At 38.7% G+C, this 72,089-nt stretch overlaps 3 protein-coding genes across 4 annotated transcripts in view; 2 read left to right on the forward strand and 1 right to left on the reverse strand.

Moving 5' to 3' along the window:
* The first annotated feature begins 4,071 nt into the window (after positions 1–4,071).
* LOC130216677 (uncharacterized) lies at positions 4,072–8,171 on the forward strand. The gene is made up of 5 exons (XM_056448559.1): positions 4,072–4,099; positions 4,189–4,524; positions 4,724–4,846; positions 4,995–5,086; positions 7,605–8,171. The coding sequence occupies exons 1-5, from the start codon at positions 4,072–4,074 to the stop codon at positions 7,704–7,706; spliced, it is 681 nt and encodes a 226-aa protein (XP_056304534.1). The 3' UTR covers positions 7,707–8,171.
* Positions 8,172–11,864: 3,693 nt separating this feature from the next.
* Positions 11,865–29,723, reverse strand: atp6ap2 (ATPase H+ transporting accessory protein 2). Its single transcript, XM_056448040.1, has 9 exons — positions 29,576–29,723; positions 28,613–28,743; positions 28,390–28,518; positions 24,513–24,608; positions 20,552–20,689; positions 20,238–20,291; positions 16,373–16,522; positions 12,916–13,035; positions 11,865–12,514 (listed from the first exon to the last, which is right to left on the reverse strand). Exons 1-9 carry the CDS (start codon positions 29,721–29,723, stop codon positions 12,320–12,322), a joined length of 1,161 nt encoding a protein of 386 aa, XP_056304015.1. The 3' UTR covers positions 11,865–12,319.
* A 7,416-nt stretch (positions 29,724–37,139) lies between these two features.
* bcor (BCL6 corepressor) overlaps positions 37,140–72,089 on the forward strand; it is a 55,441-nt gene continuing 20,491 nt past the window's right edge. Inside the window, exons 1-9 of one of the 2 annotated variants that reach the window (XM_056447340.1) lie at positions 37,140–37,893; positions 46,640–46,719; positions 47,439–50,462; positions 51,685–51,741; positions 52,132–52,339; positions 54,091–54,378; positions 55,317–55,706; positions 64,068–64,375; positions 68,243–68,521. In XM_056447340.1, the coding sequence (XP_056303315.1) occupies positions 46,717–46,719; positions 47,439–50,462; positions 51,685–51,741; positions 52,132–52,339; positions 54,091–54,378; positions 55,317–55,706; positions 64,068–64,375; positions 68,243–68,521 (4,557 nt within the window). In that variant the 5' untranslated portion in view covers positions 37,140–37,893; positions 46,640–46,716. The remainder of the gene's footprint in view (positions 37,894–46,639; positions 46,720–47,438; positions 50,463–51,684; positions 51,742–52,131; positions 52,340–54,090; positions 54,379–55,316; positions 55,707–64,067; positions 64,376–68,242; positions 68,522–72,089) is intronic. The other variant, XM_056447341.1, reaches the window with a different exon arrangement.

Consider the following 72,089-nt stretch of genomic DNA (forward strand, 5'->3'; position numbering starts at 1 on the left):
ACAGTTTTAGTCATCATTCATTTCCTTCACATATACAGTTGACGTCAGAATTATTAGCCCCCCTTTAGAGCTTTTTTTTTCTTATTTAAATGTTTCCCAATTTATGTTTAACAGAGTAAGGAAATTTTCATAGTATGTCTGATAATATTTTTTCTTCTGGAGAAAGTCTTATGTTTAATTTCCGCTAGAATAAAAGCAGTTCTTTAATTATTTATAAACCATTTCAAGGTCAAATTTTAGCCCCTTTATGCTATATATTTTTTCGCTAGTCTACAGAACAAACCATCGTTATACAATACCTTGCCTAATTACCCTAACCTGCCTAGTTAACCTAATTAACCTAGTTCAGCCTTTAAATGTCACATTAAGCTGTATAGAAGAGTCTTAAAAAATATCTAGTCAAATATTATTTACTGTCATCATGGCAAGGATAAAATAAATCAGTTATTAGAAATTAGGTATTAAAACTATTATGTTTAGAAATGTTTATAAAATCTTCTCTCTGTTAAACAGAAATTGGGGGAAAAATAAACAGAGGGGCCAATAATTCTGACTTCAACTGTACACGCTTTTCCCCCTCATAGAACTGACTGAAACTATCGTTGTTTGTAACATCAGATTTTTTTATTACACACAAAGAAATAATTTATCAACAGAAATTAGTCCAAGGCACTCGGAAAATCTGATCTGCCTTCATCAGGGTAACAGTGATGAAGGCAGACAGTCACTGTTACCCTGATGAAGGCAGATCCTTGCCGAAACGCGTAGGTTTCTTTTAAGATTAAGCCATGCGAATAAAGGCTTTTTAAATATTCCCCATTTTCCGAGTGCCTTGGACTAATTTCTGTTGATGTTTTGATGAATCCCTAACCCAAAGAGCACCGACCAAATATTTGAACTACCCCTGAGCGCTTTTTGCTTGTTTTTAAAGAAATAATTTACTTTGATTCACACAAGCCAGAGAAAAGCTTAATATTAGACTCACCCGTCTGCCATTGGACACGACGACTTCCTCCTATCGTCTCTGACTGAGCAATACAAAGTGAGACATGTTTATGTACACTTCTTAAGCCGAGAAGTATTTAACGTAAAAACACCTGAAAAATAGGCACATTGACTTTACCTGCTGATCGCAGTCTGAAGAATCTCGCTGGGGTAAACTGAACACTTCATATTTAAAAAAGGAAGGCTTTTTAACAAATTACAAGTGCTTAGGCTACTAAAACTTATTTAATTTTGTTTTATAAATGTGTTACTACTATTTAATTTACGGTGTAATACAGCATGTTTAATTTCAAAATCACACGAGTTTAGTTCTTTTGCGTGGGGTAAAGCGCGACTTTATTTATTGTTTTGGTATTTCAGACTTTTCTGTGATATATTTTAATGCTTAGCCAAAATATATAATCCAAATCCAATATCAAAATAAATAAATAAATAAAATTAATTCATTAAAAACAAAATTAGGTCAAGAGGTATTTTTAAAACTACATAGACTTAGTATTAATGTAAATAAATCCTGTTTGCCTTACATTTAAGCGGAATCAAATTAACCTTATGAGTCCATTGAACTTATATTATGTTAAACTGACTTAAAACAGCTTGCGTAACTTAAATTAAATTAGAACATGATTAACCTAGTTTAATAAGTTACAATGACCTAAAATATATACTGTCATGACTAATTGATATTATAATTTTTTACAGTGTACATACAGTAGATCAGTGTTTCTCAACCATGTTCCTGGAGGACCACCAGCACTGCATGTTTTGGATATCTCCTTTGTATGTCGTCACACCCATTACAGGTCTTTCAGTCTCTGCTAATGAGCTGATGATCTGAATCAGGTGTGTTTGATTAAGGAGACATTGAAAATGTGCAGAACTGGAGCTCCTCCAGGGACGTGGTTGAGAAACACTGCAGTAGATTCATAATATCTAATATTTTAACAACTAAGAAAAGATTATCACTGTTTGGAGTGTTCACTACATAGACATAAAGGCTAGGATCATGATGTTTGGGGGTAACCTATCACAGCACACCATGACAGTATACGGTTTAAATAAAATAAATAAAAAGGTGTCTCAAAGGTGTCTCGATTCCACAAATGAAACGTGTGGTAAACATGTCTCGGGTTAGATAGGGGAATTTTGTTGTCTAATATTATGACATTTGGAGCCAGAGTGTGCAGGAAATCAAAGTCCCACCAAAGGCCATTCTGTCAAAACAAACCATTTTATAGCATAAAATAACTAATTAAAAGCTCAGTTACTTGGAAATTTCAGGGGAAAACTTGAACATCATTAGCAAACGAGATACCACAAATGGTGGAAACCATGACTCAAAATATATATTTTTTGTCATTATTATTTTTTATTAACTCTTGCTCCATTTGTTTACATAATGAGGGTCGTGTTTATGGTGTAAACTGCAGACAGCCACCAGGGGGCGCCAAAATATTTATTCCTTTATTTTGGTTTTTACTTCTGTTTTTTTTCTATGGCTTTACATATATAAGGCAAATTTGGTGTACAGTAGCACAGTCTAGTGTTTACTTTTTGCCATCTGAAAAAGACTGTTATCCAGAACAGGCGACATAACAAGTGGATAAAGGTCTTATGCTGAATTTCATATTAATCAAAATGTACATTTTCTCAACTACTATTTGGAAAAATTATGTCTGGCATGATGCTTAACTCAGGGAAAATCAAAATCAATTAACATCGAGCACACTAAGACAAATCATTTGGCTTCACTTACAAGATGGCACCAAGTCCAGTTTGTAACGTGTTTGAGGAGTTAAGTCAAACTTGAATCATGCATTATTCATTAACTTTACATTACATTATATATATTCATTCATTCATTTTCCTTCTGCTTACTCTCTATGTCAGGGTTCGCCACAGCAGAATGAACCACCAACTATTCCAGCATATGTTTTACACAGCGTATGCCCTTCTAGCCGCAACCCAGAACTGGGAAACACCTATACACTCTCACAATCACACACAAATTCATACACTACGGTCAATTTTGTTTACCCAATTCACCTATAGCGCATGTCTTTGGACTGTTGGGAACCCGGAGCACCCGGAGGAAACTCATGTGAACACGGGGAGAACGTGCAAACTCCACACAGAAATGCCAACTGACCCAGCCGAGGATGGAACCGGTGACATTATTGCTTTGAGGCAACAGTGCTAACCGCTGAGCCACCGTGCTGCCTGACACATCATTACACCTACTTAATCATTTATTATTTATGCAGTGCTGGTGGTCCTCCAGGAACGTGGTTGAGAAACACTGCTCTAAAAGATGCAGCTGTGGATACTTTGGCATGCGCACATCATTATATAGCATGGGTCGTTCTCAAACTGGATTCCTGGAGGGCCACAGTTCTGCACAGTTTAGCCTCAATCACCTTCAACTCAACCCAGCTTAATAGTCTCTTGTAGTCTTGAACGCTAACCAACGAGCCACCGTGCAGCCTGACACATAATAAGACCTACTTAATAATTTAGTATTTAAACATTTACATAGTTTTATATTTTAAAAAATCCAGGATAAAGTATGATAAGAAGGATATGGGAAAATTAGGGACACAATCTTGCGTCTTATCCTGGATTCAATTGGCTGAATCTGTAGCAATGGTGTAGCTAAAAGGACCATAACTTGCAAACATTCGTACAGTATTAAAATGCAGACTCGTTACCGTGAAAGTAGGTTAGCAAAACCTCATGCTATAGTGCTGTCAGAAAATAACCAAACACAACTGTCTGCAAGTTTATCCTTGTATTTTGTTTGAAAAGAAATGCAAGCAATAAAATTTAAATGAAATTTTTTGTAGCCAAAACAAAACAAAGCTACAAGCTTTTCGTGCTCTTTGACATGCTTAAGAAATGAGTAAACAGTGCGGTCAGTTCAAGTTCAACTTCTGCATCCTCTTTTCAAGGCTGTCTTTTAGTTTCCTTTGAAAAAAAACCCTCATTCTGTGTGTCTGTGGTAGCACTTCCGCTTATATTCACATTTAAGTTAACCAGCTTACTGCATAACAGCCGAACGACCACAGAATGAGGACCGTGCTGCTGCTACTTGTTTGTAAGTTAATTGATGTACTTTTATTTCAGTGCGATCTGTACATGACTGAATACTTTTCAAGGCTGAGTTATGGTGTTTTATCTTCACAGATCTGCTGCTGTGGTGTCAAACTATAGGGAGGTTATTTGATAAACGGGTGAAATTAGGAGAAAACGTGACTTTAGACTGTCAGATTGGTGTAAAAGAGATGTATTGGGTTTTCCAGAAACTGACAGATTCTCCAGTGCTGATACTGAGGACTTTCACATCAGAATCTACATCATTTCGTTTACTAGAGGAAGGACTCAGAGACAAATATTCATCACTCACTTACAGTCGTCTGTTCATTAGTAACATAACTATTGATGAATTAGGAATATATTACTGTGTAAAAAGAGACGATACATCTATACACATCAGCAACGGCACCAGACTTTACATCACTGGTAAGAATTTCTAAACCATATCAAAGGTGTTTTATATTATATGTATATTGTTTGAGCTATAAATGATAAAAATGAATTATATTTGTTATTCTAATGAATATTAAGTTATTTTTTGAGACTTTAATAAATACAATTAAACAACTATTGATTTTTTAAATCTTTAATATATATATATTTTCATTTTCTTCTCTTTTAATAGAATCAGCTAAAGATCACAGTCAAACCGAGTGCAACAAGCAACAACCACAAGTTGATAAATCTCTAGAGATTCTGACTGCTGCATCCTTCCTCTTAAACATTGTGCTGATTATTGCAGTAATAGGTGAGATTTCTGACACACAATAAAGTTGAAAGCGTTACAGAAACATGCTTAATGTCATGATTAAAATAGGCTATGTCATGCATAGTGTCATTCAAATCCAGTGAAAGGTTTATGATGAACTTGACCTAAATCTATTGTGCTCTTCAAGGTTTGTTAATGTCCAAACTTAAGAAGCCCACAAAAAGTCAACAAGAATGCCAAAACGTCCCACTAGAGCCACTCGAGGACTTAAACGCACAGGTAAGACATTTATTACGAAATAACTGACAAATATAAGCAATCATTGGTTTTAGCTGGTTCTAGTTTGTTTGCAATTGTGAGAATTACTTGTATTATTTATTAAATTACCCATTACATTGTGATTTATTACTGTCTACCCTATCCCTACCCCTCACAGTTATATAAAAATGACTTCTCTAGTGTCACAAAATCCTTCATTATGCTATATACCAGTGTTTCTCAACCACATTCCTGGAGGAGCGACTGCTCTGGCCATTTTCCTTAACCAAACACACATGATTCAGATCATCAGCTCATTAGCAGAGACTGAAAGACCTGTAATGGGTGTGACAGACAAAGCAGACATCCAAAACATGCAGTGCTGGTGGTCCTCCATGAACGTGGTTGAGAAACACTACTATATACCAATGGTCTTGAACTCAATTCCTAGAGGGCCACAGCTCTGCACAGTTTAGCATCAATCAACTCCAACTCACACCTGCTTAATAGTCTCTAGTCAGTGCTGGCCTGTAGGGTTTAGGGGCCCTAGGCAAGATTTAAAAAAGGGCCCACTGGTGTAAAAACAGTAAGAAAGCACAAAAAAAAAATACAAATTTTAATATTTAAGTGTATACATTTTTTATTAACCGTAACAAATTAAACTTATAATACATACGTAAAAATATTTACTCATATTTAAATAAATAAGTTTGTAAGTATTGCAAAGTACTGCTAGATAATGTATTATGCATGGCAGAACATTACTTTAAACTTGCTTTTTTCCTCTGCTTTTCTTTTCTTCTTTTTTGTCGGTTCCGGAAAGATGGACACCATTTTTATTTTAGATTAAAATTCGATTGATGTTATATTACTTAAGACTAGATAGATGGATGGATGGATGGATGGATGGATGGATGGATGGATGGATGGATGGATGGATGGATGGATAGACAATATGGAGAGATATGTGGAATCTGTGTAGGAATACGTGACGTCATTCTAGTTCACGCAATAGCTGATTGCGTGCGGTGTTATGCAAAATAGAGTGTAGTGCTTTGGGGTATATTTCTATTATACCCTCATATCTTTTATTCATACTGTTGTTGTGTATGTATTATCACTTTCAGCTTTGTCATGTATGAATAATACAGAGCTATTCTTTTAATGAAACTTTTTTTTTTCTCATCGTCGTTGTGAATTGTATCACATTTAATGGGGTTTGTGCATTAAACGTACACGCTTGTCCTCACAATAAATATTCAAGATCAGCTTACGTGGGGCCCTCAAAGAAATGAGGGGCCTTAGGCGATCCCTATATTTCCTGTAGGACGGGCTGGCGCCCTGTAGTCTTGAACACCTTTATTAGTTGTATTAGTTGTGTTTGACTAAGGTTGGAGCAAAACTCTGCAGAACTGCAGTTCTCCAGGAATCGAGTTTTAAACTGACCCATGCTATAAAGTGATGTGCGCATGCCAAAGTATTCACAGCTGCATCTTTTAGAGCAGTGTTTCTCAACCACCTTCCTGGAGGACCATCAGCACTGCGTGTTTTGGATGTGTCCTTCGTCTGTCACACCCATTACAGGTCTTTTAGTATCTGCTAATGAGCTGATGATCTGAATCAGGTGCGTTTGGTTATTAAGAGACAAGGAAAATGTGCAGAGCTGGTGATCCTCCTGGTTGAGAAACACTGCTCTAGGCTTTACCATCAGTTAAGAACCAGCAAAGAACCAGTTTAAACCAGCAGTCATGGTTTAAAACCTACCAATGTTTTTTTTCCAACAGAGAATTAATATTTGGACAAAACATTTTTACAAAATTTCCGGAAAGCAGTAAAAAAGTTTCATCAGAGTATAACGTTTCTCGGAAAGCTGATGGCGTTTCTAAACTCTCATTAGTTGTGAAATGCTGGCGATGAAGGTCATTTAAGGGATTTCACAACTCGAATTTTGCTTAACAGCTTGAAAATTTGAGCTGATTTAAAGCATGATTGCTTATGTTTATAGTTTACTAAATGTTCTACTTATTTACAGACGTTTAATATCATATATGAGGAGACAGTGTTTATAAAAAGGCTAATATCATGCTTATTTCTTATTATACACACTGTAAAAATATGTTAATTAACAGGTTTCGTATTTTGTGACTCATAAGTGTTTTCTGTTTGACTACGGTTATGAATTGCACATTTTTGATTGACTTTTATTGACGTTTTAGTAGTTTGACACAAGATATTAAGATATAATATTTAGACTAACTAACTAAGCTTGTAAAATAACATAAAATGCACTAGCAGCTTATTACTAGGTTTTTGTACCATAATTTACAACACCGACCAGACAATTTATCACTTCAAATTATTAAAAATGTCAACAAAAGTCAATTTTTCTAACTTTTCAACATCAAAAGCTTTTGGAGGAAAGATCAAGGTCCCATAATGAAATTCGAAAGCATAAAAAGACAATCACAACATAAGTAAAACTGTCAATTTACATATATTTTTATACAGTGTATATATTTATTTATTTATTTTCTTGCAGTATTCTGAAATCGAGTTGCCAACAAATGTCAGAACAGAAAGCCCTCATCAGGCAAATTGCACTTATGTACTTCTTCAGAAGCCAAGACCACAGACGAGGTAAACAAATGAGCTAAAATGAGCAGAGATCAACACTTCATGCAAGCTGCAAAGTTGCTCCGAGAGGAGTTGACACCTTGTTGTGGGCTTGTTCTAATTATTGTTAGACTATTGTTAGAAAGGGGAATCATAACCACGTGTTTCCATCACTGTTTGCCTGAACTATTTATACAATATATAAACTGTTGACTGTTGCTATATGTATTTGTTGACATATGCATCTTGAAGGATGTTGTTACAGGTTACAGTGAGTTTCAATGAAAATAATAAACACAGGCCTTATTAAGCTCAAAAAGTGAATCACAATGAAGTTTACCATGAGCTGTTTGTAACATTTTGATTCAACATGAAGACGTAGCCTAATATACATTTCTGGAGATTTTCGCATTTCATCTTTAAAACAAATGCTACGGGCAGAATGACGCCATTCCTGTTCGCACTTACCAGCTGACTGCTTACCTCCGTGTGGACTGCTGTTACCAGTTTGTTCAGTTAGCTTGCCATGTGCGTCGGCAGACTTGAGATGCTGACAGGAGTTGACCAGGACGACTGGGTTCTAGTCTGGTGTAGAACAGTTCCAGAAAGCGGGTAAGACAAAAACAGAAGTCAAAAAATAAAATAAACAAGTAAATAACAGCGTGAGAATGTGGTAAAATCTAAAAAACGTGGTATAAATCAGGCGAGTGCTTTTCTTTTTCTTTCAGTTGGATTTAGGGAAGTGGGTGGGTCAATCTGTGCTTTTGAAAACATTATTGGTTAGGTTTAGGGAAAGAGGAGGGTGCGTTAGTCGATCGGTCAGTCAGTCAGTCAGTCAGTCAGTCGACATCGGCCTCTGGAGGATTTACATGAGAACAGCAGGCATGAATGGCACTAGTGAGAGAAATTTGAGATCTTAAAAAGCGTACACGGCGGCCTCTTGTGGATTCGCAAAAATAAAAACTGCAAAAAAAACATAGCTCTTCTGACATATTTTGCTATCTCCAGAAATGTATATAGGGGTACGTTTTCAGAATGACCCTGGGTTGTTTTGATTTTATTTAATTTGCGAGTTTTTTTTTTATGTATGTTGTCAGATTCCTTAAATCTAAATCTGTTCAAATCGAATATTATTAGATTTAATCAATCAAAAGATATGAATATGGTATAAATATATCGAGCTGTAGAAAAAGCTTAATTAGCTTAATATTCGAGGAAAAATTGGCGCAGCTCCATACTCCACACAATAGATGAATTAATAAGAAGCATTTAAAACACATCAGATGTATTGATATTATTAAATAAATCTTGTTCTTATTTGTTTCGCTTATGTTTAGTTAAAAATATATATATAATATATATATATATATATATATATATATATATATATATATATATATATATATATATATATATATATATATATATATATATATATATATTAGTTCAAATATTTAATATATTTAATTAGTTCAATTATGTTAAAGTACACTGTAAAAAAAATCTGTTATTTTAATATTTTTTCCGGTAGCCGGGGTGCCAATTAAATTACAGACATTTGTCGATGTCAATAGCCTAGTGGTTAGTTGCGTCAACTTATAGCACACCCAGGTGCTCGCGGCGACCCGAGTTCGTTTCCTGGCTTGAGGTCCTTTGCCGATCCTTCCCCTTTCTCTGCTCCCCATAATTTCATGTCTGTTAATCTCCACTGTCCTGTCAATAAAGGTGAAAACCCCTAAAAAATAATTATAAAAGTAAAAAAATGACAGACATTTACCGTAAAATATCGATGTTAAATTACACAAATTTCCTTAAATTAAAATTTCCAGAAAATTTCTGTAATTTATCATCTGTTATGTCACAGTAAATGTCTGTAATTTAACGGCTGTTATTTTACGTTTTTTTCCAGCACCCTAGCTGCCAGAAAAAAAAAAACGTAAAATAACAGATTGTTTTAACAGTGTATGTAATCCAAATGGATGGAAAGTTTATATGTAGTCAGAATACATAATACATCTATCTATCTATCTATCTATCTATCTATCTATCTATCTATCTATCTATCTATAGGACTGGGCAATATGTAAAAAATGCAGTCTCAGTAATTATTTTCCATATTGAACAATACTGATATACATTTCAATATCAGTAGTTAATGATTCCAGATTTAAAAGCAACAAAGAGTGCCCCAACAATGACTGAAGCCACATAAATTAGAGGGTCCGTTAAATGGCGTAACATTTTCAGCCGATAAATTTTTGGTGGTCGAAAATTCGGTACGTCTTTAATATCAAACACACTTCTACATTCCCATCGTTGTACATTTCTGCTTTGTGATTGGCTCTTAGATCAATATAGAGTAAAAAATCCAGCGCTTATCATTGTTATTGACATAAATTATATATAATATAGTTTATCGGCCCATTCTAAATAAGACTTAAAGGGATAGTTCACTCAAAAAGGAACATTTTATGATCATTCTCACCCTTTACCTCTTTCAAACCTGTGTTTCTTTGTCAAACCTAAAAGAAGATACTGTATTTTGAAGAAAGCTGGAAATCATCGACTTTTATAGTATTTGTTATTTTTCCTATGGAGTCAGTGGTTTCAGGTTTTCAGCCTTCATCAAAATAGAAGAAAGACGCTCTTAAAGGTTTGCAACCACTCGAGGGTGATTAAATAATGAGTAAAATTTCAGTTTGGATGAACTATCCCTTTAATTAGTTTCCCAGTCTGGTCTTGCTTTTTTAGCTACACTTCTGATCAGGAGATATAACTAAAGTCTACACAACTAAAATGTACACAAGTACAATTGAAGAGTTTAGACACAAAAACCTTCAAATGCAGCTTGATATTTTCTTCTAAAATAAGCATTTTTCTCCGACTCTTGTGTATAGGCTCTGAAATTTTATTTTCATAGCAACAAATAGGTTCTTTTCAGTTATTTTGTAAGTAAAATAACTGAACATAAACATAGGTGCTCATTTTAGCAGAAAATAGAGTTTTTTTGCATCTGAACTCTTCAATTAGACAACACAAGAAACAACTTTTCTATTCCTCAGTGTTCAACTTCTTGCATCATAACACAGAAAATATTAAATGTGCAAGACAGCTGAAAATACATGTAGGTCTAGACGTTTATTTTTTCTTTTTAGCAACACTTGTGTTTGCAATGTGATCCCAATTGAGAAAGAGCCACTTCTTGTTTTTTTAACACCCCTTCCCCCTCAAAAAACTGTCTACATGGATTACATAAACATGCTAAAAGGTTTCATTTATTGTTGATCTTCACAATAACAAAGTGTTGTGCAATCATTTGATTTTACATTGGTTAAATCAGGGACCATTATAAATTCAATTTCAGACTTACACAAGGCCAAGGATTTTGGTCACACTTTATTTTGATGGAGCGTTTGTTGAATTTAAGTTACATTTCAACTAATTCTCATTAGATTAGTAGACTGTTAGGTTGGGGTTAGCGTTGTGGTTAGTGTAAGTTGATATGTACTTGCAAAGTTTTTTATAGTCAGTCAAATGTCTGTTGAAGGAGCAGTATCAACAGATATTAAGCAGACAGTCTACTAATACTCAAATAGACCATCAAAATAAAGCGTTACCAGGATTTTTTCTAATGGCCCAGTTAGAACATAAAAACAAACATATGTTACTGAGATGGAATGATAGCGATTGGATGCATGTTGACCCGATTGGGTAACTTTACACTGATATAGGAATATTAAGGCCTTTTTAAATGATTTAAGACTTACAGCACAATATTTAAGTGATTTTAAAGACTTTTAAGGCCTAAAATTATTTTGTTTTTACGAAAAATAAGACCTTTTAAGACCTTTATAAATGAAATTTCAGACTTACACAAGGCTAAAGGCTAAGGATTTTTTCTAATGGCCCAGTTAAAACATGTTATTGAGATAAAATGTTAGTGATTGGATTCATGTTGGCCCAATTAGGTAGCTTTACATGGATATAGGAAAATTAAGACCTGTTTAAAATGATTTAAGACTTACAACACAATATTTCAGTGATTTTAACACTTTTTAAGGCCTAAAAATGTTGATTTATGAAATTTGAGACATTTTAAGACTTAAGACCCCGTAGATACCTTGTAAATTGGCATGGTAAAGTATTGTGAACGTGTGTACTTGTGACTAAAAGACATTAAAAGCTGTTTTAAGTGATGGAATTTTGATTTATTATTTGGGTTACACTTGCATTTGTACACCAAGCATGAACAACATCTATACACAACAAAACATCACACTTTAAACGTCTCATTTCCCACTTTCTAGCTCTACTCAATGAAAATGACAGCAATTCAGAGCAAATGTACACAGGAATGGTGTAATTACACTATATCCAGTCTTCAGGACGGTGAAGAGCACAATCAAGTGAACGACAAACAATAATAAATATGTTAAATCTGAACTCTTTACATCCTCTTCAGTAGATTCATACCATACAACGATTAAGATTCTCCAACAATAAATAATCTTTATCTCTGTGTTCGATTGAGTCATAAAGACAAAAGCATTTGTACAACGACATCAAAAAAAACCACACACACACATACACATTCAAACACACACACACACACACAAATGGAATGGAATGCGACGGACTTCTTCAGTCCATTCGGATCTTCTGATTGGTCATCCTGTAGATGATGCTATCGTATCCTGGATCCATGTTCCAGAGGTTGTAGGAGGTAGCGATGACGGCTAATGCTAACACGATCATTAGCCACAGGATGATGTTAAAGATCACAGCATAGTCAAAGTTGTACTTGTAGGCCAGATTGTAGGGGCTTCCAGGGTTACTCTGAAACAACCACATGCAAGTGTTAAAAAGTAGGTCAGCGTTCAGGAGCAGGTCAACAGTGGGGGGGTTCTACTGTTCTGCAAACGTCTCTTTATTTAGAAGAAAAACAAGAAGGATACTGGCTCTGAAGGTTACATTCAATAAGGGTGAAACCATTTCTCTAACAGAACACAAAACTAAAAACATGCTAGTGCTAGCTAACCCTTTAGCCAAGCAATACTTTGAAAAGCACCTGCTAAACGCTACATAAAACCTACTGCTCAACATTTAATGTCTTACAGGCACGTTCTTGAATCGATTGGTTCTTCTTGAGCCCTGATGAATGAAATAATGCTCCAAAATCAACACATTTTCAAGAACACTTCATTTTTTCATGCTGAAATGTTTAGGTTTTGACTTACGATCTGCTTGGACTCGAGAATGGAGCGTGATTTTCTGGTAAGAGGGACTTCAAATGTCTTCACGGTCACGACTTCTACAACCGCATTGTTTCCGTAAACACTGGAGACGTCATCTGCAAACTTCACACATGAACAAAAGCGTTAAAAACAGAAGCACTGTTTACATTATTCACTACTAACAGTACAAATTACACACAGACACACACTTTGATGCACTTTGAGTGTAGAAATCTTATTTATTTAATGAATGACAGTTTATATGAATAAATGACAAAAGAACCAATGATTTTGCGTTCCTAGTAAACAAAAATTCAGAAATTTTAATAAAACTAAATATGTAAATAATTTAGTCAATAGCATTTGTTACGTGCTTGTGTTGTTTGTGCCCTGTTTGCATTCTCTCGCTCTCTCTCTCCTTTCATTTTTCCCAGGTCCGGTCATTGGTCACTCATCCTGTCAATCATTCCTCCCCTGTCACGTCACTCTGACATCATTTCCAATAGGCCAAGACCACTCACCAGTCCCTCTAGTCTCTGTTGCACCTGTGCTTGTGTTTATTGTGTTCTGTTTAAAGAAAGACCCTGTTTAACTGTGTATTCTGTTGTTTTGTCGTTGCCTGTTTCGGAGTTCACATAATCCATCTGCCATCTGTATCAAAGCATTTATCAGTTTCATTCATTTGTCCTGTTATTTACAAGGCTCGGACGAAGCGGACAGATAAGAAGGTCACGTGACATACAGTTGAAGTCAGAATTATTAGCCCCCCTGTATTATTTGCCCACCCATGTTTATTTTTTTTCCCAATTTTTGCTTAACGGAGAGAAGATATTATAAACATTTCTAATCATAATACTTTTAATAACTCATTTCTAATAACTGATTTATTTTCTATTTGCCATGATGACAGTAAATAATATTTCACTAGATATTTTTAAGACACTTCTATACAGCTTAAAGTGACATTTAAAGGCTTAACTAGGTTAATTAGGTAAACTAGGCAGGATAGGGTAATTAGGCAAGTTATTGTATAATGATGGTTTGTTTTGTAGACTATCGAAAAAACATAGCGTAAAGGGGCTAATAATTTTGACCTTGAAAAAATTATTATTATTTTTTATTAAAAACTGCTTTTATTCTAGCTGAAATAAAACAAATAAGACTTTCTGCAGAAGAAAAAATATTCCTTGCTCTGTTAAACATCATTTGGGAAATATTTAAGAAAGAAAAATAAAATTCAAAGGGGGGCTAATAATTCTGACTTCAACTGTTCATTTTGCAACATGTAGGACTACTCTTGTGTTTAGTACATTAGATTAGAGGAGAGCACCACCCCTTGAACTTTTGGTTAGATAGAGTAGGATTAGGACACTCTGAGAACCTCATCGTGTGTTTGTTTATTTTGTATTCATTTAGTTAGTTAGATGTTTTTGGGGAGTTAGACATTGTTTGGGTTTCGTTCTTTTCTTTTCTTTGGCGCCGCTACAATTCTTTCAGCCTTCTCTCTCGTTTCCCCCATCTTTGTTTTTGTAAACCATTTTAAATACTGTAAATAGTATATTAATAGTATATTTTTAGTATTGTTTCTTTATTTTTGATTACTTCATTGTTTTTATTCACTTTGGGAATTGTAAATAAAAGTCACAGTTTTTAAGTGTCTAAATAGCACTGTCTAAATGTCTTGTTTCCATTTAAAGGTTTCATTCACATAAAAAAAAATGAAGATTCTGTCATCACTTCCTCACCCTTTACTTTTTCAAACCTGTTTAAGTTTCTTTCTTCTGTTGAACACAAAATAAGATATTTTGAAACATGTTGGAAACCTGTCACCATTGACCTCCATAGTATCTGTTTTTCTTACTATGGAAGTCAATGGTTACTAGTTTTAACAATCTTTAAAATTAAGATTAAAAAGAAAGAAACTCAAAGGTTTGGAACCACCTGAGGGTGAATAGTGTAAATAGTGAGTGAATGTTCATTTTTGGGTGAACTATCCCTTTAAGCCTTCTCATTTATAGCTCCTAAACTCTGGAATAGCCTTCCTGATAACGTCCGAGGCTCAGACACACTCTCCCTATTCAAAACTACATTAAAGACCTATCTGTTTAGTAAAGCATACACACAGTGCACCACTTAGCGGGCTTCCACACAGGTTCTGCATCTTGTTTATATACACTATGAGCTACGCTAATTATTCTCCATTTCCACCTGGGGATACTCTTCCCGAGGCCCTCAGACTATGCAGAGTCACTGATTCGATCCAAGACCAACGACGAGATGATCCCAAGGTTTCCATATCCCGGACCGGTCCATATCCTGAGCAGCTACTGTGATGGTCATGGAGGAGTGGAGAACATGAGACTGATTCCTATGATGCTACAGAGACAGACGAGTCTTCGCTGAGGCCAGCTTCCAGCCTCCGCCGCTGAGACTGCAGCTCTGCACAAGACGTTTGGCCAGCGGAGAAATTAAAATAGTTGTGCCCAACTGAGTCTGGTTTCTCACAAGGTTTTTTTTCTTCACTTTCGCCAATTAGTGAAGTTTTTTTTCCCTCTCCGCTGTTACCACTGGCTTGCATGGTTCAGGATCTATAGAGCTGTGCATCGTTGGATTTCCTCTTCAGTGTTTGGACTCTCAGTAGTGATTATTAAACCACACTGAACTGAGGTAAACTCAACTGAACTTAAAACACTACAAACTGAACTACACTGTTCCTATTTACTGTGACCTTTTATGTGAAGCTGCTTTGACACAATCTACATTGTATAAGTGCTATTCAAATAAAGGTGAATTGAAAAGGTGAATTGAATTAAGCAATGCAGAAAATGTATTTCGTAACACACACACACACACGCACGCACACACACACACAAACTGATCACCATCCTAACATAACACAAATTTTGATAAAATGTAATGTATAACTCTATAATTATTGCAATATTTTTACTATACTAGAAATATAAATACTATATTTCAAATATAATCACTATTATTACCATATTTATATTTAATACACTAATGCACTACATTAAAAAAAAACACTGTTGAAAGTTTGTTCCTTTGTTTGCTTTAACACTATTCAAGCTTCTACGGCTATTTTCATGGTGAGAAAATGCACACTTAAGTTTTTAAATAAATAATTTTTGCTAAATCTGTATTTGGTTTAATATTGTTAAATATCTCTTTAAAAATGAGCGGAACAGAAATGAAATCCTCACAGAATTAAAGCCAACATGCTTCATAGATAAGGTGATTCTTGCAATTAATGAACATGTGAGAGGATATTTTGCTAGTATTTAAAACTCGTGTGTCATCCTGGAGTGACCTACAGATTCTACTGCGGGTAAAAACAATTTGGTTCCACCGCATTTTCCAATATCAGGCTTAATTTCATGGAGCTTGTTCCTTCCATGTAAATCACTGTAGTAGAAAAACAGTAAAAAGCTCACACCAATACCTTCTGCAAAGCAATTGTGAGGATCCTGGTGGCGTCGGTGTACTGAGGCGAGTCTGTGCTGTAGCGGCGGACGATCTCCTCCAGTCCCGCCAGCTCCAGAGAGTAAAGATCAGGAGCAGGATCTTTGGCCAGATGCTTGTGTTTCTGCAACTGTAGCAAGCAAACAGTTCAAACAACACAGAATGAATCCTCAGTGGAGTCACTCGCCACTGGCTTGCTTAGTTTAAGACTTGTGGAGCTGCGCATCGATGGATTTGCTCTTCAGTGTTTGGACTTTCAGCAATGACAAGTAAACCACACTGAACTGAACTTCAACTCTGAAAACTGGACTGAAGCAGTTTGAATTTACTGGAACTCCTATGTTAAGCTGCAGTGACACAATCTACATTGTAAAAGCACTAAATAAATAAAGATGAAATAACGGAAATATTAGCACAATTATCTATGTTTTAAAACTACCACTGTCATTTCAGTGGATTACAGATTTGATTTGGAGACTTTTTAAACAACTTTCAAATAATATATAGTTGGAAACACTTTACAGGAAGATTGGTTAATGTATTTACTAAAGAACAAACAATATATTACAGGATTTTTTCATCTTTGTTGATGTAAGCAGTTGTTGGTTGATAGTTCGTTAACTCACGATGCATTAACTAATGTTAACAAGCATAAATTTGTATTTTAATAACACATTAGTAAATGTTGAACTGTGGTTAATAAATGCTGCAGCATCTTTCAGATGTATTTTTCATTTTTAAGCTGAGTTCACATTAAGCCTGGAGCAGCGCATCACTAGCTCTAGTTTACTCACAGGATGTTTTTTCCCCTCAGCCATATTTTTCACTTGACTATTGAACTCCACGCTGAATTCCACTCATTCGCAGCAAACGTCATGCATTCTGCATCATTTGCACCATGCGGCAGTAATTTTCCTTTATTCAGGTGTTTGCAATAACATTTGATGTAATTTTCTTGTGCAAAAAGTAATACTACAATTGATGTGAAACCTGCATTAGTTCATGTTAGTAAATACATTAACTAATCTAACCTTATTGTAAAGTGTGACCAAACATGTACTATGAGATTTCTATAGACCAGTGTTTCCCAACCCTGTTCCTGGAGTTACACCAACACTACATATTTTGAATGTCTCCCTTATCTGACCCATTAACTTCAGGTTTTGGAGACTCTTCTAATCTTCTGATGAGTTGACTCAGGTGTGCTTGATTAGGGAGAGGTTGAAAATGTGTACTGTTGGTGTGCCTTCAGGAACAGGGTTGGGAAACACTGCTATAGACAACACATAGACGTCCTTCAAAAATCTGGCTACATCAAATAATAAAGAAAATGTTGACATTTTTTCTAGGGCTGTGCGATGAATTGAAATTGTATCGAAATCGCAAATTGAACAAGCGCAATTTTTAAATCGCTTTACAGCGGTGGTCCTCTACTGCTAGGTTGCGGAACGGTACCGGTCTGTGGATCAATTGGTACCGGGGTGCAAAGAAATCATTAATTATTTCTGTTTTATGTATTATCCGAGTCTGAACAATCTTTTTTTTTTTTAATCTTTTATTTAGAAAAATTACCATATTCTCTTGGTCACTTGAGTGCCCAAATTTAACCCACAAGCAGCAAAATGAGTAAGAAACATATCTTTGTAAAGCTTTGCTATGGGGAAAATGCCCAGTGAAGGACCCACAAACTGCCAAGGAATAGATTCCCAACCCATTTGTCAACAAATCAGGTGAATCTAGCATGTCTGTGCAAGAAGATCAACTGCTGTAGATCGCAAACGACGGCGGCCTTAGGGGTCGTTCGCATATCACGTCTTTTCTAGAGTTCACGCAGAGTTCTTCTAGACGCACCAGTTGAATGAATGCCGGGAGGAGCGCACCGCGAGTCACGTGACAGGAGCTGACCGTTCAGCTTGTATGGAATATACACATTTCGGTAGACTAATTATCTTAGACAAACACAGAACAGCCGAACACTGCAGTGCTTTGTAATTTTGTCCATAAACAAAACTTGTATCAGAGTGACAGCTTGTCGTCATCTGAGAAAACGACTGGTTGCCTAGCAACCTATGAACCTCCGACCACCCAACACCAAACCCCACACCCCCCAACCCCTCAGTCCACAATAAAATTGTCAAGCGCTGACCTGTCTGTGGTAAGAAAAAGGACCACTGCCTTACAGCACGATTTTCCCACAGCATGCTATTTAAACCAATCATTACACAGCGTGGCTGAGCTTAATGACAAATAGCCTGCATAAACAGGGATGATGAGTTCAGCACAGGAGGACTTGGTGCCTCCCAAAAAGTCAACATCTGTGGTGTGGGATTACTTTGGATAGAGGAAGGCTGATGTATCGCAGAATCAGGTAATGTGTAAGACCTGTCAGTCACATATTGTGTTTAAAAGCGTGTGGAAAGCGCGAGGCGCATCGCTTACTTCAGCATTCAACACGCTTTGCACTCATGCTCCTTTGTCGTTGCTCGGCAACCACCAACCATGTTTGGATGTTCTGTGTTTGTCTGAGGTAATTAGTGTACCGAAATGTGTATATTCTATACAAAGTATGAAGCTGATCGGTCGGTACGCTTGCAGCATTCTGAAAGTAGAGATGTTTTCAACTGGGTGTGCATGGAATACGCGCGTCACTCCCAATATGCAATCAGTGTTCCTCCAATGGAAATAATGAACTTGTGCATGCAAAAGTCACGATACGTGAACAGCCTATTTCACGGCAGTGTCACAAAGAGGTCTATGATCTATTAGGGCTGTGTGATTTGGGGAAAATATCTAACTGAGATACTGCGTTTTGATTTGCGATTTGATTTTGTAGTCAAGCTTCAGCTCAATAATCAACAATTCTGCAAAAAATTACCTGTTTTTGTTCGGTGTCTGAGTTTAAAACCAAAATATTCCCATATTACCAATGCTGTTTCTCTTTGACATCAATTCGTCTATTAATGCTTCTGAAGCAGAAGATGCCATAATCACACTTGTCCGTGCTGTCCTGTTTTTTGTTTTTTATTGTGGGCATTCCGCATAGCTCAATTGCCCAATTTTGATTGGGCAGAACGAAAGTGTGCTCACTCAATTGGCTAGTAAGACTGTCACACACAGACAGCAGTCACGCATTTTCTCTGGGTGGGGAAAATTAAATAATACATATTTCATAACGCAGCCCCTTGCGATTATCTAATAGCGATTGCGATTCAATTTCGATTAATCATACAGCCCTATGACCTTCGCATGGCAAAAACATATCTGTGAACATGTAGAAAAGTACATACAACTACTTTTGACGTGGTCAAACAGAACATCAGAGCCTTACTTTTGTTTGACGGCACACACACATTACTCTATTTATTTATAGACTGATTATTTAGACAGGTGATTTCAATTCTTTTTTGCCTTATGTCTGTTTTAGAGGCATGTTACAGGTCTTTGATAAAGATCTAATTGTTTTCCTTTGGAAATATGTTTCAGATATCTGTGTGTGTGTGTCAAAATTATAATTAAAATCCAAATCACAATATTGTTCAAGAAAATGGTGATGAGTTTCTTTTGCTCATATCACACAACCATAATTTTCTCCCAACTGGAAAGACGGAACAAAGAAAAAACTAAGAAATGAAACCTAATTTATACGAAACAAATGGTCTTTTATTCATTTATATGTTTTAACGCCATTTCAAAACACACAAATAACAACAAAACTCAGATCATGTAAGATCTTCAAATTTAGTCAATGATAAATATACTAAAATTCATGTAGGAGTCTGCCTGTTTAAAACAGTTCCCTTAAAATATTCTCACAAACGGTTATAATGTGTTGTAGTGAAACTCACCAGAGCTGAGATGTCATACAGCACCTGAACCTCAGAGAGGAACAGAAGATCAGCCTGAAATACACGCACACACACATATATATTTAGACCAGCACGTAGTTTGGTGTGGGTAAAACAAACCCAACATGCACGTTCTGAACAACGGTTTCTATTTGTAATAAGTATTTTCACATATCGATGAATAAAGCAAGTCAGAGAAAGCCACTTCCTACTTCAGCCCAAAAACAGTTCATGTCTGGACTGGATAGCTATGTATATATACTGCATAGTCTAAAAAAATAAACTGATACAGAAATACTAGAGCACGCGTTTACCTCATTGTTGCGGCTGAGAGAGACGAGAGGAAGGGATGTGAGAACGGATCCGTCCTGGGACAGACGTCCACGAATCTGCTGCAGAGTGACGGGAAGATCCTCAAAGACTGTGTTGGCCATTCCCATCATATACAGCCTCTGAAAGATAAAAATCAAGACTTCTATCAGTATTAGACAAATGTTATAAGTTTAATACATGGTATTTTATCACATTTTATAGTTTGTAAGAATTACCGCAACAAGTTATAATTCAATATTATCATTTTTGCCATATTACTCAATGATAATTTATTTATTTATTTATTTATTTATTTTCAATATAAAATCAGACGTATGACAAGTAATATGATAAAGATAATATAATAAAATTAAGTAACACTTTAATAACAATTCACAATATTAACTACTGGCTTTTTACCTGCTTATTATTAAGATTTTATGCGACCCAGTACCTAAACCCAACTACTAACTATTATTAAGCAGCAAATTAGTAGTTTACGGAGCTAATAGTTTAATATAATAATAATATATAATAATATATTGTTTATGGCATAAATTGAACATTATTCTATAATTGTACATTGTAAATTCATAACATTACATAATAATTAGAAATAATAGACATTAATCAAATTAAAATACCCTAAAATTTCCCTAAAATATTACTACAAAAACTTATTACTCTGAAAAAAATTGAGCGATTTGGTGTTATGAAATTTTCCAGCACTATTATGCTTTCATTACTCATTCATTTGTTATTATCATACTTAATCTTCATTGAATATTGATGTACTTTCCATTAATGTCCATTCATATTGTTCGCCTATGTATGTTACGTCATTATTATTTTACTATTGTTCATATTATTATGCTACACAGAGGGCTGAACAATTTACCTGTTGAAAACACTCTTTCCTCTCCATAAGCACCAGACACTTTCTTATCCATATTACAGATAACACCATTATTTAAGGTGTTTTTCACCTTTTACAGGACAAGATAGTAGAGATTATAGACAGGAAAATATGTGGAGCAGAGATATATGCACTTCAGTGATACACGTCGGCGCACTTTACCACTAGGCTATTCTCACCGACAATTTTCAAATTTATTAACAAATTCTTTGAAAAAGTGAATTATTCTGTGCAACTGCATATCGCTGGTATATTTTGACAGCTCCTGTTGTTAACCCTATTCATATCTTAACTTTTTCTGATTTTGATTGTAATGTACTAACATACCCCTATTTGTAAAGCTGCTTTGAAATAATAATTATTGAAAAAATAATCCTAATCACACACATAACACTTTGTTATATTTACACAAATAAACCTGAAGCATTATTTGTTGCTAGTTTTGTATCCACACTCCATAGACATCATTTTTTTAATTTCTTTAAATTGGTCTCTCTTGATACTAGATGCTAAGTTTAGCTAAGTGCTGCTCCTCAGTTTCTTTTTGAAGGGTGTCAAAACCACAACTCTGCTTATATGATTTAACCTTTTCTATTTGTAACCATGACATGACATAGTCCTCACAACATTGAGAAAACATCTTGCAGTTTATAGATTAGTGGCATAATGGATAAGCAGAAAAATATATTTAAATTTTTACTTTCAGGAAATAAAGGCAAATAAACATTGCGTTGTAGCATTGAAAGCAGGCCAGTTTATTATAATAGTCTTCAAAGTAGGTTCTCATTTAAATGTGCACTCAACAATATTTGAAAAATGTTTTTTTTTTTTTTACCAGGGTCGGATCTAGTTCCAAAAAACACATTCACAGCCAATCAGCAGTAAGGGGCGTGTCTAATAACTATGACTGACATATCAAAAAAAGGGGTGGTTCCTGTTGGGTTATGGGCGTGTTTGTTTTGGTTTTTATATAAACACTGTGGTAAAATTAGTGCACCTTTGGTATTTTATTGACGGAAGAACCATATGAAGAGTTCAGATGCAAAAGCCGCTAAATGCCACTTCCACCAAAAATGAGATAATGACATATAATGAGTGAATTGTTTAGGCACGTACTACACCATCAACAAATAGATTTGCTTTAAATCATCTAAATCGCAGCGTCAGCGCATTCAGAAATAACAGTTTGTATGCAAAAGCTGCTAAACTCCACTTGCAGCAATAGAATAATCAGAAGGCACGAATCGAATCATATGTTTTCAATGTAGCAGCGCGCTAATACGCCGGCTTTATAAGGAGAGCATTTCATTCCGCTTCCGATTTTGATTTTAAAAGACGAAGTTTGATGAACTGGATGAGCCTGTCCGACTGTAAGTGGATGGCGAATGAAAATGTGCCTTACCTCAAAACTCTGTGCATAATAAGAAAAAGGAAATACAATGTAAATTCGGAAATTTAACATGTATTCATAACGTGCTTTTGCACAGCGACACTACTTTGAATGAGTCCGATTTACTATACATTAAGTGGCAACTGTGTTTCATGAAAGACACTGTTAAGATGCCTTTTTTTTATCCCACATGGATGCTATGAGGATAAACAAGAGACGAAAAAGAGACCAAGACCTTGAGTATGGTGAGAATGAATGAATGACAGCTTCTAAAATTGTCTGAGAGACATCCCCTTGTTGCCCAGTAGGATGACCTTGTGATTTATCTGTTAATGTAAGCTATTTTTTAAAAGATAAATATAATGCATAAAACTATACATCTATATTAGCCTACTTACATTATATATTACTTAAATTATATAATTCATATTACCTATACGTCTGATAAGCTTTTTATATTAATGGACAATGCACAGATATTGATGTTTCACAATGTTTTAAACTACAATATTTGAATCTACCAAGCTTAGTTTACAATATTTACATTGCTCTACTTGCATTAAATCTGAATCCCAAATATCAGAAATGACAACAGATTGTTACGATTTAATTAATGTCAGTTTTAATGTTATTGATTAAAGCACTTACTTGACAGATTTCAATCATTTTCCTTCTGCTTTTTCCCTGGTTTACCACAGCGGAATGAACCGCCACTTACTTGACAGATGTATTTTTAATTCTAGGTGGTTTGTGAAATGTTTTATGTTTAGAAAAATAATTTCTAATTGCATCTTTAGTAAGTTTTCAACTAAATACACTGTTTTATCCCAATAGGTGGATTTAGAGGTTTTTGCAACAAAAGCAGAAATGGATTTTGCTGGTTTTGATGCAAAAGAAAATCTAATTTGTTAAAAGCCAAAGAATTGTCTAAAGTGACATTGTGAGAAAAAGTTATTATTTTATTTACTAGCTAATAACCTTTTCATTACATATAAAATGAAACTTCTGAGCCTAATTATAGGAGCCTGATAGAAAATGCTCATTTACAAGAAAAGAGGTCTGATGGATTTAGAGGGTTTTGCATCTGAACTCTTCATATATTCTTGGTGTCATAAGTGTCAATTTTGTTTTTGAAAATTGGGATTAATAGATTGCATGTAAGTTAATAAGCTTTTTCATTGATGTATGATTAAAATAAATAAAAATATTGAGAACATCGCCTTTAAAGTTGTCCAAATTTAATTCTTAGCAATGCATGCTGCTAATCCAAATTTTGTTATGATATATTTTAAGTAGAAAATGTACAAAATAATTTCATGTAACTTGTAAGTGTAAGTAAAGTACTTGTAAATGTACTTTTGGCTATTGTCAAAAAATATACCTGCTCAATGCAAGTTGTACATTGTGGTCCAGGGTCACATATAGTACTTCATTGACATACATTACAATACAACTTTCCTTTAAGTCATAAAAGTTCAAAAGTCTTGTAATAACCCCCTGAAGCATTGGTATTTTATTTCTGATGAGTATTTCAAGAGTGCCCTATAAAGGGTTAAACTGCACACTACTTCATTCTCAGATGCATGGTTTGCAATGCAGATCATTTTGCTTGTTTGCAGGCATCATAAGTGTGGTTAGTGTTTCATTATGGTCATACCTCTTCACTGGGGGCAAGCTGTAAGACCACAGGCGTGCTGTCAGCAAACAGAGTGTGAACTGTATTCGCCACACTGTCCAGAGTGAACGGAACCGGCTGCAACAAACAGACAGACAGGAAGATAAAACATCAGACTGAATAACAGATATTAAGAAAGATAGTTTCATTTTGGCCTTGCATCAAACCCAATTTAGAACAATGATTTAGTATACATAGAAAGTAGTCTGTCATATTAAATGCAAGTACAGTGTCCACTTCAATGTTTAAAATGAACATACAGTATGTGAAAATAAAATATGGGTGAAAGAATGTTCCATCGTAATTCACCATAATGTAAAAATGAAATGTTTGTATTCTGACAAGATCTGGGCAAAAAAAAAAAAGAGAGAAATGGTTTCTGCAATTCTCAAAAATGCACAGATGATGGCACTCTGGGCTACTTTTTAAATAACAAAAGACGCTCTAGGCCTGGTTTTAAACAGTAGATGGCACTCTAGGCTAATTTTTAACAGCAGATGGCACTCTATGCTAGTTTTTAAACAGCAGATGGCGCTCTAGGCATGTTTTTATCAGCAGATGGCACGCTATGCTAGTTTTTTAACAGCTGATGGCACTCTAGGCTAATTTTTTTAACAGAGGATGGCGGTCTAGGCTAGTTTTTTAACAGCAGATGGCACTCTATGCTAGTTTTTAAACAGCAGATGGCGCTCTAGGCATGTTTTTATCAGCAGATGGCACTCTATGCTAGTTTTTAAACAGCAGATGGCGCTCTAGGCATGTTTTTATCAGCAGATGGCACTCTATGCTAGTTTTTAAACAGCTGATGATGCTCTAGGCTAGCTTTTAAACAGCAGATGTGCTCTATGCTAGTTTTTAAACAGCTGATGGTGCTCTAGGCTAGTTTTTAAACAGCAGATGGCACTCTATGCTAGTTTTTAAACAGCTGATGATGCTCTAGGCTAGCTTTTAAACAGCAGATGTGCTCTATGCTAGTTTTTAAACAGCTGATGGTGCTCTAGGCATGTTTTTATCAGCAGATGGCACTCTATGCTAGTTTTTAAACAACTGATGATGCTCTAGGCTAGCTTTTAAACAGCAGATGTGCTCTATGCTAGTTTTTAAACAGCTGATGGTGCTCTAGGCTAGTTTTTAAACAGCAGATGGCACTCTATGCTAGTTTTTAAACAGCTGATGATGCTCTAGGCTAGCTTTTAAACAGCAGATGTGCTCTAGGCTAGTTTTTAAACAGCTGATGGTGCTCTAGGCTAGTTTTTAAACAGCAGATGGCACTCTATGCTAGTTTTTAAACAGCTGATGACGCTCTAGGCTAGTTTTTAAACAGCAGATGTGCTCTTTGCTAGTTTTTAAACAGCTGATGGCGCTCTAGGCTAGTTTTTAAACAGCAGATGGCACTCTATGCTAGTTTTTAAACAGCTGATGACGCTCTAGGCTAGTTTTTAAACAGCAGATGTGCTCTTTGCTAGTTTTTAAACAGCTGATGGTGCTCTAGGCTAGTTTTTAAACAGCAGATGGTGCTCTAGGCTAGTTTTTAAACAGCAGATGGCACTATGCTATCTTTTAAACAGCAGAGGGCACTCTAGGCTAGTTTTAAACAGCAGAGGGCGCTCTAGGCTAGTTTTTAAACAGCAGATGGCACTCTAGACAAGTTTTTAACAGAACAAACACACTTTTATGGTGGTTTTTAAACAATTTTTAAACAGTAGATTGCGTCTAGGATAGTTTTTAACAGTAGATGGTGCTCTAGGATAGGTTTAACTGTAGATGATGCTCTATGTTGGTTTTTAACCGTAGATAATGCTCTAGGTTAGTTTTTAACTGTAGATAACGCTCTAGGTTAGTTTATTTAACAGTAGATGGTGCTCTAGGATAGTTTTTAACAGTAGATGATGCTCTAGGTTAGTTTTTAACTGTAGATAATGCTCTAGATTAGTTTTTTTAACAGCAGATGGTGCTTTAGGCTAGTTTTAAACAGCAAATGGCCCTCTAGGCTAGTTTATAAACAACAGATGGTGCTCTAGGGTAGTTTTTGACAGTAGATGGCACTCTAGGCTAGTTTTTAAACAGTAGAGAGCTCTCTATGCTAGTTTTTAAACAGTAGAGAGCGCTTGTCTATTAAAGGGAATGCGTCAATAGAGCCACCATTTATGTACAGGGTACACATATATACACATATATCTATGATCGGGAGTCTTCCCGGTGGTCAGTATGGACATATTTTTCTAAATTACGAAAAATTATACTTTTACATCACTTTTCTACATTGACGGGTGTGACCGCAAAGGCATTGCTGACAAAGAGTGTGTGTTTGTGTGCATGGAAATGTATTATCCTCCCCCCATGTTTAATGTAATTTAATCCGAGTCCTGATACACACCCCCTCTCCTGCTTCCACTTCTCATTCTAACGGAGGGAGCGATTCGTTTGTGAATAAATCACCGTTATGAATGACTCGTTCACTTAGCCGACAATAACACAAGTTTTTGGCACCGCAGTGTCTTGTTGTCATATTTCAATAACATTGTTTGCTTATTTTATTCAACAAAACTAGCATAAGCCTGGTATTAAGTGCGAGTTGGTGCTCCTTTGCCTTATGGTAAATGCAGTAAGAGACTGTATTATTATTATCAATGACATTACTTGTTAAGCACAAACATTTATAACATACAAAAACGTAAAAAACGAAATCTTACCAATGAAATGTTCTGCCTTTGTGCTTTGTTTTCTTTGTTTGCTCGTTACTACAGCCCTACACTGCGCTAAAGTCTAGCATCTTCACCTTGGCACACTGTCTTGACTAGTGCAGCTGAATAACATTTGTCCTGGGAGCACTGTACAAATATGGTGGCGCTATTGATGCATGCTCAGGGTCCCTATGTGATATCTAGTGTATATATCTATGAAGAGCGCTCTAGGCTAGCTTTTCAACAGCAGATGCGTATTTAATAGTAGATGGCTCTCTGGGCTAGTTTTTAAAAAACAGATGTCACTCTAGGTTAGTTTTTAACCTTCTAGCCTAAAACACCATCTACTGTTAAAAACTAAACTTAGAATTGATTTAGGAGAGAAAAGTAATGCAATTTTAAGTCAATTTTTTCGGTTACAGCTTTAATTCTGACTTGTACTTCTTCAAGTACATAAATCCTACATTTTTGTTTATTTTAAATGAACACTTCAGGCTGACAAATGGGTAAAACCCAGTCATTTGAAGGACAGTATTTAAGTCTAAAAAAAAAAAAAATCAATGCAATTAATTAGTATTAAGACTAGAGGCTGAACTGTGATCCTTAAGTCCTTATAAGTCATATAATATGTGATATAATGATGTTCATTTTAAATTGACAGGAGAAGATTTTTCTACATAATTAATTTACAGAATGACATTTTAGTGGTTAAAAATAAAGTATGATAGATTATAAGTTGCAGATAAGCAATACAATTGATACGACACCTTTTTATGCACTAATTCCTTAAAAATGGAAAAGATAAAAAGCTGTATCACCCTTTGTTTTGGAGCTAGACTAAACCCTTTAGTCTTTAGTACTATGAACAGAGATAGATAGATAGATGGATGGATGGATGGATGGATGGATGGATAAGTATAGATAAAAGTGTCTTATGTCTCATGATATAAAATGGGGAAGTCTAGAGGGGAAACTACACTGCTGCTCAATTCTGAAACTTACAAATATAGCTGATGAACATTGTTTCCCATTTTCCGGTTCTAAGGGGAGTTATTTATCTTTACTCAATAGTTTCTGATAAACTGCAAAGTGAGTCAAAGATCATAGAAGGCCAGACAAAAACAAAGCACAGCACACATCATTTTAAATCCAGCATGTGAGAATGTGTCACTCACATTTTCGAGAGGGTAAGAGGAAACGTTTTTCGGAAAGTCCAAGCTGTCGATGCCACGCACAACGATCAGAGCGTTAGCACGAGGACGCTGGAACAGTGAGCCAGCAGCCAGACCTGGCCAATCGAGATCCTGCAAGACAAAAAAAACACAACTTTACTACAGTACTCACATTGAGACATCATATGTGCTATTACAAAAAAGAAGAAGAAAAAAGACATGATACCTCACGAACAGAGAAGCCCATGGTCAGAGAAACTAAATCTGGGATCTTTTCACCCGATATGGGCCACTGCTCATCCCGAAAAGTCACATACTGAGGGCTACGCAGAACTGTCAAACTGTCCCCCAAAACACCTGACAGAAAACACAGAAAAACAAGACACATATTTTCATAATCTTTATTCGCAATAATTGACAATTGCTTTGACATTTCTGTATCTAATGCAATGACCTTGCAATGACATTTTGTGTATTTTAAGTGCATTACAAGAAGTGTTTTTAAGCAGGATTATATGTAAAGCATTATAAACAAATAAAAAAATAATAATATAAAGCAAATAAGTAAAAAAGCAGTTGAAAATGTAAATTATATAAATAGTAAGAATCCAATAATGCAGTGCTGTGATGCATAGAAATATCAAAATAAACATAATTGAAACTATATAGTCTCCAAATGTTGAACATATAGTTTTGAATATAAATTATTCTGAGTTAGGTTTTAAATCAAACATTAATATCTGCAGTTTGCATTTAGGAGGCACTGGAATTGTCATATTTGGGTGTCCAGTGTAATATAAACCATAAAAATCCCGTCTAGTATAAAAACATATATACATATCCTTGACTTAATATCATAACCATAATATTGATCAGAAATGTGGGATTTGTTAAATGAACCATGACTGTCACATGACCTGCTGGGGCTTCCTCATTCACGATCAACATTTAACACTAAAGCCCTTTTTCATTCACAGCCTAGTGCAGCATAAACACAATATCTTCCCAAATACTCGTGAATTAACAGGATATTATTGATAACTAAGAGATATTTGATCGATTGACATGACTGCGGATTATGGCATCCCACTGCAGCCGCCATTAATTCATTAAACACACGCTAAAATCCCCCTGACTCTGTAAAACAAAACGACGTACATGTTAAAGATCAAATATAAAGCCAATTTACCTGATAAAAGTCCTATAAAGGCAAATACGGTGTTCATGATTATTCGATTCATCTCGGGACGATTTTCTGATGGACTGCGCTTCCTCGCAACACCAGTCACATGACCAGGGCCTGCCGCGTGACGTCGTGCGTCATGACGCAACAACATTTCCCCTCAGTCCTTCGACGGTCACCGCGGGATTCAAACTTCACTTCGATTTCACCGAAATTTGTGTTTGTTAAAGTCAATATGCCGACCAAAATAGTTTGATAATGCTGCTAATTTACATTGTTTACATCGAAGAGACATTAAGAAGAGGAAAATTGTCTAAACGAGACAATTTAACGTAACGTTAGCAGACCTAAAGTGGAATTATGAACTGTGGAGGCGTTTCTAGTCGTAAAAGATGTAAACAAGACCATGTAGACATGTTTTATCTCTATCTATCTATCTATCTATCTATCTATCTATCTATCTATCTATCTATCTATCTATCTATCTATCTATCTATCTATCTATCTATCTATCTATCTATCTATCTATCTATCTATCTATCTATCTATCTATCTATCTATCTATCTCTGTCTGTTCTATCTATCTATCTATCTATCTATCTATCTATCTATCTATCTATCTATCTATCTATCTATCTATCTATCTGTCTTTGTCTGTCTGTCTGTCTGTCTGTCTGTCTGTCTATAGGCTAGTGACCTTCAGCCCTTCAGGACATGTGACATGCAGTATATCAGCAATTATCTGCAAGGATTTTACTCAGCATAAGCTACTGGTTAGTATCATGCACTGTTTTTTATGTTTACATGACTATTTTAAGTTACTTTTAAATTTGATTTATTAATCTTAATTTGCAGCAATTTATGGTTAATTAAATACTTAAATAACAGCCTATTGCAGGCCCCAGAGTATATGAAGGTTTACCGAGATCATAATTTCTGCTGTAAATATTAAGAAAGAAATACTGTTTCTCCCACATATTTTCCCCCAATAGTTTGTTTTTAATACACTCAAAAAATAACTCATTGGATGAACTGTTTAATCGAGGAAAAGTTTAATTGAGGGCAAGATTTTCGTTCAATAAATTTATTTAAAAAAACTATTTGCACATTTAAATGAAATTGAGTTGGTCCAACATGATTTTTAATAAAATAAAAGTTTAAATACATTAGTATTTTTATTTACCCTAAACTCAAAGGTCATATAATATCATGTAAGTCTATTATGTGCATTCTTACATTTTAAAGTCTCAGTTTTAATTGAAGTTATCTTATAAATGAACTAAAATAGCCATTTTTAAGCATATTTCATGAATTACATATATGATTGAGACTGATCTCAGAACTAATTTTAAGACAGTTATTGCTCTCTGAGCAAAGCAACAAACTGCGTTTTTGCTATTTAAGCTGCCAACACCCAAAGAATGAGTGCTTTACAAGGTGGTAACCTCAAAACTCAAAGCATTACATGAAAATCCTCAAACTAAAGTGAAGATTAAACTCTAACAAGTCTTTCTATTAACTTTAAGCATGCTGGGAACTACAAATGCTCTAACCAGGTAGTTCGACCAACGTCCCAACACAACACGCTTAAGTTAACTTATTGGTTTGCAAAAATTAAGTGCACTGAACATAAAACAAATAAATACAAGTAGTTTGAACAAGCAGCAGTAATCATTTTTGAGTGTATAGTTTTTTAAGTTAACGTATTTTAAATGATTATTTTTTTTTACTAATATAAGATTCAATTAATTAAATTGTTTGCTTTATAATTCATTTTTAAAGGCATAATGCAAATTGTTCCAAACTGTGTGCACTGTGTTTTAATGTTAAGTATTTTTTTTTCTATAAAAGTATTTTTATAATATAATGTATTTAATATTTTATTTACTGCTTTATTTGACTAATTTCCATGATTTCTAAGTCTAGAAATCACACTTTTAACATTCTTTATATTTCTAGTTTCTGTTATTTTATTAAAATTACATGTTTACAGAATAAATGATAAGCAATGTTACAGTAGTAACACTATCTTACATCTTATGTTTAGCTGTACAAATTATGTTTAATTAAATCATTAAGTCATTTTGAGGTCCCTTGGAGCTGTGCACCCTGCTTAAAACTCCATGACTTGTATAATACTTAATTGCTCCTGAGGCCATTTATATCAAAGTTGATATTTAGCCGCACCATACTGGTGTTTTTTAATATCGAGTTTTTACGAGGTGGGTTGTTAGCCTAATGCTCAATCCCCAATCTGGAGGACCAGGACATACACTACAGAAAATTTAGCTTACCCAATTCACCCAACACATGTTGTTGGACTGTAGGAGAAACCACACTGCAAACTCCACAAAGAAATGTGGCCCAGTCTGGACTCGAACCAGCAACCTTCTTGCAATGAGGTGACAGTGTAAACCACTGAACTACCCGTGCTGCCTATGTTTATATTATATACGAATTTTAGACTTGTATAATATAATAAATATAATTCTGTATAAATTTTTCATTGAATCAATTCACCATCATTTCTAAAATTCCACACAGAATACAAACACTGTTTAGCCTTGCAATGTGTACATCTTGAAAAAAAAAACATATTAATATGTTAATTGAATGCAAGCAAGCAAGCAAACTAACAATAATGACCATGCTTTTCCAAGTGCCCCATATTTCGCTGTTCGCCCCTTTAAACCTTGCTGGGTTTCTTGTAAAATCGCCTTTGTCCACTTGGAGGAGCTCTTGTTCCGTCACTGACCGTTCGCGTTTATCTCCGCGTGGCAGCGATCATTCACCAGCCGGAGCTGAAAGATGACATTACACGTGCTTTCAAGATCAGACCATCGCCATATGCTCGGCCGAGAAGCCCGATATGAGTCATGATATTTCAAGATAAATCATTATCGCAAAAAGACGATTTTTAATAATGTTTTGAAAATAAAGTTTGGCTCAAAGTGGAAGTTTAAAAAAACTGAACGTATGATTAATCTGAGTAACTTTAAGCATCCACTAATAATAAATCAAATGTTTTTTTGGTAAATAGATTAAATGTAGAAGCAGACCAGAGAGGATATATGGTCGCCCACGTTGAATAATTTTGAAATATAGGCAAACAGTCATTAATCAATATATGCCTATCAAAACATTAACTTTTTATGCAATAGCCTATCATAGTTTGTTTCTGTTATATTTAAGTTATGATTTAGAAAGTTAGGTTATATATATATATATATATATATATATATATATATATATATATATATATATATATATATATATATATATATATATATATATATATATATATATATATAGCCCTATATATGTTTACGCCTATAAAACAATAACTTTATTAAAGCGTTCGTTTTTGCAATGAGACGATTTTTCCATGCATGCCATTGTTTTTGTTAATAGATCATTGATTTATTCGTTTAAGTTTATTAATTAATTTATTTGTTTTTCATTTAAAATTTGCGTACTTTCAAAATCAAATCACAAACTTATAGGATCTGAACCTTACTCAATATAAGTCAAACTTTTTGCAAAAATCTTAAACTATAGACATCTGCTGCGTTGCAGTTTCGTTCAAGATCAAACATCAGATCTAAAGCATAATCCATTAAACATGATGTATTCAAACGCAGCCCGTTCCTCCTCTCCAGGATTTGATGTTTTTGTTTTCGCGTCTGAGGTCCGTTCTCGCGCAGAGCCGCGGGACTGAAGCGCGCCGCCGCGGTGACTCCTCTGCGCGATCCCGTGACACGCCTCCTCTGATTTTCACATTCCATTAGGTAATTCAATAGCAGACAATTAGAGTGACCCAGCCATCGGCCACCCAACGGGACACAGTGACCCTGACAGGGCAACGCTGCTCAAGTCTGGCTGAGTTCTGCTTCATCTGTCTGAGCATGTCAATTATTAATTAATAAGAGAAACGCGCTTTATTGATAGGCTAGATAAGTTTATTGTTTAAAAAAAATATTTTTGAAAATATAGGCTGTTAATATCTTTATTAATACGTGTTACTGTTATTTAGTTAGTTATACTCAATGTGACTCAATTTCATGATCTATTTTTATATAAAAATAAAATATTAATTTAAATATTTTTCATGTTAATTATTTCTAATTAGACTATAATTTTATTATTAATGCTAAAAAAATAGGTATATATATTGATGGGTTTATTTTTATTCCATTAAAAATAGGCCTATATAATATAATCATTTTTGTATATTTTTATAAGTGCATTTTTAATGTATTTTGAATAATAAAACATGCAATTACAAAAAGTAAATTACTAACATCAATAAATCAGTATATCAATAACAATGTCATAAATAGTTTGGTAAAATTGGGATTATTATATCTTTAATAAATAAAAATAAATAAACTAATTAATTTCAGCTTATATGCCTAATTATATACATAAATATTATTATCCATGTTTTTATTATTGTTGATGTTATAATTATATATATCTTTTATTTTTTTATTTAATAAAATATTGTATATAGCTATGAGTACGTTATTTCATCAGTTTCTTAATATTTTTAGATATTTTTGTGCTAAAATATTTAATTGCCTGTTGCTTTTATTAAATTATTGCTAATCTTTTTTTTCTGTTTTTATTTTTGATCTAATTTTAATATTTACGTATTACTTACTCAATTATTAACTGTGATTTGAAAGGTGACTTTGTTTATTTATTTATCCATTTAGGCTGTTTGTTTATTTTAAAGGTTTAGTTATACAACACTTCGCCAACGCTTCTGTTTTCAACATTTTTATTTATTTATTAATGTATTTTACTTTATTTAAAGACTTAATACACATTGTAGCAAGTTATTTCAACAGACTATTGTTGTCAAAATTATAGGCCTTTAAATTAGGTGCTTTTACTGTTTCTCTATATTTGTAGTATGGTTTAGGCCTATATTTGTGCACGGTTTTAAACACGCATAAAATTAGGCCTATTCAATCACGAAAATGGATAAACAGCCGACAACAAGCGTTCATTCTGGAGCAGTTCCGTTTTAAGCGCAGAAGTGACTCGGCCGGTTCTCCGCTGCTCTGAGGGCTTTGAATGACAGATCACGCCTGGAAGTGACAAAGTCTCGATGAGCGGACATTAACACCGGCGCTGATGGCACTCAGTCGTCTCTTCCCCTTCCTCCGTCTCTTTATTCTCGGCGAAAACGCGCAGCGCAGCGCCTCGGGCACTAAACACAATGGAGCTCTGGAGAGGGTGGGACGGGGGAGAGAGACCCCATGCATGTATAAATGAAGGCTGCATGGGGGAAGGTTTGGGCGGCCTTGACGAGATCAGATTAAACAACAATACAAAAGCCCACCACACTCGCCTCTTATTTATTTAGATTTTGATGAATGGGGAGCGTTTGTGTCAGCTGAAGAATTGTAATATCCTATAAGGCCCTCTCCGTGTTAAATTAGGCCTAATGGCCTGTTTATTTCGGGATTTATTTTAGTGGCCCGATGTCCGTGTATTCGCAACTGATATCACATGTTTTGAGCTTTGCTCTTAAAGATGCAGTATCTCTTTCTTATCAGTAGATATCGTTGTCTTATCTCTTCAGAATTGTACATTTATAGTCTTCAAATAGTATGTTTGGATTGAATGTGGGCCTCATTTGCTACCGGAAAGCATTTCTTCCACATTATAATCTCAGATAAATCTTTCGAAATCAATTAGATTGAAAATAAGTTACTTTATTTTTTTAGACTTTGTAAAGTGATTATTTAAAATGGCTATGCCAAAACACGGTATATTTAGACTTTTATTTGAGTAGAATATTATAGCCATCGGTCAGTAAAATATGTTTGTATTATGTATTTTAACTTCCATTTTGTATAATAATTCACATTCCAAATAATCATTTTTAAACCACAAAACATTTTCAAACACACAAAAAACTCCTTTTCAAAACCGTAAATAGGTCTAACCTTTATTTCTAAGTGTAGAGTAACAAAGTTGTAGTAAAAAAATGAATATGCCTGCATCATAAAAGAGCTGTGCAGCTCTTTGAAATGTACATTGTACATCCACATTACACCAAGCAGGCCTACATTCCCTTATTTTGCTGAAACGCGAAGCGCTCGCTCTGTGAATATAGGACTCTGAGCACGTTCCCGAGCTCTTTAAGCGCGTTCCCCCAGCGCTGTGACCTCCAGGTCGTCTCCCCCGGGGATGATGCTTGTGTGTGGGGGAAGGGTTTGCCCGTCAGGCGGTGGCCAATACATCCTCCGTCAAAGCCCCGAGCAATCCTGTTACACACGCAGCTCGCGCGATTATCCCGCTCCTCTTCTCTGCGCGACAAAAACAGCCTCTCGCGCAGAACGGCCACAAACACCAGTCAGTTCGGCCATGTTGAACAGCGTTCTAGTTGTATAAATATGTTCTAAAATGTTCTAGAACGTTTTAAGTGTTCTAGAATTAAATGTTTTAAAAACAAACAACAAGTTACGCTGTGTGACCTTTCTCTGTGTTGTATCTGTATAGCCTAATCGTGTTCATAATCAGGGTTGTGAAAAGACAGATAAATATCCCATATTATTAAAATCGTCAGCAAAAAATATTTAAATGTTCTGGGTACTTTTAAAAAAGTTAATCATTTTCAAAATCTCAAATGACATTTAAACAATGTTGCATAAAGGTGATTTTTTGTAAAACTGTCATAAAACATAAGAAACTTCATCCATGACACTAAGCCATTTATTTATCATTTTAGCCTAAATTTCGCTTGCTGTGATCTTTTTAAATCAAAATATTGGCTTTAGCTTTATAAAGGTCAGCGTATTTTTTTCTGCAGTTTGTTCATGCATTGTTCATTATGATCATATTCTAATAAATAAAGTTTTTTTGGACAACAAAAGGTCAACCACAATTATACTTACACAATTATACTCTATAAAAAAGCCAGGAACCGCATACTTTTATGTAAGCAGCATATATATATATATATATATATATATATATATATATATATATATATATATATATATATATATATATATATATATATATATATATATATATATATATATTTTTTTTTTTTTTTCTCTTTTTTATATATTCTTTTTCCCCTGGGCTATGTGTGTTTTGTGTGTTTAGGAATAGTTTAATGGTTTCCAAGTTTATAAAACAATTATTTGATTAATGTATTTATTGATTTTAATCTGTTTCTTTGAAAATAATAATTGAAATTTGCTTAAAAAAGTTACATTTACATTTCTTTATGCCATCCATAAGATTTAAAACAGCCCATAAATCTATCTTCCACCTCCTTCTTGCTTTATATCATAAGCCAAAAATACCGTTTTGTGGTTTTCCAGAAGCCTCTCAGCGGCACTGCCGATTAATTTTGTTTACGGAGCCCGAACGCTGTGCGAAACAGCCCCCTCTCGCTGTATTCTACACGGGCGCATCGAGTCGTACAGAGGGAGCGCAGCCTACTGGGTTTATGGTAATTGCGGTTGTTCCCCCGACTGGCCTTCTGGGTAAGAGAGAGAGAAAGAGAGAGAGCGAGCTAGAGAGAGACAGGCGTCTTGCGCTCAGCTTTCATTCCCCGCTGCACGCGCTTACGGAGAGACGCGCGCGCACACACACAAACAGCAGTCGCGCGAACACTGAGCGCGCCAGGGATATCGCGTATCGGAACCGGGACAAAGAAACGGAAAATTGTCCGCAATCGTACCCGCTAGAGTAAAGAGAGAGCGGGGAACTCGTGTTGCGGTTTAGATGGTCAATGTTCCTTAAATGTGCGTGTGAGGACCGGCCCGTGCACACACGAGCAAACACACTGCTGCCGTTCTCGCGGCGTGGCTCTCGATCGCTCGTTGTCTTGCCCGAGCCCAACATGGCGCTGCGAGGCGTCATATAACAGACTGAGTTCAGTTCAATCCGAGCCCCGGGGATCTTTCGCCACCTGTGCATTCACGCGATTCGTGTCGAAGCCATCCTGCTCACCCGAATCAAAGGAATTACGTTCTGCGTCTGCATGGATGTATATGGATCTCCCAGACTTGTTCACAGTTTTTCGCGGAGTGGATATTCGTATTCGGCAAGTCCGGAGATACTTTGAACTTCTGACGGACTTCATATGAAACAAAGAAAACACCAGCGTTACCAGATTGACCTGAGTTATAGGTTACAGAGTAATGCGGCTTTCAACAGGAGCATCTGCTCGTCTTTGTTTTAACGGGAATTTTTGAACGTCTGAAAAACTAAAAGAGTGAAAACTTGCATTTCAAGAGGAGCTCAAGTACGTTTCGTGCAACTCAATGAACAGCAAGAATCACTACATTAAGGTAAGAACATTTTAGGCTTAATTATTGATGTTTTCCATGACTTACCTGCTTATGTTTGCTCCGTTACATTGTGCGCAAGTAGTCTACGTGCGGACCTTCGGTAAAGCCAAAGAGGGTTCGTTGTCGATGCCTAGATCAATCATGTGGCTCAGTATATAGTGTTTGATATATGACATTTCTGTGTGAAACTTGCCTTAGTTGGTAAGTTTTCAACATCGTCTCTGTGCTGACTGGTGTCACGATCTTGTCGTTGTTGACACGTCTTGTTGGTTGTTTGTGTTTACGTGCGAACATTAGAAATAGCTCTCAGTTTTCTACACTGAATATTTTAATGTTTCTGTCAATCTAGGGGCTGTCTTCGTTTGCTACAAAACATTTCCCAGGTTACGGGACTTTCCTTTTTAGTTGCTGACCTTTGTAGATTGTTGATCACAGGCAATTCAAACCGAAAATGCATCGTAGATTTGTGGAACTGTGGGTTTCTGTGAAATTCACGTGTGTTTATTTTCTCGTGTTGAGTAACAAGATGCCAGAAATGAAGCGAGCGCGCGCTCACGGTGGCGCGTGGACATTCTTTTCCCGATCGGGATACACCGCGAGCGCTATTGATTGCGCGAGCCTCGCCCTTTTATATGATGGTTTCCAACCTTATGAAATTTACAACAAACCAATTCTTGCGGTTTCTTACTAAGCTTATAAATAAAGCAAAGCATGTGACCTCCAAACAAGTATACATGCGTTTGGAGGTCACCTCGATTTCTTTTATCCACTGTGCTTTGTGAGGGGAGCGAGATGATTGAAATCAGAAGCTTTTGTATTCATATATTAACGGTTTACCACGGGGTCTCGTGCTAGACTTTGAAGCGCAATGATCTTCAACATGACCGCTTTGTAGAGACAGTGCCCTCCTTTTGTTAATATTGTTGACGAGACACTTCGCGACCTTGTGCTCAAAGTTCTTCGCTGTCTGGTCGTGTCCCGGACGGGGGAAATGACTTGGCCAGTTAAGCCGACACTGACAGTTCTGTGTATAATCTGTCACAAGGCCTTGAAGTTTGAGAAATCTCTTTGTCCTCGACTGGCTCGGCGGTTTAGACATTAAGAGAGATATTCAGATTTTTTTTTTCCCACTTAGTAGCTTTCACCCTTAACGCAGCGTGTGCTGGCGCACCCTAGTTGGAAAACATTATGAGCATCTCAGCTGTGAAGGAGTAGCGATGTCCGAAAGTCTGTAGCTTTAAACCACACAAGGGCTGATCTATGAACCATTATCACTGTGCCTTGAATAAGACACATTACACCAGTTTTATCCAGGCTGACTTAATGGATGCAGTTTAAGTCACTTTAATCACCAATTAGTATATCTAAAGAGTTCAGACAACATCTGAACACTTTGCTGGTGGTTGTTCGTTAATTTACTGTCGCTGAGGCAAACTTGGGCCCCTTTAGTTACTGGCCTGCTTTTTTTTTTAGTCAAACCCGTGGGTTAATTTTTCACTGGAGTCTCGTTCCTAAATGGTTGCGACGTGCTATTCTGCATAATTAAAGCGCTGTGGACGCTATTAATCAAACATGTCAGAGCGTATCCGTATGAATCCTGGTGGAAAGAAAGCCCTGGATCCATCCATATTTTCATAGGCTTGCCTAAACGGCTACCGCAGATTTTTGGCATCAGTGTTTCAGCTTGACTCAATCATACTGTCAATTTTAAAAGTGCATTTTAAAGTGACGCATATTGCTACACATTCTGGGTATTTCTTCAACAGCACTTGATTCCACATAAGAGCCAAATTGACTCAACAATAAAAATAGTTGGTTTTAGTTATATACCTTATTGTATTTATACACAATTTATGGTTGCCTTAATTTAAGCTGAATTAATTGAACCTCACGAGTATATTGAACTTATGTTAAACTGACTTAAAACAGCTTGCGTAACTTATAAATGTTCGGACATGATTAACTTGGTTTAATATGTTACAATATACTAAAAACATATGTTGTCATGACTATTTGATCATATACTTTTTTTACAGTGTATTTTTTTTTAGATCAGTTTGGGGTTTTTTTTATTTAAGAGCCCACGCTGTAAAAAGCCTGGCTGCTGTAAATTTTTAAGCTGAATCAAATTAACCTTATGAGTCCATTGAACTTGTATTATGTTAAACTGACTTAAAACAGCTTGTGCAACTTAGAAAATTAAGTTAGAACATGAGTAACTTATTTTAATAAGTTGCAATGTCCTAAAAACGTATGCTGTCCGAACTAATTTATCATATAGTTTTTACAGCGTAGGCCTAAGCAAGTTTTAGGCTTATTTAAAAAAAACAATCAATGAAATTTTAAGCTATAAGAACACAAAGTAAAAACATACATTGATCTAAAGCAATAATTAAACATATTAAAGCACTATTCATATCATATGATATAATTTTTCTATTCTAACTAGTGTATATTCACACACTGACATGGTCTGTTGAGTAAGATTTTAATACTTTGTGCCAAATCACACATTGAGAACTTTATAGAGTGTAACTGATTATACTTAATGTTATATAAAAGCCAACAATCTGCTCGTTGTTTGTCTTAATATCTTCAATACAACCTAATCAAGTTTCCATATACTGGTGTTTTTGTCTCAAATGTCCGACAATCTTTAAAAGCTACACCATTTCTACAGTCATGCGTATGTGTATTCATATTATGTTTGTGTAAATGCCTTTAAAGATTGTACATCGCGTGTATACCAACTGGCAAGTAACACCGGCTGTTTTCCATCGTTTATTTGGTCACCTCCCCGACTCGCCCTGCCGAGACCCCCAGCTCTCCGGGTTTGTTTATTTATAGCCCGTCAGCTCAGTGTGAGCTCACGCCTGCATGCTCTCCTCACCCACGGAGCCTGTCTGCTGGAGCCTATTCCGATGTCAGCGTCAGATTTGCAAGAGAGAAAGTGTGACATGTCTGCCCCGTATTGTAATGCTCTATACATACCCGCGGGTGGAATTTAGACCGACAAGTCATGGCCTGAGTTAAACCGGTGCCACAGTTCACAGAATATTTTAAGTGATTGATGTTGGCAAGGAATCTGGCAGAAATGAGACCACCGAAATGAGCCACATGACCGTGTCTGGCTGCATTAGAGGTTACGGGGAAGTCATATGATATAGGGCATTATAGAGACCAGCGCACTGCGGTCAACATTTTAGATGGCTGTTTGGTGCATGTTTGCCGAGGCTGTATGAACAAGGAATGTGTGATTTGAGTAAAATATTGTTTGGATTACTGCACAACCTTTCATGTAGAATCAAAACGTTCGTTGGCTGAAAAGGCTTATCATTTATTACTTTTGTGTTATAGGTCTATATCTTACACACTTTTGTTTTTTCAGCTATAATAGTTTGATTACTTGTAGCTTGTTTCAGAGATAAGCCCATGATCCCACTTTTCACGTCGGATATCCATTCCTCCACATCCTAAAGCAATTTAAAAAAACAAATTGGGCCAAATCTGAATATTTTTGGTATTTAACACTTGACTATCAGTGAGCAGACATCATCACAGGGTTGCTATCTTTACTGAATCCTGTTGCCAAAGTTTGCTTTCGTCTTGGCAGCCCGTTTGGTTTCATTCGCCAGCGTTTAGTTCGTGTGAGGGTGGAGAGATGCGCTCGGATCGGATTTCGGAGTTTGGCTCCCGCTGGAGACGTCACGGTTTGATTGAAGTTTCTTCTCGGTCCGAGCGGTCCCGCGGGACGGCTCGCGCTGAAACAGGAGAGCTCTTCTCTTCGCTTCATCGAGCTTTTGTGCCGCAGCAGGAGCCCCGGCGTGCACGGATCGCTGCGCGCTCCCGGAGCGACGCCTACCCAGATACATTGTTTTCCTTTCTTATAGCGTTCTTTCTCTTTTCAAACACGTTAAAAGATTGAATTATTGATTCAAATGCATTGTATTCACGATAATAAAGATATCGTTTGGAAATGCAACTTCAGGTTCCAGTTTGAGCAACTTCCTCAAGAAGATTAGGCTACCTTTCTCCCAAAGTCCTTGCGCAAACCATTTAACCAACCAGTCCTTTTATAAACAAGTCATTGCCTGCTTTCTTTACCGTGGAGGATAGTAGCCTATAGTTAAACGATTAACAGCAAGCAATGAGCTGCAAAGTCATCAGACGAACGACACATGATAAAACTGCTCTCAATTAAAACAAAACCACACACCCTTAAAATGTAATGCTTTAGAAATAATAAAAGATAAATTAAATCACTTGTGGCTCCATCCACACATTTCCCACTCAATTTTACCTTTTAAAAATATTTTCATATTGTCTCTTATTGATATGGACAGAATTTGTCATCTATACTTAGCAATATATTAAATAAAACAGAGATGTACAGAATCCAATATGTGTTGTATAATGTACGAGCTAAAATTTACCTCTAAAGGACTTTTTAAATATTTGGGGAGATATGAATTGCAGTTCTTATTCACATGTTGCCACTGAACAATCAATCAATAACTAATCAATTAAATCTTAAGAGCCTTATGAGAAAGCTACAGTTCCTGGTTTATTTGCATATAGAGTGTAAAATAAGTCTTAATAAAGGATGGTTCACAAAGTCATAATTTCTCATAGTTTCAACCTTTGACTTATTCAAGAGGATATTTTGAAGAAAGCTGAAAACCTCTAACAATGACTTCCAAAATATTTGGTTTTCCTACTATGTACGTCAATGTTTAGATGTTTTCAGCCTCTAACCATTCTTCACAAATGTTTTTACAGAATAAAGAAACTCTTAGAACCATTGAGGTTGAGTAAATAACGAGTTATATTTTTGGGTGAACTATATCGCTTTAATGCAGTAACCAATCCGACTGAGTAATCGGTGTTATTGATGCAAGGTGTAATCGCATACACTGGTTGCTCTTAATGTTAGCGCGCTTAATCCACATTATGAATATTAGCGCAATAAACACTTTGTGTTTGAACGGAAAAGAATGCACGGTTTAAACGGACCCTGTTCCGAATAAGCAGCGTTTTCGGGCCTTAACCCTAAAGCCAAAAATCATAGAGAATGCAATTCGTATCGATTTGTATTTGCTAGCACGAGAGAAAAGACAGAGAAAGAGGGCCAGCGCTGTAGTCTCTGGAGTGCATGCACGCAACCCACCATTTCAAAGCAGCGCAGCGCACGAGGCAGACGGAGAGGTGAGAGAGGGAGAAAGAATGGCTGCGGGGGCCGCGCGCGGAATGTGTGCGCTGCCAGCGCGTGGGGCTCGCAGCAATTCGTATCGCTTCTCGCAGCTGAATGTCTGCAGGCAAATAATCACCTTTTTTCCCCCGAAAATATCCGCGCCCTTTCCTCACAATGTTTTCTCTTGTCATTTTGTCCCCATAATGACCCCGCCAATGCTCGTGCGCATAACAAAAAGTTTTGTTTTGTGTTGAAGTATGCGAATGATGTTGATTTTAATCTTCTAAGACACTTAATTTTACTAATTATAATTGCTGTAGTTTAATTCTCAGGGGGCTGGAACTGCTATAGACCTATACATCTCTGTAATATGATATATGCGAACAGGTGTTATGTCCTCCTTTTTTTGTAATATGAAGGCCACTTTATACGGGTTTGGAAACTTTTGATTGTGTCCTTATTAGGCACATAAACATAGGGTTCATTAGGTACACATTATTCTATCTATCTATCTATCTATCTATCTATCTATCTATCTATCTATCTATCTATCTATCTATCTATCTATCTATCTATCTATCTATCTATCTATCTATCTATCTATCTATCTATCTATCCATCTATCCATCCATTTATCTATCTATCTATCTATCTATCTATCTATCTATCTATCTATCTATCTATCTATCTATCTATCTATCTATCTATCTATCTATCTATCTATCTATCTATCTATCTATCTATCTATCTATCTATACCTTTATTTGGTTTAAGTGTTTATTTCACACAGACTTGCGGTTTTCAGCCATAGGCTAATTTTAATAATAGTGTTCAATTTATTAATAATATTAATATTTCGATAACAAAAAACATCATGTTTTATTCTGCTTAAATTCGGAACAGTAATGCAGCTTCGCATCATGCGCGAATTTTTTTCCGAATTTTAGACATTTTAGAAGTTTCTTAATATATACCTGCATTAATAAGCCATGTTTTACCATCCAACATAGTACTGTTACATAGTAACTGTTAAAAACAACAGCTAATAGGAGTTTTGGGGCGCTATTTGACGTTTTAGGTTAAGTTTTAAAATTCATAGTGTTAATTTATCCTATTTACATTTATATCATTTTAAATGAAGGTGGACTGCAAAAGTGAATTTCCAGTCACTCTAAAAGTAAAACTACATTTGTTGCTACTTTAACTAAGTGGAAATTGTATAAGCGTCATATGTGACGCGTTTGGTCTCATATAACAATCTACGATGATTTATGCTTTGTGTCAGTAACGTGGACTTATATTTCACCTGGAGCAACTTGGAGCATGACACGTTCATTTTTAGTTAGACATTGGACGCTTTAGGCAGAATGCAATAAAGATAAGCTCATACCTTTCACAGGCAGAGCAGTTCTCATTGAAACGGCGCACTTTAATGAAAATATCTCATGCCTAATATGAATACCTTCTTTTCATAAGTCGTGGAAGTAGCGGTACGTTTCAGTATAGGCCGGATTCGTTTCCCTTGAAAAGCCTTTGTCTTTACCCTTGTTGTGTTTCCCCTTTCATTCGGCTTTGTTTTTATCTCCCGCTTACGGATATTATAAAACATTTTACTGCCACTTTAAGAGCTGTAGAGAGTGCCGGCGCGGCGGACGATAGACTTGGCGATCTGCCACAGTTGGAGAGCTGATGGCGGGCCTCTGGGGCTTCTTGCTGGAGATCTCAGCGGCCGTCCTACACTTGAGCCCGTACTGCAAAAACTCACACCTCAGGAGCTAAACATTTAACACTCTCTTTCATGCTCCGCACACTTTATAACATCATCTCGTGTTCTTCTGTCAACACCGACCTGATGCAACCGCGTTCACGCCGGGTAGCGCCCTTGGCCTCCGCGAGCGAACGTAGTCTTGTCGGCATGCATTGCAAATAATTCGTTTTATTTGCAGTTCTTAATATGCTTGGGCCTTCTTGGTAGTATATTAAAAACCAAATGCAAAGAGTTCATTTTTTAATTCATTTTAAATTGTCTACATAGGCAAACTAGTTATGTATAGTTTTAGTACTACATGTTTTTGTACTTTATTAGTATTATTATTTGTACTGTAGACGATTATATATGTATACAATGTATTAGTTTCAAACATTATGCGCCGCAAAATTACTTTTCTCTTCAGCAGCGCGTGATGACAGGACCAATTACCTTCCCGCTTCAAGCATTTAATTATGGCGCACAAAAAAAGTACGTAAAATACGTAGCGACGTTTAACCTTTGTGTAGTCTTTTGTTTAGTTTAAAAGCCAAAGTGATTAGAAACTAAGTTAAAACAGCCCGTGTAGTTCGGTTCAGTGTTGGCTCACCTGCATTAAATGGCAGACAAAGCGCCAAGCGCGCTTGGCTTGTGATTGATGTCTTTGAAAGCGGAGGTTTCTTTCCTCCGTGGGGGGCGAGTACCCCTCTTACCGAAGCGCCCCTGAAATGCATAATGTCCTCGCCCCCGCTGGCGCAATGAAAGAGCGGGTCACTGAGGGGACGGAAAATGAGAGCGCAGAGAACGTGACTGAATGGCCGAGGCGAGTGGGTTTCTGCTGCGCTCCCCATGGCAGGGTCGGATTAAGGCTTTGAAAGCAAGGGAGGATGGGGGAAGGGAGGCACACGCTCCGGGAACAGGGCAGAATTTACGTTTATTAAGTTTAATGGCGGCTTAATGCTGGTATAGTTATAGAACAATAATTCAACTTGGCTTGTAAATGGAAGAGGGTGCATTCGTGCTTGGCACAGATAGGAATGCAACCTTCACTCTTTTTTTTGTGCATATAGGCCTATGCAATTGCTTTTTGGCGACCGCATTAATCCATTTTGCTTATGCGTTGAAGTTGTTGTGCCAGTCAGGTTGCTATGGAAGTGATGCATGCACATTTGTGTGTGCGTGTAGGTTGGTTTGATTGATGACAGAGGGCAAGCTGTCTCACTCCTTCAATAGCAGTGACTGTGGCCATGTCTCCAGATAAGCTCTGGGTCTGCGTTATTGAAATCTGGGGTCTGTAGAGCCATCAATAACAGAGGCACAGCTCGCCTACTCGACAAAGATCCGCTGTAATGTCTTGCCAAGCCGTGGGGCTGGGCGGCAGTATTTGGGGGGAGGGGTGAATTTTGATTGCTGCTTTCTACGCTGTAATAATGACCACCCCTCCTAACTCACTCACTCCCCTCTTTGCGTTGCTCTGTTACGAGTACAGAACACAGAGGGATTCCTTATCAGAGCACTTGCTCTGAGATAACAAGGCATGTGGCCTGGTGACCATTCGTCGAGACGAAGGCATGTGGAGGTTGAGAAGCAGGCCAAGACCTCTCCAAGAAGAGGTCATTTCTCATTTTCTCTCTTTATGCGAGCAGCAGTATGCCAATTTCTCTGCGCAGTGATCAAGGTTCATTTTCACTGTGGTTCATTGTGTTTACCCTGAACTGAAAACGGTATATGAATAAATAATAGAATGTGGTAGTTTTTTACCCTTAAGAGCTACATGATGTGTAAGCTGTTCTTTTTTTCTCCAACAGAAAATTGTCCTTATGGGATGGTGAAGACCAGCAAATCTGTTGAGAACTAGCTGAGAAATAGATTCCTCATTCAAAGCATGGTAAGAAGTCTATTTAAATACATAGACATGCATGTAAACAGCAGATATTTTCATTCAGTTTAGGTGACTTTTTCCCACCCATGTTGAGATCCATCAATCCGTCTCACTTCCAGAAAGCATAATCACCCATTTTCTTGCATTATAATGTATTTTCTCAAATGCACAAGCCGGCACTGGCAGAATTAAACTCTCAGGTCTCTCATGTGTGATTTGAAGACTGATACGCGCTGTCTTCCAGACTACCCAGAAAGCATACATCAAAGCTGCTGCATTTCCTGCACTATAACCTCGCTGCAGTTGACATTTAAGAATGGTTTCTGCATTCCCCTGTTGTGACCTTGAATATTGCAATATGTTGTGATGTCCTTTCATATTAACTTTTTTTTTAAGTTGGTGAGGATGTGATCAGATTTTTGTGTGAATCAGGTTGCAATTAGATAGTTAGAGAGGGAATTTTCTTTAACCTTTTTATAACAAATGTGTGAATAATATGACCAACTGTGATATCCGTCATGTAGTGTGATTCATGCATCCTCTTATTTCAGTGATAAATCTTCTCTGTCCTTTAGTGAAATGTTATCTCTAGATAAAGATTGGATGAGTTGTACTGGTTGTTAATCTGGATTTGTCTTTTGTTCACTTGTAGTCTGAGTCATATTGCATATATCTTCACTTCCTCTTCCTTCCCACTCTTACCACTTTATGTTCTTATGTTTCAGGTGGATGCGAGTACAACCTGCAGAATGAACCCTCTCAGTGCGCTCGGCATCGATCGGACCAGCCTGATGCGAGAGAGTCTTCGCGTTCATGGAGGGATGGTTTATCCACCAGGAATCCAGACCCTGCCATCAGAAAAGGGCTATGTTGGTGACAGGATCCCCAACTTGCTCTACAAACCAGATGTGTCACTTGACAGCAGAAAGACCGCAAACAGTTACGTTGGACTTTACAAAAGCTCCCCACCTGGGATTCAGAAACCACTGATTGTACCTGGGGCTGGTGCAGACACTTTAGGATTAGACAGACGGGTCATACCAGGAGATAAGCCCCCAGAACTAAGCCTCAATGGTGGTAGCAGTTATCTGCGGGTTCCAAGTTGGATGAGTCCCTACCACGAAACTGGAATGTACCCTTTCTTGGACTCCAGTAAATACGCTGCTTTGAACATGTATAAAGCATCAATTCTGTCACAGCCACCACCTTACCTTCCCCAGCATCTGGCCTACCAGTCTCTATGTGCAGGAGCTGGAGGCAGTGTAGCTGGTACAGAGCGCTTGTTTTACATGCCTACCTATCCCCCCGCACCTATATCTTCACCTCTTGCCCCTCCGCTCAGGATCCCCCCTGCAACTGTAGCCCCTACTGCATTGTCACCTATGATGCACCACCAAGACAAAACGGTGCAGAGTATTGGTCCAAGGATACACCATGAGCCCTCAGCATTTGGGCAGCAGACCATACATCAGCAGGCTCAGCCTCACCACCAGTCACCCATTGATAGACAGCACAGCAGCAGTGGAAATAGTTCAAGCAACAGCAAGTCCATCCGGACCTCATCCAGCAAAAACACAAGTAGCACTAGCAGTATTGTTAGTAGCAGCGCTGGTGTTAGCAGCTGCACCAGCTCCATAGTCTCAGTAGACTCATGTCCTTCCCTTGTAATGCAGCCACCACGCCCTACACCACGCCCCCCTCAGCCACCTGCAGCACCTCCACCCCCTCTTATGGATAGCACTATGGAGTTCCAGAAGCCTCTGTACAGAAGTCCTTCCTCATCCTCATCATCTTCACCATCAGTATCTCACCCTGTCTATATTAGCGGTGCGTCCCAAGAGCTGCGCTCTCCAATTCGGTCCTCTGGCCAAAAGCCTAAAGCCAAAGAAGCAACCATGGAGTCTACCAGAGGTACAGGGAATGAAAGAAAGGGCAGCAGCTCACCTGTTAAGACCTCTTCTGATAAACCACCTCAACAGGGGCCTATTACCAAAGATCCAGCAGACAAACCTTTAGACCTGTCTGCCAAAATCATGGAATTTGAAGGGCATACTAACGGGTACCCCTCAAAATTAGAAGCCTTAGCCAAGCTTGGATATTCTCCTGCTGCACGTTATGGACTTCCCCCAAACAGGGAGCTTTTAAAAGAAACTCTTTCTCCATCATCCTCCTCTGTTAGCACTTCTTCTAAAACTCCAGAAAGGCCTGAAATAATTAGCACTTTACCCTCTTCCTGGGTTGTGCCAAGTCCTACCCAGACAATCAGCTCTGAGGCTAGTCAAAACAAAGGCTCCAGTATCATCAAGAACAAGAATCTTGAAAATGTGGTGCCACAGTCAAGAAGTTCCTCTTGTCCCAGGATGGATGACCAAAACAATGGCTCAGTCTCAAGTTCTGCCCCTATTATCATTACTTCAGCTTCTCGGCCATCATCTGTCTCACCTTCTCCCAAAATGAATAGTGATTGGGCAAAGTCAGTTCCCACCCCACCCGAAAAGACCCCATTAAATAACCACAGTGGCAGCCACTCAGCAACTTCAAAACCTTCAAAGACAGTCAAAAAACCTGAAACCCCTGATATTGGCTTTAAGCCCCAGCAATCACATTTAGAGAATGGGCATACACCAAGTCACCTCTACATGCAACAGGGTGAAACTTATCTTTCTCCCAGCTTAGCATATTCTAGCAGATATCTCTCATACCCAGTACCTGAGAGCCTTTCCCTTTCTCACTTGCAGTTGTCAGGAAAAGGTCCAGTGTATCCTCATCCAGTTCTGCTGGGCACTAACAGCCTGTATTCAACACGTTTGGCACCCAAGCCTGGCATCCCTTTTGGAATCCCACCCAATCATGCAGAATATCTTACCTACCATGACACACAAGAGATGGTCCATCCACTAATGTCTCCCCACCTGCCCCTTGACCACAAAGTAACTGAACGCCTGGATCTGAGGCCCAGAACCCTGGACAAGACTTGGCACCATGATGATGTTCCATATAAGCGTCAGAGCATCACTGACATAGACCCAGACTACAAATCTGAGAAGGAATCAGAGAGGCTGGAAGTTTTGGGCCCAAAGTCTCTGAGCAAGCCTCACACAGTGAATAAAGATGAGATTGTCTGCATCGACCTGGTCCAAGATGACACAGATGGCAGTCCAGAGCCAGACAAACATAGTGCCATCGATGCCAAATGCAAAGAGCCAGCTAAGCCAGTAGGCAGTGGGACAGGGATGGGGAAAGAGAGTGGCAGTAATTCTGAGGGGAAAGAGCCAGAGCTCATGCAGATCTTGCGCTCTGGCCAGCCTGCTGTATCTTGGCCAACTGATTCAGAACAACGGGCAGAGGTATGCAGTCCACCTCGGCCACATAAGCAGTCTGACTCTCCGTTGCACAGCCAGAGTGATGAAAGCTCCCCTGAGCATAGCCCACTACCTGACATGTTGGAAGAGCAGACACTACGCTGTGCCAGAACCTCTGGTGAAAGGGCTCGAGCTGATGGAGCTGAATTCAGAGTTGATCGACACCACACTAATCGACAATATGTGGACCTGGGCAAGGATGGACTAGATGACACAGAGTCCCATGAGGATGAGGAGGAAGGACATGGATGTTCTAAAGGCAAGAGATCCAGCTTGGCCAAGAGAATAGCCAACTCCTCCGGCTATGTTGGCGACCGCTTCAAGTGCGTCACCACAGAGCTGTATGCAGACTCCAGCAAACTCAGCCGGGAACAGCGAGCCTTGCAGGTGAGTTGTACAATTGTTGTATGTTAGTCAAGATGAACAGAGAAATTTTTCCAGTTATGGAGCATGTCACATGTCATTGTCACACTAGGTTTGAGAATCATCTAAGCAACTTATGGTCAAGTTAAAGTGCAACATTTTTAAAACACCTTAATGTCCTGTTCCATGGTCAACACTTTACAGACCAGGCCAGTTGGTGTAATTGCATTAGTTCCCAGCCATTCTGAGACTTACAGCTTCTCTCTAAGACCTTAGTTCCAGCTTTGAATGAATACTGATATCTAACTTCCACAGTCGCTTATATTGAACTCATCGCTAATTACAGAGCTCTGTAACCCACTCTCCCTCTCCTGCTCTCTCTTTCTAGCAGTTTTTGGGCCCCTGCTGTGAATCTGTCAAACAGGCTTTAATAGCAGCAGTTCTACAGTTAGTGTGAGAGAACATGTGTATTTGTACAAGAACACACACACACTTGAGTGTGTGGTTCAGTTAGCAGCTGAAAGGGTTAACAGAGAGTGCCGTGTGTGGCTGCTTTGCCCAGTCGTGCGGAAGCTCAGCTGCTGAGTGTTTGTGTGTGCGCGTCCATGTCATGGCCTTGCTAGCACATAATGCTGCAGGCAACTGTTAACCTGCAGGTGAGCCCTGGAGAACGATGTGTGCATGTGTGTGTGGGGCATACCCGAACATAATCACACACCCTTTCCTACTGGCTTCCATCTAGCACTCCTTTCCCTCTTACACACACACATACACAAAAACATGCACACCCTCAGGCCCCCAATAGCCATGTGCATGGTGGCAGCCCTCCCAGCTTAAGTGAAATCCAGCCCATTCTTTCCTGATGGGGAAGATTAGAGTTCTTACCAGCAGCAGCGCACAGAGTGCTCGCAGACTGGCAGAGTCATTAGCGCGCACACACATAGTCGCTCATTGGAGGGAGAGCAATGGAGAGGCTGATAGAAGACAATGTCCTAATTTCAGATAGTCCGCACAATTTGAAAAGTCCCTTTTAATAAGGCCAGTTTTATCTATGCATTTACACACATCCTAGATTGAGCTATTCGAAACACTAGCTTCCCAAGCCTTAGCATTCTATGTACTGAATTCTCCCATATTTATGTGTAACAGGGTAAGTTACTGTTTGTTTGCTGATGTGTTCAATTTGTGTAAATATATATACTTCAAATCATTGGAAAAGATATTGAGCCCCATTCTGATTACTTAGATGGAAGGATTATCACAAGAGGACAGTAATTTAAGTCAACCAGCTGCGTTTTGGGAGGTCAGTTCATTTTATTTTTAAATTACTAATCAGCTGAAATGAGTAACACTTGGTTTTGCACCCACAGGCGGGTGTGAAGTTGACTTTTTTTTTTTCTTCCTTTCCCCCCTTTTTCAGGGGCCCTGAAAATTGCATGGTCAAGTTTCAATAGAATGAAGTCCAAGACTTCACCTGTATCAGTTAGCATTTGTTATAAGTTATTGATATGCATTTGCTGCATTTACTCTAATGCGCTTTAGCTCCTGTTGTACTATCACTGCAGATTTATTCTGTTTTTCCCTCTATTTTTGTTGTATTGGAGCACACTAGAGACAGGCTTTACAGCTGGTGTTCGTAACACTGGATCTGGTTTCACGATTGTGCTGTGTATGTGTGTGTGTGTCTGTGTAGCGTGCGATGATGCGCTTCTCGGAGCTGGAGCTGAAGGAGAAGGAGGGGTGTGTGTCGTCTGCAGCGCCCGCACTGGGGAGAGAGCAGGAGAGAGAGAGGGAGCTGGCGGAAAGCCAGCACGGAGCAGGAGACTGGGAACGGAGCCAGCCAAGCTCCAGGCCCTCCGCAGCCCTTTCGGCCCTCTCCGATTCTACTGAGCAGCGCAATGGTAAGACGTGTGCACACACACAAGCGCAATCCCTCTCGCACCGTCACCCATTCCTACGCTCCCTTTTATCTCCTTTTTCTTTTCTGGCTATCTTTGTCTCACGCTCTCCATCTATCTTGTAATGTATGTCATATGCGCTGCCTCTAACTCCTGCCTCTCTCCTGCGATCATCCCAGTTTCACAGACGCATGCTCATTCTTCACCCCCCACCCCTTACATTTCCTCCCCATGTCACTAGGGATATTCCCTGTGCTGTGGCACCCCATGCAGCAGCGTTAAACCAGCGGAAACGACGTGGTAAACATGGCTTCCGCCACCGCCACCCTCAAACAGGAAGCGCATACATAAACATGCACATGCTCTCCTCTCTCTCCCTCTCTCTCTGCTGTTTGGCTCTTGTTTTTTCCACTTGAGCTTCGGTAATGGCCTAATGCCATCAGATTTCCAAATCAACACTTTGCTGCTATGTGACCTCGCTCTCCCTGGTGGCTTTCACAGAGGCGAGCCGTTTCCTGTGCATGTGGGTCAGAATGCGTATGTGCGCATGAACGCTTGCATGTGTGTCAGCCACATGGACAATTAAAGGCGCTCTGAATTACATAAACAGAGTCTGCTCGGCAGTTCCTGTCAAGCTTTGAGGGTGAAAATGCTCAATAAAAAAACTTTCGAGCTTTGTCACATCTGTCGAATCCCATTGTTTTAAAAACGAATACAGTAGAGGAAATGGAGTTTTTCTGAAAGGAATTCAAAATTGATTGTGTGCGTGTCCTTTCTGGAGGTTTCATGTCCTTCGGTCCTTTCTTTTTTTTTTTATGCCCTATCTGTCCTTCAACATCTTTCTCGTTCACTCGTTGGCCACATTAACTCTCTTCGGGTGACGCGAACAAGGTTTCCATGGTGATCTGTTTTGGTGCAGAGTTGCTATGGTGCACACATTGCCATGAATTATGGGATGCATGTGGTGTTAGTCACATGCTTTGTGCATGTCTGTGTAAGCCCGGGCAGAGTGGGCTGCATTCTTACCCCGGCCAGTATAAAGGTGGATCTGTTCGGCACAGAGCGTGTGCTAATCAAGTAATTTCACATGTACGACCGAGCAGCTTTTTTTTTCTTGTGGCATATGTGTTTTCGTAAATTTGCTAGATTTGGTTCATGTGTGACTTATTAGGTTTCGGCTAGCCGCATAATTTGTGTGTGGTTTTTCTAGACCGTGTATGTAGCACGTTATATATTGTGTGTGTGTGTGAAGGAGAGAAGCGGGCGGTATGGAGCGTGAGCCCCTAGCGCCTGTCTTTGATCTGCGCTGCTGCTCTTAGCTGCCGGGAGAAATTCTCAAGGAGCGCTTTTCACTGCCACACACACAACGAGAGAAAGCAGGAGAGGGGGAGGAGAGTGCGAGAAGAGAGGAAGGGGGAGGGAGAGGAGACTCGAGCTGGGTTGCCTCTTGCGCTCTTGGCACGGATGTTTTGGGCTAATTTAAGCTCGCAGAGAGAGCAAGTAAGCGCGTCCCTGTTTGCAGTCTAGCTCCCAGTGTGGGATGGGTGTGGTGTAGTTAGCACAAACACGCAACTGTCCAGGGCAGAGAGAAGGGCTAGTTTTTTTTTGTAGTCTTTTCCGCTCTGTCTTTCTCCATCTGTGGCCTTGTGCTTTGCCGGCCTGCCGTGCTTCCTTTGGAAATTGTAAAAAGGTCTTTGCAAGTCGGTGACGCAGCGTATCAGGCTAACACATTTTTTGTTTGTGTGGTTATGCAGGTACAACTCCAGCATGTGCAAACAACAGAGTTCCCGTGCTCCAACGGTGCGGCCTGCCAGCTGATGTCCCGCAGCCCCGCCGAACAGAGGAGAAGAGAGCGAGGGACGTGAAAGGAGAGGAGGAGGGGTCTGTTGGCACGGCGACGGGCAGGAAACGTGCATTGGGTTTGGAACAGAGCCAAGGCCACCCTGATTGCACACACACCACAGAAGAGAGAGATGGAGAGAGACGGACGAAAGGAGAGGACGATAATGGCATTGCGGCGAAGAGAGCAAGACTGATTTCAGGTAGACGTCCCGTCTGTCTGTCTATTCAGTGTCCTTCGTGATGTCTGCCTTCTTTTCATTCCATTCTTTCTGCCACCTCTGCAAACAGCAAGCAGTGGATGGTCCACTGTCTTTCATCTTATCGCCGACCTTCTGTCTCGCTCACTGACACGTCTCGCTTGCTCTCCAGAGTTCAGCTGTTCTTCTCCCCCTTCCTCTGCTTGCTCCGGCTTTGATCCTTTCACTGGCCCTTTCGATTCATCTTGATTTGTGTTTATTGCCATCACATGGTCCAAATAAACACAACTGCCGGGCGTTCTCTATCCTACTCTCTCTTTGTGCTCAGTCTAAAGGGCGTTTTCAGACATCAAAACAACCATTGTATAAACTCTCATCGTTTAAACGTGTCCCAGAAAGCTTGTTTCTGTCAGAAAACCATATGTGTCTGCAAGTGGGCGCCTGTTCAGCGATGTACCTTAATTTAAAAGTGATCAAAATTGTGAGTGTTTATGTTCTAATAAGGAAATGACTGTTAACAATCTGGATCAATCCTTGGTCTGATTATACAAGCATTTGTATTTCTTTTTAATTAGTATTTTCTGCATTAAAATAGTGGACAAGTTCGATTATGGAAAATCGAATATGGAATTTTTGTTCAATATCAATAACCGATAACTCTTTAGATTTTAGAGGCTGACACAATAGTGTTGGACAGTTAAAAACATTTAGGAAAGATCATGCATTCATAGGATGTAAAGAAACACTCCAGGGATTTAGTGTCCTGTATCTTGGGACATGTCTTAGTACGTAACATATACCCCTTGTTCAACTCCCATTTGAGATGCACAGAAAATCCTGGTGTACATGGCAATTCTTCCCAGCTGTCCACTTAAGATTGGATCATCCTAGTCAGATGTTAATATGAGGTATAAATGGATTGCCTCTATCTCTCTCCGCAGATGTGTGGCCACAGCCCTCTGAGCAGGAGGTGAAGAAGCTGAAGGTGCGTATCGAGTTGACAGGTCTTCGGCTCAGTAAACCCCGCCACCTCCATAATCTCCAGGAACTGTGGGATAGACAGGGCCAGCTCAACCATGACAGGCCACAATTTGGAGCCACCAACTTGGGCTTGCCTCCCACATCTAAATCCTCCATTCCACCTCTTCAAACCACCAGGAGGGAAAAGCTTGACCCTTGCCCTTCGGAGGTCCAGAGAGTCGCCCACGGAGTCCCTGCTGTGGATCGAAAGGTCAAAGCAAATGGAATTGAAGAGAAGGGGTTGAAAAGGAAAGCAGAAGTCGAGAGAGGCTGGACTAAGGAACAGCTGGAATATGCAGAGTCCAACACAGGTACGTCTTTCCATTCAGTCTCGTTTAAATGCACAGTTGTAAGCAGAGAGCAAAGGATTCTGGGTAGTAAAGAAAAGATTGTCTGAAAATCTTAAGATAACATTTGAGTCAACAGGGCCTTAGAGTTGAGATGAAATGGGACAGCAGTCTAAAACGCTGGTATTGTTTGTGATCCTTTTTTATTTGCATGCCTAAAGAGTTTCCTTGTCTAGGTTGTTTATTCATAAACTGATCAACCATTCACGGGGTGCGCTAATGCAGGTTTCACATCTCCCTATACACTACAGTTCATAATATGTAGTCCCTACTCTCTTTATTTTGGAATCGACTTTTTAAACCCTATTTTCCATGTACTCTGCCCTAAAACTTAAATAATGACCTATACCCTTGTCCTTACATCTATACAATATTTCCTACATATTACACCTCAATACATACTACAATAAATGTATACGATATCTATATCTTTACCTTTTATTTATTAAGCATTATACCCATTCCCAGACCCAACATAGTTATTTTACTATGTCATACATATTGCAATTGATGCTACATCTTATTTCTTGCACATTGTTTCTTGCACTGCCTTACCCAAAAAACATACTACAATTACTACCTTTGTAGTCTGTTTGACATCCAACACCACACACTATTTACTGCATAGTTCTTCCTATATACAGCAGTATATACCCTACACATGCGTGCTAGATTGTTCATAATGAATGTTATACGTTTTAATGCTTTGAAAAGCAGGGGTGTCAAATTTGATCTACGGTGTGTTGCCATTTTGTATCAAGAGTAGTAACGGACCATAATTGTTTAAGATTTTTAGGGGTTTTTCACCTTTTAATGGGATTAGATAGTGAAGGACAGTCAGAAAAGCACTGGAAGCAGAGACAGGGGAAGAGTCTGCATAGAACCTCAAGCCGGGAATCGAACTCGAGTCATCGTGAGCACTATGGTGCTATATGTTGGCGCACTTAACCACTAGGTTATTAATGCAGATTTGTTTATGAATTTAATGATGGTTTTCTGATATAATTTGTCGAGGTGGCACACTATGTTGAGAGGCAAGATGTGTACGGAAGTAGCATACTATTGCGGTGGAGGTGAGATGTATTTACCAAATACCTTACTATGAAGAGGGAGGCGAGACGTGAACGCAAGTAGCATACAATGGATAGGGAGGTGAGATTTAACGTTCAACACCTTTTACAGGATGCGGTTTCCTGTCAATGGGTTAAAGCAGTGATCCCCAACCTTTTTATGACCGCGAACTCGGTCAACGCTTGACAATTGTACCGTGGACCAGTGGGTGGGGGGTTGGGGTGGTGGTTTGTAGATTCCTAGGTGACCATCAAATGTTTTCTCACAGAATGACAAGCTGACAAAACATTGTTGTCACTCTGATACAAGTTTTATTTATGGAGAAAATTATAAAGTACTGCAGTGTTTTGGTGTTCTGAGTTTGTCTAAGATAATTAGTCTACCGAAATGTGACTCTGTGCGCTCGCGGCTTTCATTCAACTGTTTGCGTCTGGAAGGCGTGAGCCATTTGCACAAGCTGCGCACCTCCATTGGAAATACTGAACTTGCGCAAACTCTAGAAAAGACGCAATATGAGAACGGACCCTTAAAGGCTGCCGTCTTTTGCGATCTCTACCAGTTGATCTTCTTGTACAGACCTGCTGGATTCACCTGATCTGTTGAGAAATAGGTTGCGAATCTATTATTTGGCAGTTTGCTTGTCCTTCACTGGGCCTTTTCCCTTTTGCCAAGAAACTTTCCAAAGATGTCTGTCTTTTACTCATTTTGCTGCTTGTGGGTTAAATTTGGGCACTCAAGTGACCAACATGTAAGCGAGAGAATATGTTTTTCAAAATAAAAGATTGTTCCGACTCAGATAATAAATAAAATGGAAATGATTAATGATTGCTTGCATGGCCTGGTACCAATTGATCCACAGTCTGGTACCGGTCCACAGCCCGGTGGTTGAGGTTAACCGGGTTAAAGGACAAAAAAAAAAAAATCGCTGATCGTGAGCCATGTGCCACATAACTGACATGTTAAAGCTGCTGCTCTCTCTTGGCTGTTGTCTTGGTGCTGAGGGATTGAGACGAACTGGCCAATGTTTGCATATGTACATGCCCAACAAATAGTGGCGTGCAACAAGGTGTGTTTTACAGAGAAACGTTAAAGTAATGCAAAAACATGCATCTAAGAAGGGTCTGGTTCCCCAGCTTGGTCCTTGAGGGCCGGTGTCCTGCAGGTTTTAGCTCTTTAGATTTTACCTGCGTGGATGTTCCAGAAAACCTAGTAAGTTCTTGATTAGCTAGCCTAGGAGTGTCTGAATGGGGTTGGAACTAAACTTTGCAGGATACTGGCCCTCCAGGATCGAGTTTGTGCACCCCTGCACTAAGGTAACCAGACCCTTCTAAGACATATGTTTTTGCATTACTTTAAAGTTTCTCTGTAAGACGCACCTTGTTGCCTTTGTTGGAAACATCCATGCAGGTGTGTTAAGGCAAGTTGGAGCTAAAATCTGCAGGACACTGACCCTCCAGGACCGAGTTTTGGCACCCCTGCCCTAGTGTATACCCTACACACATGCTACATCCTACACGTTGCATACTATACATTTTTATGCTATGAAAAGTATATGCTTTCACAATACATACTGCATTCCACATAAGAGTTCTAGGCTAAAGACTAAGTTTTACTAAGTTATGCAGGTCAGAGAAGGACCCAGAAGGAGAAAACTGAGTGGGGAGACACAACCAGCACGAACGAACGAGACACAAAGAAAGAGGGAGGGAAAGGCTGTTAGAAAGCAAAGAGAAGGCGTGAAAAAAAGAGGAGTGAAAGAGATGAAAAGAGGATACGGAGCGCTGAGGGGAGAACTGAGGTGAAAGACGAGAGCACGACAGAAAGGGAGAGAGGGAGATTAGAGGAAAGCGGAGCACATCGCCCTGTGTCTGCGGCTTCGGGATAGCAATAATGATTCTTGTTGATTGACAAGTCTCACACGCACACTCTCAGACTCTCGCTTCCTTGTTGGTATAAAAGCATCGGCGAGAAAGCGCATGCCGCAGAGTAATGAGCCATGAGATTCCACAACTGTGCAAATAACAACGTGCGTGCGTTTGTGTGTGTGTGTGTGTGTGTGTGTGTGTGTGTGTGAGGCTGCCCGTCAGTATCTTGGCTGCTGGATATTGTGCTGGCGTTCTGTCAGGAGGATTAGAGAGCAGCAAGACGAGAGACGAGACTCTTTATCTCGCTCTATCCCTGACTCTCTGCGCGTGTGTGAGTAATATATGCTATACATATGTATCTTGGTTTTACTCGAGCTGAGCGATGCTTTGCTGGTTAATGCATTATTGTGTGCGCGTGTGTGCCCAGTTGCGTGCTAATGGGAGGCTAATATCCCCCAGATGTCCCTGTCAAAATCCGTCTCCCACCACACACGCACTCTTCAGCCGAGGGAATACGAACACGCACACAGGCTAATTTGTGTTGTCTATGACGAGGTGTGAGAGACAAGACATGCATGCCAGTGATGCACAGCTCTCCGCTGTAAGCCCCAGGGTGTGTGTGTATGTGTGTGTGCGTTTTTAGCACGCTGCTTTTGTTCTGTTGATTTTTACAGGCATTAAGGTCTTTGCTCCCCTTTTGCTAATTGAGTGATTCACTTAGGTTGCAGAGCACGCATACTTGCGCGTGTATGTGTGTGTGTGTAGGGGGTATGTGCGGTGAATCCGGTCTCAAGGGTTCTCGGGGTAGGACTTTAATTAGCCTGTTGAAGGAGAGGAGCACTTTACGCAGGCTGGAACGATTTGCCCATGAGGACGGGTTCTTGCGTGCGCACACGCGCAAACGAGCAGTTGCACAGTTGGTGGTCTGCGTGTTGACGGTTCTCTGAGGTGCTTTTGTCTTTGGCTGATCTATTAGATGCACCAGTTTCGTTTCAACCAAACTAAATCGGCGCATTTCTGAGGGGGCTGTTGATGTGACTTTGTGGTAAGGATTTGATGACATATTGCTGCTTGTGTAAACTTCTGCATGTCTGTGAATAGTGGTCAACCAATATGGTTTTGTTGGTTAGACAGCATGTAGATACTTAAGTATGCAATATTTTTGTGGTTGCAGAATTTTTTGTAATGCATGTTAAGGAGTTTTTATTGAACTTGATGTATTTGCAACTGTTGATCTTGGGTAATAGAAATCTACAAAAGATGTTTTCTGAAACGGTGCATGTCACTGAACAGTGTTTGTGAATGTGCACCCTATACTGACACTGAGAAGAAACAGTCATTGTCTGTTTTTTTTTTATGTCTGTACAAATGTAATCTTGTAACTTGATGATAATATTCTGACTGACCACTGAAGGCAAATAAGTCCCTCTTTTACAGTACTTATTCAAAAATTACATTGTTTTTTGTCACGTTGTTTTAAATTTTGGTTGAAATTATAATCTAAAGCAGGGGTGGCCCAAACTGGTGCACAAAATTACCATGGGTAATTTCCTAATTTATTTCAGAATACTTATAAATTAATAGAAAAATGTTCTTTAACCGCATTTACTAATGCACTCTAACTTTTTTGAAAATGTATATTATTTTAACAAACTTACTACAATAAAACCGTTAGAAATATCCATTTATAAAACAATGGAGTCCAATGTCGAATACAGTAGTCATGCTAAACCTGCCTTTACCTTGATATGCACGCTGATGTCTTCTGCTTTGTCCCCTATTCGTTAAGTGACCGTATGTAGCTACATTTTTTTATAAACATCTATTATACATTATACAGCATGTAATTGAAACATTAAATTTGAGTTTGCTTTTTTGTAGCTCAACAATAAACAAACAAAAAGTTACATTAAAATTAATGTAAAAGGTTAAAGGCATTCCCCAACCTATCCCAATCATTTTCCCTCTTGTGGACCAAATCAAAGGATACAAAGGGCCAACTTTTGCCTGCGGGCCCTACTTTGGGGATCTCTGGTTAAGAGTAAAATAAGTGTTTGTTTGTTTTTATATCTACCTACTTGGAATTACATTTATTTGATACATTGTTTTGGCTACATTTTGGCTAAATTTATTGTTAAAGTGACGTATCTTAATTTGGATGGTGTAACATACGTCTAACTTTTTTTTTTTATATGACTGTAAGTAAGGTGTATTTATATAGCGCATTTATCATGGATGGCCATACACCCAAATCGCTTCACAATAAAGAAGGGGGGTCTCTACAGACCACCTCTAGTGTGCAGCATCCACTTGGATGATGCAATGGCAGCCGCAGGGCAACGGCGCCAGTGCGTCTCCACACTCTGGCTTTTAGGGGAGTAGAGAGACCGTGATAGAGCCAATTCGGTAGATAGGTATGATTGGGTAAGGGCCGATTAGAGGAAATTTGGCAGGGTAACACCCCTACTCTTCACAAGAAGTGCCATGGGATTTTTAATGACTATCGAGGAGCTCGGTTTAACGTCTCATCCGGAAGATGATGCTCACTGACAGTATAGTGTCCCCTTCACTAAACAGGGGCATTAAGACTCACAGAGACTGCTGGTTGAGTGCCCCCTGTTGGCCTCACTAACACCACTTCCAACAGCAACCTAGTTTTTCCATGTGGTTTCCCATCCAGTGACCAGGCTCAGCCCTGCTTCAGTGAGTAGCCAGACTGTAATCAACACTTATTTTATAGAAAATCTAGTTTTTTTTTCATGTGTTTTACTTTCAAATTGTATTTATTAATAATGTTGTCAGAAAAGTTCTAACAATCTTGATTTTGACTAATGCAGATAGTTCTAAAATTGCGAAATATCATCCAATGGCTTGTCCTGGTTGATGTATATTGGTGTTTTTCTAGTTGCTCGTGCGTGTTTTCGTAGTCTGCATGTGGTCTTCTGTCTTTGGCATCCTCTGTTCTTGCTTGCATGCGTGTGAGATAGATTTCCTCTGTGCGGTGGGGCTCTCGCTGCCTCTGTGTATGTGTGTCCATGTGTGTGTGAGCGCGACCGAACGGGGAATATGATGAATAATGGAACAGATGTGGAGCGTGCTCGGTTTCTCTCTCTCTCTCGGCCTTGCGCTCACCCTTTTATCGTCTCTCTCCCTCGCTGCTGCTGCATTTCTCTCTCTATTCTCCCACTTTTACGTCCGTCCGTCATTTCTCCTTTTCTGTTCGCCGTTGCTTCCCTTTTCATTTGATTTCCCTCTCTTATCTTGCTCTCCCTTTCATGTTTTCCCTCTCTTCCCTTCCGTCCTTCTCTGCCGCTTGATGCTATCACTTAAACGTGCCTCTTTCGCTTCAGCTCTGGTCACGTGAGGCAAAATAGAAAGCAGACGAAGAGAAGGATGTATCACTTTTTTTTTTGTTGTGTTTGTGTGTGAACCCTTTCGTCTTTTGTCCATCCATCGTAATGCGGTCAGCCTTCTGCCGCTGTCAGTCTGATTTACCTAACAAGACCTTCAGGAAGCTGTGGTTGGTTTGTCTCTGTGTGGTTCATCTGTGATGAAATCGCTAGCAACAACACAAAACAGAAATCCCAGATTGTGCTCTTGCATTTGTTTGTGTGTTTTTACATGTTTAAGGTTGATTTAATAAAAGCTTTGTGCAGTATTATTTGTGATCTTAAGAAAGAAAAGTTGTTGTAATATTCATAGAATAATTAAACTTTTAACAAAATATTTGTTTTAAATGTTTATTATTTGCTTTCAGATGCGCTTTTTTCATTCTACTGTAGTATTATCGACTAATTTACGTTATTTACGTTAGATTTTCCAACTCTAAATAGTCAAAAAAGCACAAAAACGGCTTTTGGGTGCTATTGGAATATAGCTTCCAGACTTCAAATTAGGGATGCACCGATAATAGTATCGGGTATCGGGTTGATACTTGGTTAAAGTACTCATACTAGTATCATACATGAAATGCCGATACCACGCACCGATACCACCCAACAGTATTTCACTACGTGGAACTACATGACTTCAATCCTAATGTATTAATTAATCACTGTTGGTTAGTTATCTACAAAATAAACAAGAAGGAATGACAGAGGTGAAGTGCTTTAAAACAAGTCCACTATATATGCTTCAGCACCAAAACATAAAGTGAAAGAATCGTTTCAGAAAAGCCTATATTAAGCTGTTTTCACTGTTAATGACAAAATCATCAATTGCGCCTTTCAATTTCTGTTTCCTATTAACAGCACTGAATGTATTCCCAGATCACCTCAGAAGAACGAACTCGGTTGCAAGAGAAACGCAGAAACATTGTAAGATGATGGTCATGCGAATTTTTTTATTTTTATTTATTTATTTATTTTAAGATGAGCGTATGTATATTTATGGCACTCAGTCAGGGTAAAATCGCTTAAAACATCTTAATATTTTAGAGAAAGTCGGTAAAGTTTGCAAAACTATCTATTGATTTTATCCACCCGTGACCCAGCAATAGTTAAACATCATGTAGCCTACTTTTTGATTACCTGACCACAGATTAAACGGTAGGACTCTATAATATAACAAATATACGGACTCAATAACAATGAATAAGTAATATAGTGAATATAACGAAGAACCGCGCATAACAGGGTTTTGTGCGTCTCCAATATGCAGCGTCAAGAGAGTGACTCTATAAGATAACGTAAATAATTATGTAATGTGTTAAGTCGTGGACTCGTGTCAGTGGAAGGCTTAATTGATAAACGATAAGGTCTATCGATTTACAGGTTTATCAACAATGTGTGTATATTTTTGGCTTGGAATAGCCTTCTGTTTAAGGTTTTTGTGTTCATCCTTGCTACAGGCAAAAAATAAAACCTCCTTTCAAATTAATTGCACTTTCATTGAAACCAAATTTAAGAAGTATCGGAATTGGTACTCGGTACCGGCGAGTACACAAATTAAAATTCTTGTACTCGTATCGGTTTGTTAAACCGTGGTATCGGTTCAAATGTGTGTTAAGTGCTTTTTTTACTTTTTTCTTACCCTATTTCCATATTTTTTTACCAGATTTTACAGAATTGCATAGATTTTTTCCCAGTGTAACCACTCCTGAAAAGTGGTCTACAAAAAACAATGGATAGCACAGTTCATGAAGTATTTTTTTATTGTATATAAATATATCAAGTGTTCTTGTTTTATCTTTCCTAAATTCACTTGAAATCGGATCATACTTTTTATTCCAAAGTAAAAATTTCAGCTAACGTTCACACATTTTAGGCTACCAAACTACATTAGGTTTCTCACAACAATCAGACCATTCTTAAAAATCCCTTTCATTATTGATTAAACCATCTCAGCAAACTATCTTAACGTCTTTTCCTGTCTCTATCTTTCTCTCCAGCAATCCCGGCCCTCTCCGACAGCTTCTGCAGTGACTCCATTCGCAAGCTCTCCTCTGCCGTTCCCCTTCACCATCTCTCCGACAAGCGACAGCGTCTCAAAGAGCACCGCAAGTCAGCGGGCTCCTCCTCGCCCTCGCCGGACCCCGACTGCACTTTCCCAGGACGCTTGCGCCGTCACGGGGACCCTGAAAAGCCAAAGGGCAAACGGCAGTGCAAGACCAAACACCTCAGCCAACAGGAGCGCAGGATGCTGCTGCAGTCCACCAATCAAGAGTGTCCTGAGCTAAGCCCCGCCCACCAGCACAAGGTAAAAGCTGCAGCAGAAGGTCGAGGTGCTTTCTTTTGTCTCTTTGCTTTGGCTCGCGACCCAAGCGCTCTCCCCGGGCTCCGCGAGGAACCGTTTAAAAACGTGTCTCCAATCACAACAATGTTAATCATCCCAATTAGGGAGACGCCACGGCTCTCTGGGATGGCTCAGCGGACGCGGGAGGGGGGGTCATAGCGTGTGTGTGTTTGGAGTGCGGTTGCTTTGACCTCCTCTTGTGCTGAAAGGCAGACTCCCAGCGGAGGGGCGAGGGGGAGGGACGAGTGAAGGCCGGGTCTCTTTCTCTCGCTCTCCGTCAAGGAAAATCATTCCCCGGTGAACACGCTGTGCATTCTTTAAATAACACAGCCTGCGTTCTTGCTCGCACACAGATGTAGTGCAACAGCCGAACACAAACACACCTCACGTCCAGGCCGTTTACAGCAGACAAACACTGTCGTATGGCAATATTTGTGTCAGTGTTTACACAATACTGCATGTGCGGGTATGCAAAATGAGCATCGTTTTTGACTTTGGAGACATGCTGTATGCGTGTCCTCGAGAAATGACGCATGAAGTTTGTGTGTCTGTCTGGTGGTTTGCTTGTGTGTAGATATTTGTGGTTTATTCTTGGCGTTTTATGTTTTAACTTGGAAAAAATCTAACTATTTTTATGTTTTTATAATTATGATGATGCATGAAATTGTCATTATTATTAGTGGTAGTAAATATTTAATATAATAATTGTATTTAACAGTAATAATAATTGCTGTTATTAATATTGATGATATTATACCCAATAATAAGCATAAATAATAATAGTAAAACACATGCATATCTTCATTTCCTTTTCATTTATTAGAAAATAGCAGAATAAATATAATGCAATATAAAAAGAATAATATAATCAGGGCCTGACATTAACTTTTTTGATCACCAGCCACTGTGGCTAGTAGTTTTCCAGCATTACTAGCCACTCGCCATTTTCACTAGCCACAGTTTTGTTGTTGGGTAAATACATTTTATATGCATAAATTTGTCTAATCCAGGGGTGCCCAAACGTTTTCTTAGGAATGGCCAAAAAACAAACTTGATTGAGGCTAGTGGGCCGAAGGTAAATATAGTTGTCATTTCCTAATTTATTTAATAATATATTTTTAAAATGCTTTACATTAACTAGTACACTTTTTTACATTTTATAATACACGTATTGCAGTAAAAATAAAACAAAAAAACAACATCAACAGAATGGAGTTACACTAGTTTTTGCCTTCAATTGCTAACCGATGTCTTCTACATAGTCCTCTGTCCGTAAAGACATTATTTACATTGCTTTTTTTCTAGCTCAGCAATAAAACAAACAAAACAAGTCTCCTTTAAAGGCATTCACCTCAACCCTCTTCATCACTCTCACTCTCTTCTCAGATGGGATGATGGGCTAAATCAAAGGTTACAATGGGCCAACTTTGGCCCACAGACCCTACTTTGGGTATCTCTAGTCTAATCTATGATCTCATTCAGACAATTAACGTCATATTTTTAGAAACACTTGTTTTCTCCGCACTGTTCTAGACCTAGCAGATCGCTGTGTGTGTGTGTGTTTACTCTGACAGCTGCTGCGCTGTGAAACTCCTCTGGGGTGGGTGGAGTTCCCGCCCGGATCCCCCCCCTCCCTTCCCGACCTTCAGTCTGTGTGGATGAACTCATGGACACACACACACACATACACAGAGCTCTCATCCGCCCGCCCTACTGCACTTCACAGATAGAGAACTCGCACACGGAAGGCGGGAGAGATAAAGCGAGTGGGAGAGAGCCAAAGTCTTCCGTTGTTTCCTGTTTAACTTTCCCTGCCGGGAACATGCTTGCTGATGGATCGCCGTCTGCAGCTTTCCATCCAGCTCGCAAGCAAACAAGCAGCCTAGAGCCTAAAAACAAAAAACAGACAATGTGGAAGATGTACGCTGTTTGGCTAAAAACATGTTTATGGGTTGTTTGCACTTGTGTGAATAGTGTCTGTTAAACTGCAGCGCAGAAATAACCTTGCTGACCATACGGAGTGTGTGTTCGAGTGCGAGGAGGAGCTGTTGTTGACAGTCACAATTTAATTCTTGGTTTATGGTGTGGAACTGTTTCCTGCACTGGTGTCCACTAGTGTGATTAAAAAAAAAGTGTGGAAACGATCATCAGTTTTCAAAGATTTACAGATTGTAGACTTGATTGTGTCGCAGTGCCCACTATGAACTTGTCACTCTGATTAATTAGTCAATGTCTTTTGGCACTGCTCTGCCACACTCTTGTCCTTAAAAGAGAGTGTTCACCTTACCTGGTTTGTCCAGCCACATAAATGTCTGTATGAAGTCTTAAGACGGATTTATACTTCTGCGTCACGTGATCGTTACACCTTATGTTGCATACCTTGCCTCTAGCTGACACTGTTTTGAGTATTTATACTTCTGTGTTCTGCTTGCGCTGCTCTGCAATAACACTTCTGAAACACTAGTAGGCAGTGAGGTTTCTAAGTTCCACTGTGTCAAATTTCTTTGTTGGTGTTTTGCGATTTTGCCAGAAATGCGTGCAATGCAAATGAAGAAAGTGGCAGGAACTAAGGCTGTGCGATTTGGGAAAAAGATCTAATTGTTATTATTATTATTTTTTTTTTTTAATACATATTGTGATTTTGATTTGCGATTTTAATTTTGTAGTCAAGCTTCAGCTCAATATTCTGTATCGTAGCTTCTTGCTGCTAAAATGCAGTGAGTGTTAGTTAAAAAAAGGAACTGAAAATATATTAACTAACTCAACTTTTATTCAGATTAGTTTATAATTATTCAAAACTCAAACACTAATTTTTCTCTTGAGCAAACAGTAGTGAGTTATGGCGTTCGTTATCTCCTGGTGCCTTCGTGATGTTTCTGTGTTTGGTGTAACTGCTGCAAACAACTCTGAAATTGTACTTTGCTGTTGCTAGCTACTAGATTATGTCACTGGCAATACTTTGTTGACTTTAGCAAGACACTCCTCATTTAGCCACCTCTGGGGCTTTTTTATGTGGTGGTTGTTGTATTTTCTCGTGCTGTGGCAACAATTCTGCGACAGCTCTTACAAATTACGTGTTTTTATTCGATGTCTGTGACTTTGAAACCAAAATATTCCCATATTACCGACATGCTGTTTGTCTTTGATATTAATTTGTCTAGTAATGCTTCTGAAGCGGCAGACGCCATTATCCCACCTGTTCCTGTTTGTTTGATTCATTGTGGGCGTTCTGCATAGATCAGTTGCGCAATTCTGATTGGGCAGAACAAAAGTGTGCTCACTCAATTGGCTAGTAAGTCTGCCACACACAGATGGCAGTCACGCATTTGCTCTGGGCGGGGGCCATTAAGCGATACATATTTAATTTCGCAGCCTCTTGCGATTTAGCTAATCGTAACGTTTCAAATCCCGATTGCGATTCGATTTCAATTAATCGCACAGCCCTAGCGGGAACCAGCGAACATTCAGCAGGTTTAATTATAAAGTAAACACAAAAGTATCCATCTGGAGCTCCTTCATGGAACTCGACACTGGTTAAAAACTTACACCACTGGCCTCACGCTGCTCTCACGGGTCTTGGTACCACTCATCCTCGCCACCGCTACCAAGCTGACCAATCACAGATCTTACTCTTCACATCATTGTGATATGTAGTTGCGCTTTTTTGAGAGGTGTGTGTCAGAGTACAGCAAAGTATATGCAACTGTGTGAAAGCTATGCCTTACCTACCGCAAACACTTGACGGAGAAATAGAAACTAGCGTTGGGGTTTTGTTGGTGGTGTTGCGATTGGTGGTATATGCAAAACTAATGCATTTTTATTCCCCATCAGGTGGTGAAATTATCTGCACAGAAGCGACCAGCACTTCTTTCCAATTATGAGTCTTCTCCTACCAAACCTCGTCCCCCTTCTCCTACCTACCAACCTGCAGCATCGCCGACCCCTCCATGCGCTGTTGCGGATATACCTGTACCTCCACTCACCCCCGCACCTCCAGTGTCAACAGAGCCACCGGTCAACAGGCCCATGCCGCCCGAAGCTCGCAGACTCATCGTCAATAAAAATGCAGGCGAGACTCTGCTGCAGAGAGCTGCACGGTTGGGATATGAGGTAAGTGTGCACTTGCATGTGTATGTGCGTCTCTCTCTCTCTCTCTCTCTCTCTCTCTCTCTCTCTGGCTGCCCTTTCCTGCTCTCTTCGCATCTCATTATTTCTGCGTGAGACTGAGTCTGACATGCGAGAGCCCCTGACAGGCACAGAGCGATCGCTTGGCGTCCACACACGTACACACACACACACAGACACAGTTTTTTTCCCCCTCTTGCGACGCAGCCTCTCGCTCACACACACATACACGGTGTCTCATCTCTTTCTCCTTTCGGCTTTTGCACTCCCACTCAAACCTTTCTCGCACGCATTCATTCCGGTGCCTTTGCAGGCGCTCTGTTTCTCACACTTTTCCATCTAGTCCTTGCTCTTTTTCTCTATCGAACCAGAAAACCTTAACCGTTCGCACCCCGTCTCTGATTTTCTAGCTGGCTTTTTATGAGTTTATCACGAGTGTTGGTCATGTCTTTGATTATTATTACTTTTTTTTTGTATTGAAACGGTGTTTGGAATGCATTGTTTTTATTGTAGATGATGTTGTGATGATGCTTTGTGGATTATTGTTGATCGCATTTTGCCGCAGTTGCATCCCTGCATTTACTTTTTTCAACAGATATTTAGTTTTTTATTGACAGCATGTTGATATGTTTTTTGTCATTATTGGTGGGACAGTTGATATTGACAGTAAGTGAAGTTGGAGTAAGAGAGGGGTATTGGATAGGCCTGGGCGATATGACAAAAATGCTATCTCAGTAATTATTTTCCATATTGAACGATAATGATATACATTTCGATATCAGTTGTTAATGCTTCCCGATTTAAAAGAGTACCCCAACAATGACTGAAGTCACAAAAAAAGGAGGGTGCATTAAATGGCGTAACATTTTCAGCTGATACATTTTTAGTGGCTGAAAATTCAGTGTATCTCTAATATCAGACACACCTCTACATCCCCATTGTTGTACATTTCTTCTGTGATTGGCTCTTAGATCAATATAGAGTAAAAAAGTCCAGAGCTTATCATTGTTATTGACATTAATTTTATCGCGATTCGATATGATGTCGATTATTGACCCAGTCCTAGTGTGGGATCAGGAAAGGCCTGTATAAGTTGGGATTCGAACTTGGTATGCCCACAGCACATGCGCTATATGGCTGAATACTGACAATTCAATTCTCACCACCAATGCTGTTGCATTTTTGATTTGAGACTACCAAAAGATTTGTAGGATATCAGGCAGTGATGAATTATGCAGTGCTTCCCACACATAGACTTTACTTGGGCAGGCCGCCCAGGTATATTTAATGACAGTTTTGTTTGTTTTTTACCAATATTATCATCCTTTTACACTTTTTTTCACATCTGCCAAAGATAACCAAACATCCGCATTTGATTAACCAGAGGAAAATCTCTCACCCTACACATTTTGTACTGCTCATTGTGTGTGCACGCAAGAACGGTCAACACTTCCTCGTACTCATGTGAGATGCGCCTTTTTGAGGCTTAAAAATGCATCCGATAACTCCGGACGCTGTTTCTAAAATGTCCGGGAGTTCACTTTTGCTTTCATTTTCGCTTTCTAAAGTTGTTGTGTACTAGCATTATTCTTTGATTAAGTTCTGTCCGCTTGGCTTTCTAACAGCGCGCACAGCCACGAGACCGAGAGAAAAAGTAAATAATAAATTCTTTAATCTGAACAATTCAAAAAAACTTTACTAAATACTCAGCAAGGATGAAATTACATCTAAACTGGCTGCAAAATATATGTACACCATTAAAAATGGTCAATCAACTCAAATGCCTTATTTTTATTCTAATTATTAATAAATATATCTATTTTAGAGATATTCTCTGTTTTTAAGAACTTTTCCTGTCATTTATTTTAGGCATCTGGATTTTTGCAGCCGATACTGAGTACTGATTCCTTGTCATGGTGATCTACCGATTACCAATTCTAATTCTTCAAGCTTTATATAACTTTGCCATTGCATAAGCACAATTACCCTTTAAGTATGAGATCTCGCCTTACCCAAGATAATACATTAAGGATGTTGCATACATTTAATGGTCAGAAGCAGCGTTACAAAAAATAGTAAAATAGATAAAACATATAAAAATGGACAGAAAAATGACTAACAATGCAATCTAGAAACATTGCTCATGTGTTGCAGCGCTGCTGATGTAGAATCTGGGAGCGCACGTGCATCTTCCTCTACATGGAAACAAACACTTGGTTCATGAGATCGGCCAGATCTAAGAGTACCGATCGAGTCGTAAAATTGTGATTATCGGCAGATACCGATCTCAGGCCAATCGATCAGAGCATCTAATTTATTTCTCATTTGCTGTACATGTTAATAATTTGATGATGTTAATATATTACATATTTTACTGTACTAAAAGTCATGCCAATAAAGCAACATGAACTTGTCATGTAGTTAACCAATTATGTGCCATGGGTAAAGGATGTGTCTCAATCCGGCTACCACCACAAGTATTTTTCAAACCTGTGGGAAGACAATGGGAATTCCAGAAATACAGTAAAGCTTAGTATCGGCACAAAGGTATTCTGGTAGTGCAATGCAGCAGAACTTGTTGTGTAGTAGATTCCCTGCAGCGTTGGAATTTGACGGTATTCCACAGTTCTAGAGTATGGTGGTTCCACGGGTTCTGGAATGGCGCGGCGTTCCGTGTCCAATTTGTGCAGATTAATGGGGAGCTGGATTAGTTCCGGCAGTGCGTCTGAAAGGACTGGCACGGAGAACAGGAAATGAGCGATTACTGCTGCGAGCGCATGATTTCTCTCCTTCTCCGGCCCTCCCTCCCCCTTCCTCTCTCGCTCCGCAGCGGTGCCTTGAATTCCACTGAAAGGGAAAGTTTCTTATTGCGTTTTACAGAGCACTTTAGTGTTGATGCCATGGTGCGGTTCCAGAATAGAGCACACTTGTGTGGTGTCGGAATCGAGTGCCTAGTTTACGCCATGTGTCTGGATTTGTTTCCACCAACTAAGGATGCCGTGTCCCATTGTGCGCCATTCCTTCCATTTTCCTGTTGTGTCCTTTACGTTCTTTGTGTTTGAAGTGGTCAGGTGGTTCCATCACCGTCGCATGCTTTGACAAACACACACACGATTGCAGTTCCCTTCCCCCAACATCTCTTGTTTGTGTTTCTTCACCTCCCTTTAGCTCTCAAGCCAAGAGTTTTACTGCAACACACACACACTCTTTCATTACATTCCGCCAGGGCTGACGTCTCGCTTGCGTTGCGACGCTGCTTATTTACACTTGTGTTTGGTTGTTGCCTCCCTCTTTTATGACTCAGACAAAACTGGCCTTTGTCTGCTGATTGAAACCTATCGTTATGTGTGTGTGTGTGTGTGTGTGTATGTGTGAAAGGGCCCTATCCATCTCTCTCTCTCTCTCCCTCTCTGTCTGATTCTGCTGCGGTTGCTAGACTCTGTCGGTAATTCTGCTCTCAGGCAGAATGGCTCTCTGCCATTAAGGTCCAATCAGCGATCTGACAAGTGCTCTCCGTAATCTCCACGTTAATTAATCATTCGGCTGAAGGTGC

The sequence above is a fragment of the Danio aesculapii genome, chromosome 22 (genome assembly GCF_903798145.1).
Source record: "Danio aesculapii chromosome 22, fDanAes4.1, whole genome shotgun sequence".
In the NCBI taxonomy this organism is placed as follows: domain Eukaryota; kingdom Metazoa; phylum Chordata; class Actinopteri; order Cypriniformes; family Danionidae; genus Danio; species Danio aesculapii.

Coding starts and splice junctions, on each gene's coding strand:
- LOC130216677 (XM_056448559.1), top strand. CDS start 4,072: ATGAGGACCGTGCTGCTGCTACTTGTTT. Junction 4,100..4,188: donor CGTGCTGCTGCTACTTGTTT/GTAAGTTAATTG, acceptor TTATCTTCACAG/ATCTGCTGCTGTGGTGTCAA. Junction 5,087..7,604: donor TCGAGGACTTAAACGCACAG/GTAAGACATTTA, acceptor ATTTTCTTGCAG/TATTCTGAAATCGAGTTGCC.
- atp6ap2 (XM_056448040.1), bottom strand. CDS start 29,723: ATGTTGTTGCGTCATGACGCACGACGTCACGCGGCAGGCCCTGGTCAT. Junction 16,523..20,237: donor TGTATGACATCTCAGCTCTG/GTGAGTTTCACT, acceptor TGCTTGCTACAG/TTGCAGAAACACAAGCATCT. Junction 12,515..12,915: donor TTCTCGAGTCCAAGCAGATC/GTAAGTCAAAAC, acceptor TGGTTGTTTCAG/AGTAACCCTGGAAGCCCCTA.